The sequence below is a fragment of the Vicia villosa genome, unplaced genomic scaffold (assembly GCF_029867415.1).
Source record: "Vicia villosa cultivar HV-30 ecotype Madison, WI unplaced genomic scaffold, Vvil1.0 ctg.001503F_1_1, whole genome shotgun sequence".
Classification (NCBI taxonomy): domain Eukaryota; kingdom Viridiplantae; phylum Streptophyta; class Magnoliopsida; order Fabales; family Fabaceae; genus Vicia; species Vicia villosa.
This window is the reverse complement of record NW_026705643.1, coordinates 449,760-521,848: the sequence shown is the minus strand read 5'-3', so window position 1 is coordinate 521,848 and position 72,089 is coordinate 449,760. Positions and strand designations below refer to the sequence as shown.

Below are 72,089 nucleotides of genomic sequence, written 5' to 3'. Positions count from 1 at the left end.
TTTCAAGTTTCTTTTTTCTAGTTTGTTCTATTGTTTTCGAAAACCACATACTTCCAACAGGATAAATCGAAAAACAGAATATACTCGTGAATCTGAATTGGAATACTACGAGCGTAGATATTTCATTAACTTGCAAGATTAGTACTACAATTTTTTGAAAATTTTCTTTTGATTTTAGAATGGATGTTATTTTAGTTTTTTCTAAAAATTAAACTAAAACATTTCAAAAGAATGCCATGTTAATAAATTTTCGATTTTAATTTTCATTAAACGGCGGTTACAAAAAAATAACCATACTAAATGTTAAATAAACGAGAATAAAGATCTATATTGAAAATATCATTTAGCGTAAAAATATTTAAAAAATCGGTGTAATTATATAGCAAATATACACATTATGTATATAGATATGTAAAAGTAAATATATTTGTTTAAAAGAAGAAAAAAAGAAAACTAAAAAAAGAAAAGATATAGTATGTCATTAAGAAAAATAAATAAATATAGCTTTCTATTAAGATACTGGAACAAATTGTATTACGAAAGGATGTAATTAACTATATTACAAATCATATTTAAAATAAACAAAGGCAAAGCTTAAACTCATGACTATTGATAATAGAGGACACGCCTCTACAACTAAACTGACGCACTGTTTGAAACTTTATTTAAACGTTAATCAACAATACCTTCTTTATCAACACTTTCAAGTTTCTTTTTTCTAGTCGGTTCTATTGTTTTCGACAACCACATATTTCCAACATGATGACCCAAAAAACAAAATATACCCGTGAATCTGAATTTGAAAACTACGAGCATAGATATTTCATTAACTTGTAAGATGATTACTATAAGTTTTTGAAAATTTTCTTTTGATTTTAGAATGGATGTTATTTGAGTTTTTTTTGAAAATTAAAGTAAAATATTTCAAAAGAATGTCATGTTAATAATTTTCGATTTTAATTTTTATTGAATGACGGTTACAAAAAAATAACCATATTAAATGTTAAATAGACGAGAATAAAGATCTATATTGAAAATATCATTTAGCGTAAAAATATTTAAAAATTCGGTGAAATTATATAGCAAATATACACATTATGTATATAGATATGTAAAATTAAATATATATGTTTAAAAGAAGAAAAAAAGAAAACTAAAAAAAGAAAAGATGTAGTATTTCATTAAAGATAAATAAATAAATCTAGCATTCTATTAAGATACTGGAACAAATTGTGTTGCGAAAGGTTGTTATTAATTGTAATACAAATCAAATTTAAAATGAACAAAGGCAAAACTTGAACTCATGACTATTGATCATAGAGGACACGCCTCTACAACTGAACTGGCGCACTGTTTGAAACTATATATAAACGTTAATCAACAATATCTTCTTTATCAACACTTTCAAGTTTCTTTTTTCTAATTTGTTCTATTGTTTTCGACAACCACATATTTCCAACATGACGAACCTAAAAATAGAATATACTCAAGAATCTGAATTGGAATACTGCGAGCGTAGATATTTCATTCACTTGAAAGATGAATACTACAAGTTTTTGAAAATTTTCTTTTGATTTTAGAATGGATATTATTTGAGTTTTTTTTGAAAATTAAAGTAAAATATTTCCAAAGAATGTCATATTAATATTTTTCGATTTTAATATTCATTGAACGACGGTTAAAAAAAACAATATTAAATGTTCAATAAACGAGAATAAAGATCTATATTGAAAATATCATTTAGCATAAAAATATTTAAAAAATCGGTGTAATTATATAGCAAATATACACGTTATGTATATAGATATGTCAAAGTAAATATATTTGTTTAAAAGAAGAAAAGAAGAAAACTAAAAAAAGAAAAGATATAGTATTTCATTAAGATAAATAAATAAATATAGCATTCTATTAAGATACTAGAACAAATTGTGTTGCGAAAGGATGTAATTAACTGTAATACAAATCAAATTTAAAATGAACAAAGGCAAAGCTTGAACTCATGACTATTGATCATAGAGGACACGCCTCTACAACTGAACTGACGCACTGTTTGAAACTTTATTTAAACGTTAATCAACAATACCTTCTTTATCAACACTTTCAAGTTTCTTTTTTCTAGTCGGTTCTATTGTTTTGGACAACCACATATTTCCAACATGATGAACCGAAAAACAGAATATACCCGTGAATCTGAATTGGAATACTACAAGCGTTGATATTTCATTAACTTGAAAGATGATTACTATAAGTTTTTGAAAATTTTCTTTTGATTTTAGAATATTTGAGTTTTTTCTGAAAATTAAAGTAAAATATTTCAAAAAAGAATGTCATGTTAATAATTTTCGATTTTTACTTTCATTGAACGACGGTTACAAAACAATAACCATATTAAATGTTAAATAAACGAGAATAAAGATCTATATTGAAAATATCATTTAGCGTAAAAATATTTTAAAAAATCGGTGTAATTATATAGCAAATATACACATTATATATATAGATATGTAAAATTAAATATATTTGTTTAAAAGAAGAAAAAAAGAAAACTAAAAAAAGAAAAGATATAGTATTTCATTAAAGATAAATAAATAAATCTAGCATTATATTAAGATACTGGAACAAATTGTGTTGCGAAAGGTTGATTGGACAAAACATGTATACATTGGTTTCTAATCAACTGAGTGACATGCAAGAAATGTTGCTGCTAAAGTGGTTTCGTCTGTCGGGATGACTTTTAGTCATTAGTCGTACCCTATGGAGATTCTTCCATTTGAAATTATGTAGCAGAATATGTTTAATAATGAATTCTTGAGATGCAATGCATATGTCTGTCTTGAGTTTTTTTTTGAAAAACGTTAAAATAAAAGATGTAAAAAGCGTGATATTTGTAAAAACGTGATATCAACTCAACGTTTATGGCAAACCTAAGGAGTCAGGATACCCTTTTGGCGAGAGTATACTTTCGAACTAACCATGCTTCAGTTAGGACTTTCAAGGGTCGTAACGTGGCTTGGTTCACGGTTTTAAGAAACAAAGGATAATGGCTCAAAGTTTATTTGTACACATCTCAATCTTCGTGATGTTCTTCGATCCTATGCTCAGTTAACTTTGCGTTTTAAGCTTCAAAGGATTTGGTATTGTAACATTAGCATTTAGTGATGGTTCAAAACCTGAGGTTTATTTGAAAAGGAAGTCATACTTTGTAACATTTTCCTTTGTCAAGGATTTGTAACAACCTATTTTTTTTTTTTTTGAATTTGTTATCCCTAACTTTTGCCTGAGCTGTTTATTTTGAGATTACAGTCAGCGGGATGTTTCAATTTTTGATAAGTCTCCTTCATATGTTTTGACTTAACAATTTTTTCGTTTTGATAGATGTTGACTGCCTGACTTAATGGTTGCAGGAACCCATCATTATTTGTGTAAAAAACGGCTAGTGTAGTTGAGTTAACTGAGTAACTACCCTGCCCCAGGTTATGATTAAGGGTTTTCATTTGCACATGAAAGAAACTTCTACTCCTTAGGCTCAAAGGGGTTGACTAGGGATTAACATCCTCATATCTCCATTGTTTAGGAATTGAAACAATGCCTGTACATCGTCAGCATAGTCCGTTCAAAAGCATATTGTGTGAGGTTGCGGTATCGTTTTCGTCATCCTCCCTCAAAAGGCTTACAGCTTAGCAGGAGTGGAATATCACAAAATATAAACAAAGTAAAAACCAGTTTAAATGAGTGATAGAGAAATAATTAATTCAAGACAAACATATGCAATGCACTAATGATGATTATTAAAACAAATAATGTCTATCATAAGTCAAATGTTTCAACAAACAAAATAGAAATTGCAAATGAAAGTAGATCTAATGATCCAAAAGTTCGTCCGTATAGACATCAATCAGTCTTGTCATGACTAGGCATAGGAGCGGTGATCACCACAGGATTCTTAGGAGTGTCGAACTCGATTTCAGCAGCATCGATCATGTCTTGGATCTTGTTCTTCAATGGCCAACAATTATTTGTGTCATGTCCAGGTGTAACTTGGTAGGAGAACTGACTTTATTATTTTTGCAAGCAATGTGTTGTGGTGAGCAAAGAGTCGCCACCGACTTTTATTTTATCCAACTTACTTAGGAAAGGTAAAAAGAACAGAAAAAGACCTTTTAAGAAAACTTGGGTTCGGGGGGTAAGTTATGAAAAGAGAAGGTGTTAGCACCCTTTTCATCCGTATTATCTACGGGCTCTTAGTTTGCTTAGCTCGTTTGTTTTGTTTGAAAGACTTGAAAAAGCATAGTGTGTGTGTGTGTGTGTGTTAGTTTCAGATATTTAATCTTGTGGTTAGTGATCTACGATTGAGATTTATGTCTTTTCACATCCTAATTTACTATCACACGCAGATAAGTATTGCAGGAAAATAAAAGGGCAGAAAAGTAAAGGGTCCTAGCTATTACATGGCTTCGGGGAGGGGGATTACAATAAATCGGGGATGTGCGAAAAGTAAAGGTGCGAAAATTAAAACAACGCTATTACAAAAAACCGTGCGACCTATACATTATTTCTTGAATTTAAATAATGATAAAGCATACATAATAAATAAACATTTTTTAAAAGTTAGGAGAAAATTAAACCTAATTACTAAAGAAAATATTTTTTGAGTTTTTTAGAAGTTGATTTTGTAACACCCCGTACATATATGTCTAGAATAATATGTGGTGATGCTATAAATGGTACAAGAAACATACATAAGCGATAAAGAAAAGAAATTAAAATCATATACAATTCAAATATCCAACTGAAAACGTATATGATTGGCTTGTCTTCAACAATGCACAGCGGAAAAATAACGTCTGACTAGGTCTTCCTGCCAATTACTTGTCCACGGTCTTCAAGGCAGTCCATCAAGCAATCCATCTACTTCTAACCTGTTCCTGAAAAAATAATAATTGGAATGGGGTGAGATTACTAAATCTCAATGAGTTCCCTTATCTTACGGGTTCGCTCGGTTCTACAAGGTGCATGCAAACAAACAGATTCACCGAGAATCCAGGTTTCCTCACGGTCAGGTACAAGTACAAACAAGGATACACCACCATTGGAAGTCCCTTAACTATCCAAGGAGGCGTTCAATAAGACAACAATTCACAATATGCAAACTCACATCCTTATGTGAGGAATCAAGGAGTTATACCCATCTGACTAGGCTACCTCTGCCACGTACCCTCGGTGAGTATCCAAGTACATATATGTCGAAAGACTTGCACAAGCACACCGCACGATGAATTCGGGTCATTCCTATATGGAATTCCACCCGAGATGAGTTAAGTTGTACCATTGCCTACGTGGCATTTACAACCTCATCACCAAGCACGCCAGTGAGTTACCAAGTGGGAAACGCCATTAAAGACCCCGGTCTTGCTTCCACTGCAATGGTATTCATCCTCTGTACGCAGGTGAGTAAACAGGTGCAATATGTCCTTTTCGACGTACAAGCCCACCGGGCGAAAGCCTAGTAACATTGTCTAATTGACGTTACTAGAGGCAAGTAATTCAGTGATTGCCTATATGGCATCACCCACTTACCATACTAATCACGCAGGTGAGTTACCAAGTGGGAAACGCCATTAAAGACCCTCACTTGCTTCCACCGCAATAGTAGCTCAGGTAACGCAAAATATACGGATATAGACACGTATATACAACAGGCATAAAAGCCAAATCATCCATGGTATATAATACATATCACAAACGCCACACGGCTACCAATGGGCATCCACATAGTGGGTAAACAGGATTTACTATCCTAGTAGTACGGTTATACTCCGATTCACGCATATTCAACCGAATCAAGTTCACAAAATCAAGCATCCGAACGTCCAACCGGAACGACGGGAAAATAATTTACATTGTATTATATGCACATAATATTAGACAAAGTCCATCGCATAAATATCATGTCATTTGTACATACTCGTCACATGTGAGTTAAATATGTTTCGATCATGGAATATATGAAACATAATCAGACCATATAATTATTTAGAACGTACATGGACACACATTAGTCTCATAACAAAGAGGCTTCTGATTCCCGACATGGAACGGAACCGCACTCGGGGAATTAAACATACATTTCTTAATTCTATTCATGTTAATCCAATATCATGTAACTAAAAATCCATTTGCCATAACTTTTAAATCAATTAAAAGCATTATATCTAAGCATATTCATAAAGATCATTAAAAGACCTTTCCAACGCTTCCGACCGGGCGTCGTTTCGAGTTGTAGAACTCAAGTTATGGTCGAAACAATAAAGGAATAATTTTCTGTCAGGTGCAATCGATTTGCACCAGTGTGCAATCGATTGCTTGCTGAACCAGAAGCGCAGAATGCCAATTTTTCACAGTGCAATCGATTTGCACTGGTGTGCAATCGATTGCTCACTGAACTAGAGCCAAAAATGACATTTTTACTACATAAGATCAGTTCTAACACTTTCTAATCCATTCCAATCCGAACCCTAACATGTAAAAGCAATTAATACATGTATTATCACTTCAAGAACACATACTCCATCATTAATAAAGCATGCAACAACAATTGATCATTCTAACCCTTGTTCCCAAACATGCAATTGATCACAAAACCCCAATTCTTACCCAAGTTCTAACTATGGAACTCACCTCAAGAACAAATTCTGAACTTGGTGAAGATGGTGATGGAGATTCTGATTTGGTAGATTGAGAATGGAGATGATGTTGATTACCAAACCAAGCTTAATTCTTGAAGCCAAAATCCTCAAAATCTTCTACCAATTGCAAATGCATGCTTTTGGTGGAGCTTGAGTCCACACTTCCTCTTCCTTCTTCCTTTCACGATTCCACCCCTTTCTTTCTTCTTTCTCTAAATTCTGATTTCTACAAGTCTAACAAGCCCTTTCTTGATGATATACTTACCTTTTGGACCAACAAGCCCCTTTAACTAAATGGTATTTACCATCTTGCCATTTAGTCCACTTCTAACTAAACTTATTAGTTATGCTTATAATATATATTCCATCTATGTCATTTGCACCTCTTGTTGCATAGCTTAGTGACCTCTACCACTCATATGTCAATATCTCTCTAGTGTAGTTTGGGTTGTTACATTCTCCCCCCCTTAAAAATAGAATTCGTCCTCGAATTCTTTCCAATCATTAGGAAAACAAGCTTCTAACATCTTCTTCCAATGAGGGGATAAATGTTCCTTACATCCCGTCTCCGGATAAACCTCATGACTTCGTTAAAAGTTGTTCCTTCCAAGAAACACACCCACCTAAACTTGCGTACGAACATTCTTGACTGGGATCTTAGACTTTACACAACACAACTCTTCTAATACTCTACCTTTACATACCTAGGAATGATCCCTCCGAGGTTCATAACCTTACTTCTTCGCACGGAATCTTCATAGCTTAAATATTTCGGGAAATCTACTCTGGTCGTACAATTCCCATCTGAAATGTCTGCCAAGCTCAACCCTACTCAACATAAGCCACAAACTTACCACATCCTTCCCTTAGTTTCATTTATTATCTCTAATCCATACATTTTTGTTGTGACGTCTCCTATTAATGACGACATTTTAGATTTACTTCCGAACGAATCCATAAGGTGTCATGCAGATGCCTGTTAAATTCCTCAGTCTGAAATTCTGATTCCCAGATGCTCACATTGGCTTATTCCAAGCCTAACGTCTTCATACAACAAAACTCTTACTTCAATCCTTGTTTCATCCTTAGACAAAATATCTGCCACTACTGCCTGCAGATGTATAATTCTGCAATAAAATCCTTGGTATCCAATAACTTCACACAAAGTCCTCCAGACAAAGGAATGAACTCTTACAGCGGTCCTGCAATCATCAACCAAGTGTTCACACTCGCTCACAAGTGCACAAGACGTATCCACGACGAGTCTTTGTTAAGAAGCATCCTTTACTTGACTTCCTCATTCCAATGGTCACTATACTCACAAACTCGACTGTCGATCAGGGGATATTGATCAAACGTGAATCATGAAGCCTCCTCTAAACTAGTCCACCAACATTACCTCTCAAGATTCTGGCGGATCACTGAGAGACAGGAACAAACGAAACATCGCTCCAGGGAGTTCTGTTAGGAAGATATCTCTATTCCAACAAGAAATTTTTCAGGTAGTCCATCCATACCCTCTACATACTTATCTGATTCTGCCTATCCGTTGCGCTACTCTGATATCTACCAGTCACACACTCCTTGGAATCCTCCGAAACACACTTCGTCCATGGTTCACTTAGTTCCATTACTACACCATACTTAGTCTTTCAGTAGAAACAGTTCCTTCTCGGCATTTGTCCAAATACAACACGTGCCAGAACCTTTAACACATCCATCTCCCACTACTCTCCGAGGTTGAGTAATCCCCAAAATCAAGTCACTAACTTTTCCATCATTCTGGATTAAGTCCACTTGAAAACAACTTGGTCCACACGTTTCAGTTCAAGAACTCCTAAATCCAAATGCTTTCTCTGAGTACAAGTTTGCCTTATCTTACCGACTTCCACATCTTAGAGCTGCCACGATAACTCTTCCTTAACATGCGACTTCATATCGTTGGTGTGATAATACTTATAATAACCCACGCGACTTGACTAATGTAATAATCCTTTCTTAGTCGTACTTCAATCACGTAGTCCTCCAATGCCTTTCTTCTCTGAATCTGACACAAAGATGACTTCTTCAGTTTTGTTCCCTAATGCAACATTTCTAACTGCTAAGGTGTAGTTACAAAACAAGAGATCATACTCTGTGCCTTGGACATCTCCCTTCGAAATTCCACGACACTCCCAAAACTAATGTGCCTCTACTTTTCCAAGTTCGGCATTTCTACGTTACTGAGGACCTACTAATACTCCTCTAGGTACATCCCACATTGAGCTAATCCAAAAATACGCTTTATCCACTCCAACATTGTTCACCAAGGTTATATAATAACCACACATTGTGTTGTCCAGGATACTCTATTCACACATATCTCATATCTCGGACACTCACGCACAAAGGTTGACCAATCTGACAGATTTAAAACATCCACGATGCCGGAACCTAAAATTCTCACGTGACCAAGACTACCCAAGGTATCCTCATAGGCGTAGATTTAGAATCCAATCCATCTCATGGTCACCCGCTCGCATAACCCTGAATCATTGAGTGCAACATATGAATCCTTATCTCACCAACCTCATGAGAGTTTCGGGTTCGTGTCTCACGAGTGCCAAATCGGGATCCCACCTCGAGTTTCAGATCAACACTGCCTCATAGTCGTGCTTCACTATTTCTGAAGCTGCTCTCCAACAAACTATCTCAATCGCGCTCCCAAATGAAACGTTTCTAATGTCTTGAGTTTGACCATGATACAATAAATCATACTCCACGCTTCTGCTTATTGATACTGACAATGGTTGCTTCTGAGAGTCTACAGGTACTCTCCTAGACTCATCACATGTTGGCTAACTCAGAATACACTCTATCCATTCCAACACTGCTCACCAATGGTAGATGCTATCCAAAAAATACGTCGGCCAAGAGATAACAACTTCACATAAGTCCCACCATTGGAATTCATGCACCCTCGCCACTTGCCACTTTACGAAACAAGAAACATCTACAAGGGATCATCTAACATCACCCACGCAGTTACGACCACTTAGCACCCCCATAAGCATAGTACTACAACTTGGTATGTCCTACTATTGCCTGATAGTTAACTACTACCTAGTACGACACATGGGTCCTCGTAACGCCTACCTTAAGAGAATTCGAGTTTGCGTCTTACGAATACCAATCAGAAACTTGCCTTAAGCTCTGGGTCAACACTGTCCTACATCTGTCAGATCTCGTGTACGATAGCAATACTGTGGCGTTATACCTGTCTGGTAGTACTAATCATGGTGGTCCCACTCCGAAGCCATGTAGTCACGCAACCTACTCTACAGCGTATAACGATTTTCACTCATATCCTGTAGTCACGGTCGACAATGTTTGGACAGGAATCTGTTAAGGTCATCGCTATTCAAAGCCTTCCAACCACACTCCTTAGAAAGCTAAAACCTATGAGTGCTTCACGCTCAGGGTTCACTTACTAGGAACAATAAGCTAGATCATAATGGATAAGATTTCGGTTCGAATTGTTATGTCATGCGCGTACCCACTTGCACAGTGCATGCATAAGAAATTCTATGAATAGCTCTTCGCATAGGAATACCAAGGTTCAAACAGTCAATACGACTTCAATCATCCTACGAATACTTCGGAATGACACTAGTTTCCATTCATCTAAATACCCAATACCAAGCGCAGTTCTGTGGTATCTCTCGGGGTTAGACGAATCATAACTAGTACGAACCTTAGCTACAACACATCTCGGTTTCACTTGCTTCAACTGTCGCCTAGCGTAGTTCTAGAACTCATTCACAGGTTAGCAAAAACGGGAGTATAGTAGCTCTTCCCCTAATCGAGTATCCAACTTTTTCCCAATTAGAGACTGACATCTTTACTCTTCCAACGATTCTTTATTGGGTAATTCACACACAACTTACGGCTTACAAAAATGACTTGGAGTGAAACATCACGTTCATCCAAGTACTGCCCACATTATAGTAACCAGGAGATTTAGACTACTTCGCTAAAATTCCCAAAAGTCTTACATCTGACAGGTTCTCAAAACATATTTGCCACTAGCATCGCGATCGGACAACAACTTTCTAATAGCCCCTGACTTCACTCCATCTTAGAATTCCTTATTATAATCCTACTCAAGTTCTTCACGAAATTTACTCCAATACTATCTGGATCCAGATGAGGTCTCACTTCGCCCCATCGGATCTCAGAAAATCCCGACGACTTAGATCTCTACCATGACAAGGTCGTCAACTACTTCAGCTCAAGTCACTTTGGATCTTACGCATCCTCGTGGTGGCTCCACCACGATCTCATCTATCGCATATACAGTCACTGAGCTGGCCAGGCTCAATGAATGGATACTACGATAATAAGAATCGGGCGAGCAACACACACATGTGAGGGAGAAGAGAATTGCTAGTGATGTCTCATGGCAGGGACAAGAATCGACCTGCTCTGATACCAACTGTAACACCCCGTACATATATGTCTAGAATAATATGCGGTGATGCTATAAATGGTACAAGAAACATACATAAGCGATAAAGAAAAGAAATTAAAATCATATACAATTCAAATATCCAACTGAAAACGTATATGATTGGCTTGTCTTCAACAATGCACAGCGGAAAAATAACGTCTGACTAGGTCTTCCTGCCAATTACTTGTCCACGGTCTTCAAGGCAGTCCATCAAGCAATCCATCTACTTCTAACCTGTTCCTGAAAAATAATAATTGGAATGGGGTGAGATTACTAAATCTCAGTGAGTTCCCTTATCTTACGGGTTCGCTCGGTTCTACAAGGTGCATGCAAACAAACAGATTCACCGAGAATCCAGGTTTCCTCACGGTCAGGTACAAGTACAAAAAAGGATACACCACCATTGGAAGTCCCTTAACTATCCAAGGAGGCGTTCAATAAGACAACAATTCACAATATGCAAACTCACATCCTTATGTGAGGAATCAAGGAGTTATACCCATCTGACTAGGCTACCTCTGCCACGTACCCTCGGTGAGTATCCAAGTACATATATGTCGAAAGACTTGCACAAGCACACCGCACGATGAATTCGGGTAATTCCTATATGGAATTCCACCCGAGATGAGTTAAGTTGTACCATTGCCTACGTGGCATTTACAACCTCATCACCAAGCACGCCAGTGAGTTACCAAGTGGGAAACGCCATTAAAGACCCCGGTCTTGCTTCCACTGCAATGGTATTCATCCTCTGTACGCAAGTGAGTAAACAGGTGCAATATGTCCTTTTCGACGTACAAGCCCACCGGGCGAAAGCCTAGTAACATTGTCTAATTGACGTTACTAGAGGCAAGTAATTCAATGATTGCCTATATGGCATCACCCACTTACCATACTAATCACGCAGGTGAGTTACCAAGTGGGAAACGCCATTAAATACCCTCACTTGCTTCCACCGCAATAGTAGCTCAGGTAACGCAAAATATACGGATATAGACACGTATATACAACAGGCATAAAAGCCAAATCATCCATGGTATATAATACATATCACAAACGTCACACGGCTACCAATGGGCATCCACATAGTGGGTAAACAGGATTTACTATCCTAGTAGTACGGTTATACTCCGATTCACGTATATTCAACCAAATCAAGTTCACAAAATCAAGCATCCGAACGTCCAATCGGAACGACGGGAAAACAATTTACATTGTATTATATGCACATAATATTAGACAAAGTCCATCGTATAAATATCATGTCATTTGTACATACTCGTCACATGTGAGTTAAATATGTTTCGATCATGGAATATATGAAACATAATCAGACCATATAATTATTTAGAACGTACATGGACACACATTAGTCTCATAACAAAGAGGCTTCTGATTCCCGACATGGAACGGAACCGCACTCGGGGAATTAAACATACATTTCTTAATTCTATTCATGTTAATCCAATATCATGTAACTAAAAATCCATTTGCCATAACTTTTAAATCAATTAAAAGCATTATATCTAAGCATATTCATAAAGATCATTAAAAGACCTTTCCAACGCTTCCGACCGGGCTTCGTTTCGAGTTGTAGAACTCAAGTTATGGTCGAAACAATAAAGGAATAATTTTCTGTCAGGTGCAATCGATTTGCACCAGTGTGCAATCGATTGCTTGCTGAACCAGAAGCGCAAAATGCCAATTTTTCACAGTGCAATCGATTTGCACTGGTGTGCAATCGATTGCTCACTGAACTAGAGCCAAAAATGACATTTTTACTACATAAGATCAGTTCTAACACTTTCTAATCCATTCCAATCCGAACCCTAACATGTAAAAGCAATTAATACATGTATTATCACTTCTAGAACACATACTCCATCATTAATAAAGCATGCAACAACAATTGATCATTCTAACCCTTGTTCCCAAACATGCAATTGATCACAAAACCCCAATTCTTACCCAAGTTCTAACTATGGAACTCACCTCAAGAACAAATTCTGAACTTGGTGAAGATGGTGATGGAGATTCTGATTTGGTAGATTGAGAATGGAGATGATGTTGATTACCAAACCAAGCTTAATTCTTGAAGCCAAAATCCTCAAAATCTTCTACCAATTGCACATGCATGCTTTTGGTGGAGCTTGAGTCCACACTTCCTCTTCCTTCTTCCTTTCACGTTTCCACCCCTTTCTTTCTTCTTTCTCTAAATTCTGATTTCTACAAGTCTAACAAGCCCTTTCTTGATGATATACTTACCTTTTGGACCAACAAGCCCCTTTAACTAAATGGTATTTACCATCTTGCCATTTAGTCCACTTCTAACTAAACTTATTAGTTATGCTTATAATATATATTCCATCTATGTCATTTGCACCTCTTGTTGCATAGCTTAGTGACCTCTACCACTCATATGTCAATATCTCTCTAGTGTAGTTTGGGTTGTTACAGATTTAATAAAGGAAAACCCTAGTTCTAAATTAATTAAATAGGAATTAATATTAACCTAATTACAAAATTAATTAACCTAATTAAATGATTAAGAATAATTATGTACCAATCCTAATTACCTAATTAATCTCACCTAAAAAACTTAAACCTAATTAAATTAATTATGTGCAACTTAAACTAATTAATTTTAATTAAAACCTAAATGTCTATTTGATTTTAATTAACCAATCTAAAAATTAATTAAGTCCTAATTACTAGATTAAAAAATGCCAAAATTAAGTTAACCTAAAATCTAATTTTTTGTATCTAATTATCAAACCATTAGAGATTAAGTTACTCTAAAACAAACAACCAAACTATAAAAAAAAAAAAAAAAAATCATAGGCTGTGGAACTGAATTCATATTGGGCCGCAAAGGAAGAACAGGGCCCAAAGTAAAATATAGGAAACCCCGGGATGGGAGTTAGCGCTGGGAAGGGAATAGCAAAAGCATGGATTACGGATGGGCCCAAACTGACTTGGCCCAGAAACATATGAAAATAAAAAAACCTAAAATCTAAAGAGAAAGAGGAGACCACCGCTCCCTTTCTTCCTTCATTGCTATCACCTTCTTTCTTATTTCTCTGTACCTACAGCAAAAGCAAATAGAAGGAAAAAAAAACAATTGAAACATAGTGAATGCATAATCGACGGAAGTGAGCGGTGGTGCTGGGAAACTTGCTCGCGGCTGAGGGGGTGAATCGCGGTGGTCCGGTGCGTGGAGCGGTGGACGGTCGCGTTCTCGCGGCTGTTGAGCGGTATCGTCGCAGCTGACGTCCGCTTGGGCTGGTGGCCGGAGATTATGCGTCATGTTGATGACGGCGGATCTGGTGGTTGAAGCCGTCGATCATGGCTGCAGCGATTGACTCATTTATCTTCATGCAAAATATATTGACAAATTAGCTGATTATTCTGCTTTTGTTTCACAGCTTTTGTTCTTTTGAGATTGGTCTTAGTTAGGATATTTGCTTGTGGATTTGTTTGTGGCGGAGTTAGCGATTTGACATCGGCAACGACTTGTTGCTTCTTCTTCACCATAATGAGATTCTGATAAAAACAAACAAACAGCAATTTGTCATGTTAATATCTGAGATTGTAAAGGAAAATTATGTATTTTCAGATCTGTAGAAGACTATTGATGTAGCTTTTGTATTAATTGTTAAAAGGGGTGGTATCATGAAATTGAAATTTGTGTTATGGGTCTATGTAAAAAAAAAGCTTTTCGTTTGGGAACTCATGACAAGGTTTGAAAATTGATTTCATGAATTTACAGACTTGTAAAGCTAGACAGTGAATGTTAGAAATCGTTACATGATGGTTAATACAATGTTTTTAGAGATATGTTATTGCAAAAACATCTTATTAGAGATATGATTCTACAGGTTATACTTTGATAAAAAAAAAAGGTGAAGAATTATTAGTTTAACAAAAGTGACGTGAAGAACTAAGTGTAATTGTGAATATTAGGTAAAAAAAGTAGATATGATGTACAGTGTGGAATTGATTTCAGTGTAAAAAAAACCGTGAGAAAAAATATGAGTGGAAAAAAAATACCATAAGGAGAGGACAAAACTCTTAAATTAAAAATTAAGGAGAGGATTTGTACCCAGATTCCTACCCGTGACCTTCTAAGAATTATCACGTGTGCTAGACAACTGTGCTGTGTTAATGTAGCAGTAAATTAATGCAAGATTTTTCTTAGAATAGATGGAGATACATACTTAATGGTGATTATTGTTGTTTTTTGGTTATGTATTATCGCATTACATCATGGTTGTACAAGGGCATGCATTATAGCAACACGTGCGGTTGAATATTTATTTTTTTATAGAAAAAAATTAGAAACAAAAAGTTCTTTTGCATTTATTTTGTTTTTCTAAAAAAAGAAGAAAAATAACGAAATACTACTATTACAATTTTGATTAAATAGTAAAGATTTTTTTTAAAAAAAATTGATATCTGTGGGGATCTGTGGGGGTGGGGATGGGGGGAAATATTCCCCCGTGGCGGGGAATGGGGATGGGGACGGGGGAAAAATATGGGGGTGCGCTGAGGATAGGGGAAGCATCCTCCGAACATTTCTTGCCCCGTTGACATCCCTATTTAGAGATTTTTTTTTGTAACAATGCATGTTGCAAAGTATAATTTAAATGAATTGAACATGGTGTTATTTTTACCTGTTTACGGTAAATGCGTCCAATCCTGAGTACATTGCTCTGGGCTCTGTGAAAACTTATGAGGTCTTCCCTCAAATTTTATAAAGATGTCTCAAAGGTTATTTTCGGTCAAAGGTCGGTTCTTCTTCCATCTCCCAGGTGAAAATCGAATCAGAGGTTGACGTGAGGCCAACCCACTACAGCCTCTAGAATGGCTAGCTACTAGAATGGTGGATCATTGTTGTCATTTTAGTGATTTCCCCCTTTCTTTGTGTGTGTGCCTCATGCCGTGGGGTTATGATTGTTGTTGTCACATGCTTGTGGAGTTTGCAATAATACTCCTGAGTCTTTGTGTTAGGGCTTCGATCCATTCAATTGTACCACAAATTTGTCATTACCTTAAACAATTACAAAGAAAATATATAATTCATATATTGCAATCTCTTTATTCATAAGTGGAAGTTCATTATACACTTATAAGAAAATTGATTATACCTTAGGCTTTATTTCTCGTCTTTAGTGTTCTAGCCTCTAGCCTCTCTTTCTCACATTCTGATTTTTTTACGTGTTGACAACTAAAACCCTCTTAAACTTAGATTATGCTCGTAATTTATTTCATTAAGGTAAATGTTATAATGATTATAATTTTGACCCTAACTTTTACCATTGTTACCCCTTCCTCCCTTCCACTTCTCATAACTCCTACTATTTGCCCAAACCCTTTATTTTTCCATTAAATTAAATAAATCTAATGAAATACTATTATTTTAATTATTAAAATAAACTCTCATAATTTTAATTAAACTCTAGCATACTCTGATTACTCTCCACACTCTCACCCCAATGTCACACATTGTCATTGCTCAAATTAATTCAATTACCGCACATAATAATTACACTAAAATAAAATTAAATCACAAATAATTACTTAAGGTAGAACTTAAAACCATAAATTTGCTGAATAATTGAGTGTGAAGTGGGAGAGAGTAAAACAGAGGGTGAAAATATGCAATCTATTATTCATGGAATACCCCAAAAGTATTAATACAATTACACAAGATAAGGTACAATCACTAGTGCAAAAAGATTAATATAATTTTTAAATTTACACTCATTATATTAAAAACGGATGTAAATTAGAAACGCGGTGGCAATTTTGTAAATAAAGTATCATTTTAAGAATTATCATATGACAATATACACCCTATTTTCTAAAAACGGGTTTAAATTAAAAATATTATTATAATCAAATCTTAATTACTCTCTTTACTTAAAAAAAGGTGTAAATTTATATAAATTACAAATTTTTATTTATTTTTATAACTCAAAATATGTAATCTATGTGACATATTAACCGATAATTTAAATATTATTAACAAATTAATGAGTAAATATTAATAGATCTAAATTTAAATTTATAAGATAATTTAAACATTATTATGAATATCAATGGTCTAATAAATTGAATATAATAATCTAATTTCATTCTAAACCCAGTTTTCAAAAACTCTCGTTCTAAATCGCAGTTTTCAACAAATTTCACCGAAAACGAAATCGAAGAAGAAAGCCGCATCAAAATTTTCAACGAATTTCTGAGTTCTTCTCACAGAGAATCCAAACACAGTTTCATATTTCACCAAACCCTTTTCACCGTCGCAGTGACGACAACGAAGCTGAAGAATGTTCACCATCGCTCATTTCACAATACGACATCGCATTGGTAAAACGAAGGTAGGGTTTTATACTTTGAGTACATGCATTGGTAGCTGAAGAATTAGGGTTTTATACTCCTGAAAATGGACTGTTGGTTCAGAAATTAGTTCCTATTGTTTGAATGACTTGTGTTGTGTATGATTATTTTAGTAAATTTAAGCATTAATAGTTATTTAGGAAGTGAAATTATTTTGAGTGAGCTTTTCTTGAGTCTTAGCGAACATTTTTACATAGTCAGATTTTAGGTTGTCTTGTAGTGTGATTTTGTGGTGTTTGGGAACATTTTTACATAGTCAGATTTTGGGTTGTCTTGTAGTGTGATTTCGTGGTGTTTTGCGGTTCTCTGCAGGGTGAGAATAAGGGTTATTGTTGTGGGTTTTGCAGCGTGTGAATCTCGGTTCTACAATGGTGTGAAATGGGTTTTTTGCTGCAGATGAAAAGATCTCCATGTTCTCTGTGTTGTCGGGTCAATTATACAGTGAAAGGAACCCTGACTTAAATCTCCAACTGTGGTGGCTCCAACTGTTGCTGCTGTAGGTTTAGCATTCTTCAGCTATGGATTTCCACAAGCTGGCACTTGCGTTGAAATGAGCATTCCACTAATAGTTTTGGTTCTTATATTCACTTTGGTGAGTCCCCGTGACCTGACCGACCATTTCATTTCTTTTCATAAGACATGAACTCGGTCGAACCCAATTGTGAATTATGGTCACTCAATATTTACCAAATTGATTTATCGTCTCACGCTACTCCTTTACAAGAACATCTCGTTCATAAAAGTCTTTCACTCGATCAAATCCAATTTGCATAATCAAGTCCAAAATCTTCAGTTCACCAAGATCACGAAGGAAAACCCCAGCTCAGTTTTCTTATTAACATAACCCCCAAAATCCACAATAATCTTGGAGGACAAATACTCGATTTTTCTGGATGAAACCTCCTTGATTCTCAACCCAAACTTAGGTTACAACCAACCTAAATTAAACGTTATCGACTGAGTATAGATGGCACTAAAATAATGAATGATCATGTGTATTTTATTTGTGTGTATGCATAGATGCAAGGTTGAAGATAAAGAGCAATCAAATATATGTTTATAGATTCATCTAGTTGGAAGTGATGCATGTATGATGTATTTATAGTGGTGCAAGTTGGAGGCAAAAGAGAAACACAAAAATGTGAAAAGAAATGTGAAAAAAATGTAAATTTTCTGAAAAACTACAGCATGTGTCGGCATATGTAAGTTGTGTCGACATATATTTATGCAAGTGTCGACCTCTATCAGGTTATGTGTCGACACATATAGAAACAAAAGTTGTTTTGAGTGCATTTTGAGATCCCTAATGCAAAGGTGCACATGATAACTGAGAGGTATCGTTCAATGTACATAAATCTTAATTTTTTAATTTTGACATTATTCAAAACATCTAATAAGTAAGTGCACTCACAATTTAATCGTTAATTTAACAATTTAAACTTAAATGTGAGTTATGAATAACTTAATAAAAATTAAATAGTTAAATTATAAAACTAATACTAAAATTATTAGCGAAAAATTTATACAGGCTGAAATTTAAATGAAAATTTTATGGATTAAAATTTAAGTTAATGGACTTTTCATATTTGGATCCCTGAATTAAATTCGTTAGGAATAATAGTTTAATCGTTTGAATTTGATTTTCTCTTTAAAAATCTTTAACAAAAGATATAAGTTATTATATTTCAAATTTAAATTTAAATCTTAAATGTGATTTGATCTTGATCTAAATTATTTAACAGATTTACCAATTAATATTATATATTATATAAATGGATTGAAAATGATATGATTAACATACCTATTGAATCTTTAATTAAAATTTTAAAATTTTAATTTAGTTATTTAATCTTTAATTTAACAATTTAAACTTAAATATAAAGTTATAAATAAAATAATAAAAATATTAAATTATAAAACCGAAACTAAAATTATTAGCGAAAAATTTATTGGGACTGAAATTTAAATGAAAATTTTATGGACTAAAACTTAAAATAAATTTTAAATGAACTAAAAATTGAAGTTGTTGTATTTAAAAAAATCACATTTAATGTAAAATATAAAATTAAATTATTAATAAATAGTTTGTTAATTATTTAGGAATAGAATATTATATTTCAAAATAACTAATTCTCTTTTAAATCAAATCTTTTTATCCATTACTAAACAAATATATTATATTTATAAGATTTAAATTAATTGATCTATTATATTTATATTCCATATATTTATTAAATACTATATAAATATGAACAATAGATTTGCATTAAAAAGTTGATATACTTAATAATAGTATATTTTTAAAATACTATGTATGATATGAATGCTTTAAAATTTAATTTTATCAAATACCATACATAGATAAATATATTTAAAAAAAATTCTCGGTCATAGTTTTAATAAGCGTACAAGTTTCATAAAAAACAAACAGTAAAGTGAAAAAATCTAATCCAACGCATACTTTGAACTCGTCACCTTTGGTTATAACAGTCGCACTGGTTGCACTTGAACTCGTTTTGTTTTAGTCGTGTCTCTACATGCACTGGTTGGAATCTTATTTAAACGACCTTTCCTACCAACATCTTCTTCATCAAAACCTTCATATTTCTTTGTTTTAGTACTGCTATATTTTTTTCAACAACCATATATTTCCAACATGATGAACCGAAAAACAGAACATACACGTGAATCTGATTTGGATTACTACCAGCGTAGATATTCCGAAGAGTTGAAAGATAATTACCATAAGCTCCAAATCTCCGACGCAACATTTCGGTGTCCGTTCTGTTACAATAAGGATTATTATTCTTTGACTGACCTTTTGAGACATGCTTCAAGGATTGTTGCTGACGTGCATGGAGAGACTGTGAAAGAAATTGCTAAACATTTTGTCCTAGTAAGGTATCTTGACTCTAAAATTTCTGAAAATAAGTCGAATGATATGAATGTTGATGATACTGTTAAGTCACTTAATGGTAATGCTGCTGAAGATGAGTTGTTTGTCTGGCCTTGGGTTGTAGTTCTGGCTAACAATGTTGAAAAATTTGACCCAAAGTCTGGTGAGTATTTAAGGAAGAATAAAAAGGAAATTCAAGAGGAACTGCTTGTGAAAGGGTTTCGGCCGCTGAATGTTACACCAAAGTGGAATAGTGGAGGGCAAACAGAGTTTGTGATAGTTGAATTTGGAACAGAATGGAATGCTTTCACCAATGCTTTCAAACTAGAAAGAAGATTTGAAGAAGAACATTGTGGTAAGAGAGATTACTTTGGTTTACAGAAGCAAGAGCGAGGAGATAAACTTTTTGGGTGGATGGCACGTGGCGATGACTATAATTTAAGGGATATTGTTGGCAATCACCTCCGGAAAAAAGGGAATTTGAAAACTATTTCTGAAAAAGAAGCTGAGGATAAAAGGAAAGCCTTAAAGCTTGAATCTAGTTTGACAAACACTTTAAAGCAGAAGAAGAAGGAATTGGAAGAAATAACAAGAAAGTATGACGAGATCGTTGATATTAAACCGGTTGCAGAGGCATCCAAGAGAAAGTTTTTTGGTGAAGAGAATTGGAAAGCATCTAAGATAAAGTTTGATGATGAAAGGGAAATGAAAGCAACTCAGTGGAATGATTATCAAGGGAATTCCAAGGTATGACTTGAAGAATTATGGTAGTTTCTTTTCATGATGCTAACTGCATAATAGAAGACTAAGATTCTAATATATGTTTGATATATGATACATGCAGGAGATATTAGATGAAAATGATGAAAAACAATATAAGTTGTCCAAACAAAGGAAGGACTAGTAAACTTCAGCAGACTACAAATCAAAGTGAAAACTTGAGGGATGCAATGCAAGTCAGATAATTAATTATCAAGTTTAGAAGAAAATCAAAAGGAATTTAGAGAAGTATTAATAATATAATGATTATTATTGTATGAGTAAAAGTTGTTGCTAAATCTTTGAAATATATTTGGTTGTTTATTTCTTCTCAAATTAATCCCATCAAAATCTTTCAGTAGTATAAAAAATCCTGCAAAAATCTCTCAGTAGTATAAACCCTTGAATTAAATGTTAGAAGCAACATCTGAATTAAAAGATCATTCTGAGTTTAAAAAATGACACATAGTATTTGTTATATCAAAAAGTATTTACTCAAATTAAATATTATTCTAATATGTAATAATAAGATAAAGAAGATTTAGGTACGAGGCTATGGTTTGAATTGGTATGTTAGGTGGGAGACTCTAGTCTGCAAAATTGTGTTTTGTGTTTCTACAATATTCTTGGTTATAACTTAAGTACATATAGAATTAACCTTTACCTGATTCGAACTGGGGATCACGCATTAGTATTAGTGTTATTATTTTCAAGATCTCTTTTCACATGTATGTTGCTGCATTCATGTTCTCTTTATGCAAGTTAAGTTGTTTGATGATAAGCAACGGTTTAAGTGTGGGGGAGTTTGATAACACACGTTTTTACCACTTTAATTGACTTGATTTCACTACAAAAAAAGAGCTCAGTAGTGACGTGATTATCACGCCACAAACAGAAAAAACACTTCACAAATCACTATTTGCGACGTGGTCATTTACGTCGCAGGAGGCAAGGTGGCAACTTTTAGTGACGTAATTTTCACTTCACTAATTAGTGAAGTGAAAATCACGTCGCAACATTTGGACCAGAGTTTAATGCTTTTCAATTCAGAGCAGGCGCAGCAGTAATGAGTCAGTAAAAGCATCTTTATTAGTGACGTGATTTCCATGTCACTACCTAGTGGCATGCAAATCACGTCGCTAAATTTGCCTAGAGACTTGTAAAAGCGCATTTATGTTTGTGAAGTTGCGACGTGATTTACATGTCACTAGGTAGTGACATGGAAATCACGTCACTAATATTTTTTTTATTTTAAAAACCAAATATTATATATATATATATATATATATATATATATATATATATAATCAAATTAATAAACTAAATATATTAAAATTAATTAATAAAATTTATAAATTAATTCAATAAACTAAATATAAATCTAATATTAAAATTAAGAAAGTAAAATTATAAATCTAATATTACTAAATAATGTAATTATAATTTAATTAATAGTTTACACAAATTCAAAATTAAAAGTTATAACAACAAAATAAAAACTAAACTAAATCAACAATCAATCCGGGTCGGGAAACTCATCCTCATTTAGATTTTCCTGATCAGTCGGCGCAGAACCCCCGATATTTTGGTTTCCACCAAAGGATTGCATAAATTGTCGCATTTGTGCCTCCATATCCGATTGTCTTTTCGCCATTACCTCCATTTCCCGCTGATGCTCATTCCGCATTGCCATCATTTGGGCCTCCATTTGGGCTTTCAGTGCCGCTTCACGTTCCGCCGCCTCACGCCTCACCTCATTTATTGCCAATTGTCTTACAGTGTCTCTCTGTTCATTTGTTAAAGTTACAGGACGTGAACCTCCTTCCCCGTCGAGAACTCTTTGATATAGAGTTCTATCATCAGATCTCAAGGTGCCTGCCAAATTTCCACCACCAAAAAAACATTCGTTAGGCCCCTTGCCGCCAATGACTTTACTCCAAAGATAAAAATCTACATCCGGATGAAGCGGCTCTCCCGGTCTTGGAGTATACCGAGGATTAACAGTCAGAAATTGTACAAGCAATGCCTGATAATCATCCTACACATACAAAAAAAAAGTTAAATATAATTTAGTTGCCACATGAATTTCACGCCACAAATTTAATTGCCACATGATTTTCACGCCACAACATGTCACATGCCACATGAAAATTATAACACATACATTCTACCTGTCAGAATTAATTAATAAATCAGAATAATAATACTGATTTAATTCATACATTATAACACATACATTCTACCTGTCGGAATTAATTAATAAATCAGAATAATAATCCCGATTTAATTCATACATTATAACACATACATTCTAACTTTGATCACCAATTTAATTCATATATATCAACACTTTATCGGCACTTCACAATCACCACCAAATACATCACAATTCATCGCTTAAAGAAATACCGATAGCTTAAAAAAATAATACGGATAGCTTAACCAAATATAATACCCAACTTAACCAAATAATACCGATAGCTTATCCAAATATAATACGGATAGCTTAACCAAATATAATACCCAACTTTAACCAAATAATACCGATAGCTTAACCAAATATAATACGGATAGCTTAACCAAATATAATACCCAACTTAACCAAATAATACCGATAGCTTAACCAAATATAACACCGATAACTTAACCAAATATAATACCCAACTTAACCAAATAATACCGATAGCTTAACCAAATATAATACCGATGACTTAACCAAATATAATACCCAACTTAACCAAATAATACCGATAACTTAACCAAATATAATACCGATAGCTTAACCAAATAATACAGATAGCTTAAAAAAATAATACTGATAGCTTAAATAACTTACCATAGCTTTTTGTGTACGACTGTCAACAAAAGCTCCTATTTTCTATTTCCGAGTCCTCGCAACCAGCTCGGTCATAAGTGGAGGTTTATTTAATTCCTTAGTCTAAATAACAAAATAAACTATAATTAATAATATCAATTATTAATTGAAATTATAACTTTAAGAAGTGGTAATAATTATTACCATGCGACGAACATGCTCAGCAGTGCTTATACTTCCAACAGCATTAAGGCAACCACCCTTTTCAGATGCTCTCATCTTCTTTGCATTTTCAGATTTGGCCGCAAACTCATCACTCTCCCAATATTTAAGAAGTTCCCGAAAGATTTCTTCTCCTATCCAACTAGGACGGATGCCATGAAGTTCCCAACGCTTTCTAACACGTCGTAGCATGTCAGAAAGTCATCTTGCAGTTCTGCCATAATAATTTTTTTTAATCTGTCTCTCTTTCATTGGTTCCCACACACATTTTTCCTGCAATAAAAGTAGATAAAATAAAAGTTAGATAATTGTAGTAAAAAAGTTATTTAAATAACAATAACTTAAACAATAAATTAAGTATACTTGAAAATGCGTAAACCAATGTTCTCTATCATCGCCCTTAACATCTTTAAAAGTCTTTATAAGTTTTTTATAATTCTGCTGAATTATATAACTTATAACTTTGGCAGCAGTCCGACTCGGCGTGAATCTAAACAACATTAATTGAATTAACATTAATTATAAAGTTATAAAAAATGGAAACGTATACTTAAATAAAAATTGATAAATAAGAAACTTACGAGCTTCCTTCGGGCCTAATAAAAAATCTCCCGTCAATGATATGAATCTGACTCGAATCATCATCCCCTCGAAGATCGCTCCCATCCAACTGATCATCCGCAGTCTCATCCTCCGCAGTCTCATCCTCCACCTGATCATCATCCTGTGGGGGCACATGTGGGGGATGTGGGGTGGGACCAGTCTGTGTGGGAGGTGGAAAACTAGATCCTCTAGTCTGCTGGAAAGATGAGGGACCAGTCTGTGTGGGAGGTGGAAAACTAGATCCTCCAGTCTGCTGGAAAGATGAGGGACTAGTCTGTGTGGGAGGTGGAAAACCAAATCATCCGGTCTGCCGGAAGGATTGGGGCATCTGTGTCTGCTGGAAGGATGGGTGCACATGTGTCTGCTGGAAGGATGGGGGCACATGTGTCTGCTGGAAGGATGGGTAACCAGGTGGTGGTGGGGTAATAAAAGACGGACTGTCATATGGATACTGAGAGGAGAGTAGTGGCAAAAAACCCTGAGTACTGGCCATGGACATACGATTAACCTGACTCTGCGGGGGAGGACACGTGGCCAACTGAGGTGACTGACATACTACTACTCGTGGGCGTTGGTGCTTCTTCTTACCACTATCATCAGCTACACCCTTACCTTTATCAAGTCGGTGTGGCATTTTACCTATTTATAAAGATTACATAATTAATATAAATATATTCAGCAAATGGTTCACTAATTAAAATTATAAAAATATAATCTCAACAACTGGTTGTCATTAACACATTCAATACATAGTTCATTAAGTGAAATTATAAAAATACATTTTCAACAACACATATTCATTATTCTAAATCTTCATGCTCGTCATCCACATCATTCTCATCATTTGATGTGATATTGTCCTCAGATGCAATATCTTCATGCTCTTCATCCAATATAGACGAATCAACTAGATGCCCCTCAACCATTGTATCAGACAAACTTGTAGTTTGTTCATCTGCAACCACATCATTAATTTGTTCCACTTCATCAGCTTGGAAAGCAAGATCTTCTTCCACTAGATCGTCAGATTCAATATGACCCATTGGTTTTGTTTTTATGACAACACACCACCCTCGTTTACGTGGCACAAATGAAGGATAAGGAACATAGTAAACTTGCCTAACAATATGTGACATTATGAAAGGGTCATACTCTTTGTACCTCCGGTCCATTTGAATCTCAACAGTACCATATGTCCTATCTATTTTTGTGCCTCTAGTTGGATCATACCATTCACAATAAAACAAGACAACTTTATTTTCCGAGTCCAAGTAAGTGTACACCAACTCATAGATATGTTTGACAAAACCATAGAAGTCATCTTCACCACCATCTGTAACTCCTTTCACAAAAACACCACTGTTTATGGTCTTTTTCCCTTCAATCCATGTATGAGTGTGAAATTTATATCCATTCACGAAGTATGTGTGCCATTCATTTGCGCTTTGAATAGGTGATCAGTGGTTTTCACACATATATTTACCGTGGTTTTTAAGTATTTTTAAGTTATGTTATTGAGTGTTTTATTTCTTTATTCGTCATTTTATGCTTTGGTTGTATGTTTTAATGTTTTCAGACTGATATGGAGAAATCGGAGTAAATCAGGGCAAAACTCAGAGTTTCGAGGAATTTCAGAAAACATGTTTCAGGAGGTCTGACACGGGTGGCTGTGTTGCTCAACACGGGCCGTGTCAGGAAGAGAGCTAGGAGTGAAGTTTGAGAGAAAGGAAAAACAGGGGTGCAACACGGGTACCCGTGTTGCTCAACACGGCCCGTGTTGCTAAGCCTGGGACTTAAAGAATGAAAAATAAATAACAGAGAGCCAACACGGGTGCCTGTGTTGCTCAACACGGCCCGTGTTGGGTGGTGACGCTGATTTCAGTGATTTTTATTATTTAGTTCAGTGGTTGGCCTGCAGGGGTGTTTTTGGGATTTCCAACCAACTTAAGTGAGTCTGCACTATTTAGGAGGGTTTTCAAGATGAATTAGGGATCTTTTTGCCACACGAAGAATTGGAGGATTGAGAAAAGAAGCCTATGCAATTGGAGAAGAACAGAGAACTCTCATGAGCGGAAGCCATTGAAGATCAAAGTTCATCATCTCTATTGTAATGTCTTTATTTGATATCTTTGTAATTTCTTTGGATGATATGAGTAGCTAAACCCCCCAATGCTAGGGGGTGTCCCTGATTAACATTTGTGATGATTTTGAATTCCGAATTTCAATAACATATTTCTCTTTCATGTTCAATTTAATGGTATAAGGTTTTTAATGCTTTCCTCGTCGGACCAACTGGATTGATTTATGACTGACAATTAGGATTGACATCCATTGTTAGGGTTTTTATACCATTATACTATAGTAGATATCACCTAGGACTAGGGATACCCTATAGTAACCGGATTGTTCTTGATTATAATAATACTTGATTTGATCACTAATTTCGAAGGACTTTGGGATTAGGATTTCAATGTTCAAAGGTTTGCCCACTAAGGACTTAGGAGCAAATACCCTTAAGAACCAGTAATTGATAAGTTGAATTTTGTTAATGAAACAAGGGTTCCGAATTGTTACATGTTAATGCACACACCTACCCTGACATGTTACTCATATTTGGCTAAATCAACCTTTTTAAGTTTATTTGCAATTTAATTCGTACTCATAAAAACCAAAACCCCAAGGCTTTTTGTTTAATTGAATTCCTACTAACTCTGTAATATCACGCAGTCCTTGAGATCGACATTCGGGGAATTTCCCTATTATTACAACAGAGGCAAAATAGTACACTTGCTATTTTTCCGATCAAGTTTTTGGCGTCGTTGCCGGGGACTGACGAAGATTATAGAGTTTTTAGATTTATTTCAATTAGAATTTTGTTGCTCTGCGACTAAAATTTTATTTTCTGAAGAAAAAAAAATTATTTTATTTTTGTTCCTCATTCTAATAATTGTCTAATCTGTTTATGCGAGGTAAGGCATCAGCAGAATTTCTTTTTGACACAGAAATTGAAAGGACTTTTCACGCAAGGCGCAGACAAGCTCGTCAAACTAAACTGGAATCCGAGGAAGAAGTGATTACAGTTCATTCTGGTTCAGACACCGAAAGTGAAGAAGAGATCATGGGCGAGGTACCACCACCAGAGAGACTTCTTGGAGACTATGGTGCTAGAAACACACCGGGAGGAAGGCTAACTATTGTCAACCAACCGGTGAATGTTCCTAATTTTCAATTGCATCCAAGCACCATCACTCAGCTCGAAAGAAAGCTTTTCACCGGAAAGGTTAATGAAGATGCAAACAAGCACTTACAGAGGTTTCTGACCATGAGTACAACTTTAAAAATCGAAGGTCATACAGAAGAGGCCAAGAAGCTGAGAATGTTCCCATTCACCTTGGCAGAAGAAGCAGAAGAGTGGTTTTATTCCCTTCCAGTGGGCAGCATTACATCATGGGAAGAGATGGAAAAAGCTTTCTTAAATGAGTATTTTCCCGCCTCGGTCTTTATAAGGAAGAGGTATGACATTCTGAACTTCAAGCAGAAGGAGGGTGAGCCCTTAGGAGATGCATACAAAAGATTCAAAAGAATTCTAGTAGCATGTCCCACTCACAATATGGACAAGACTGAACAGATGCAAGTATTTGTCAATGGCCTCAGAATGAAAACAAAACAGTTAATTGATACAGCAGCTGGAGGCTCGACAAATTTCACAACAGCCTCAGGCATCATCAAAATCATTGAAGCAATAGCTGCAAATGAGCATTCGGAATTGTATGACAGGTGTGCTAGCAAACCGGAAGGAATCATTGATCTCAAGCTGGAGACTTCTAAAACTCGGGTTGAAGATGCGATAGCCGCAGAAGTTGAAAAGAAATTGAAGGCTATGAATATAGGTAAACAACAGGTGGCTCAAGTTCAACAAGCTCAACCTTTCAGCTGTGAAATCTGTAATGGGCCACACCAAACGGTGTACTGTTTTGCTACTCCCAAGCAGATTGAAGAAATCAAATTCCTAAGGCAAAACAACCCGTATTCTAACACCTATAATCCAGGGTGGAAGAATCATCCAAATTTTGCTTGGAAAGATCAACAACAACAAGGTACCCAGAAGGCAGAGTGGGAAGTGGCAATTGAAAGATTAGCTGGGCAGTGTTCTCGGTTCCAAGAAGAAACAAGAAACAACCACAGAAACACTTCGGCCTCAATTAAAAATCTGGAAGTTCAAGTGGGGCAGATAGCACAGCATCTCACTCTACAGGCACAAGGTACCCTTCCGAGCTCAACTGTGAAAAATCCGAAAGACCAAGAGAAGATTAATGCTGTTACTATAAGAAGTAGGAGAGTAGCGGAATCTGAAAAAGAAAAAGAAAAAGAGGAAATAGATGACCCCATGGTAATAGAGGTGGATCTGGAAATAAGAGAGAATTCAAAAGAGCCAGAAATTGTGGTACCACCGGTTAAACCAATTGAAGAAAAAAATAAGAAAGACGCTGAACCGGTGATAAAACTACCTTTCCCCTCCAGAGTGACAAAGAAGGTTTCAAGAGAGAAAGACTTTGAAAAGTTTACGAAATTGTTCAAAAAGTTAGAGGTAAATCTACCATTCTTTGAAGCACTTGAACACATGCCTTTGTATAAAAAATTTATGAAGGAGGTGTTGGCGAAAAAGAGATCACTAGGAGGAGAGCAAAAAATTGCAACCAAGAAGTGTGGTATAGTCTCGACAGCAAGAAAGATCCTGATAAAGAGGAAAGACCCTGGGGCGGTGGCGATACCATGCACTATCAAGAATATAGCATTTAAAAAGGTACTCCTCGATTATGGGTCTAGTGTGAGTTTAATGCCTTTGTCCATTTTCAAAATGCTTGAATTAGAAAAGATTAGTGAAAGTAAGACACAGTTAAGGTTCGCTGATCACACCGTCAAGAAATCCTATGGGGTAGCTGAAGATGTACTAGTGGAAGTTGATAAGTTTGTATTCCCTGTTGACTTCCACATCATGGATATTCCGGAAGACGAAGAAACTCCTATCCTTCTTGGGAGACCATTTTTGTCGACAGGCCGTTGCAACCTCGACATTGAAAAAGGGACACTAACGCTAAAATCATTTGATGAAGAAGTAACCTTGAAGATGTTAGGAGTTAAGAAAAATAGGGCAGGTATGAATGAGAAAACTTCAGCTGGTATGACAGAAGGTGAAAAAGAAGACAAAAATCCTAAAAATCTCCAAGAAAAAGTGTCAAGCATAGCCTCTCGGGTGGAACCAACTTATGTAGCTGTCAAAAGTCATAAGAAAGCGAAGGGAGTCAAGAAGAATGTGGGAAGCAAATTGAAGAGAGAAGTTAGCCACGCTTTTCATCTTCATGAGTTCGTGGTTGCAAAAGTGACAAGCAACAAGGTGTGGAAAAGGAAATACCCTCCATAATAAAGGGTAATGGACCGTCGAGCTATGCGACGTTAAACGAAGCGCTTCGTGGGAGGCAACCCACGGTTTTAATAATTAATTTCTCTGTTTGTTTATTTTATTTTCAGGAAATAAAAGAGGACGTCTCTGGTGAAAGCTTGGAAGTGATCATTAGAGTGCATTACCCTCTGTGAGTCACCTCTCTCAGGCTCGTTCTGAAACATTGAGGCCAATGTTTAGTTCAAGTTTGGGGGAGGCTCTTCTCTTTGCATTTTAATTTTTATGTTATTTTTATGTTATTGGTATGATGTGAAACCATAAAGTGAAATATGCCCAAATTTTGACCGAAATTTTAATTTTTGTTGAAGAGTTTTGATCTTAAAGAGCGATCGGGAATAGTATATAGAGATGAAGCGAGGGTTGTTTGAGGACAGGAAGTTCAGAATAATGTGACAAGAAGAGGTTTGTTTAAACACCCTTGGTTCCCTAAAAGAGATATGAGTCTAACGTGTAGATTTGCATCATAGTTCTTGTCTCCTGAGAAGTACTTCTCGAGTAGTTTATCGATACAGTCTAGCAGAATTCAGATTCACTTGCATGACGACTGGTTGAAAAAAAAAGATATAAAGTTGGCACCAAATGATGAAAAGGCGGTAAAAGGCAATCGACTCGCTAAGTTGGGTAACCCTCACCCGGTTATTCAGCCCAAAGGAGATTGATCCCCAAACATCGTCCAAAAGGACAATATATAACTGCAAAGTTTGAAAATTTCATCGGGAATAAAAAGTAGCCAATGCTGCTAGTTTGGTGCCAGGAAAAGAAAACCAGAAGCCTTGATTCATCTCATGCAGGTGATGATTATTAGAAGAAATGCAGTGCCTTAATATGATTGTCCAAATGAAAGAGGAGGAAAATCGGAAAGAGACTTAAGTGCAAAGCATAGTTGGAGAGGTATCCGAAATGGGAGATTGAGGTTTAAAGTGGTAACAGAAACTCGTCGCGTCATGTGAATGCCGAACCAACTGTTTCTTGATCAATACAGACGGATATCTCACGTATGAACACCGTGTGCTTTGAAGGTCGTTAACTTTTGTAATTGTCGCTTGAGGTCAAGCAACGGTTTAAGTTTGGGGGAGTTTGATCAGTGGTTTTCACACATATATTTACCGTGGTTTTTAAGTATTTTTAAGTTATGTTATTGAGTGTTTTATTTCTTTATTCGTCATTTTATGCTTTGGTTGTATGTTTTAATGTTTTCAGACTGATATGGAGAAATTGGAGTAAATCAGTGCAAAACTCGGAGTTTCGAGGAAGTTCAGAAAACATGTTTCAGGAGGCCTGACACGGGTGGCCGTGTTGCTCAACACGGGCCGTGTCAGGAAGAGAGCTAGGAGCGAAGTTTGAGAGAAAGGAAAAATAGGGGTGCAACACGGGTGCCCGTGTTGCTCAACACGGCCCGTGCTGCTAAGCCTGGGACTTAAAGAATGAAAAATAAATAACAGAGGGCCAACACGGGTGCCCGTGTTGCTCAACACGGCCCGTGTTGGGTGGTGACGCTGATTTCAGTGATTTTTATTATTTAGTTCAGTGGTTGGCCTGCAGGGGTGTTTTTGGGATTTCCAACCAACTTAAGTGAGTCTGCACTATTTAGGAGGGTTTTCAAGATGAATTAGGGATCTTTTTGCTACACGAAGAATTGGAGGATTGAGAAAAGAAGCCTATGCAATTGGAGAAGAACATAGAACTCTCATGAGCGGAAGCCATTGAAGATCAAAGTTCATCATCTCTATTGTAATGTCTTTATTTGATATCTTTGTAATTTCTTTGGATGATATGAGTAGCTAAACCCCCCAATGCTAGGGGGTGTCCCTGATTAACATTTGTGATGATTTTGAATTCCGAATTTCAATAACATATTTCTCTTTCATGTTCAATTTAATGGTATAAGGTTTTTAATGCTTTCCTCGTCGGACCAACTGGATTGATTTATGACTGACAATTAGGATTGACATCCATTGTTAGGGTTTTTATACCATTATACTATAGTAGATATCACCTAGGACTAGGGATACCCTATAGTAACCGGATTGTTCTTGATTATAATAATACTTGATTTGATCACTAATTTCGAAGGACTTTGGGATTAGGATTTCAATGTTCAAAGGTTTGCCCACTAAGGACTTAGGAGCAAATACCCTTAAGAACCGGTAATTGATAAGTTGAATTTTGTTAATGAAACAAGGGTTCAGAATTGTTACATGTTAATGCACACACCTACCCTGGCATGTTACTCATATTTGGCTAAATCAACCTTTTTAAGTTTATTTGCAATTTAATTCGTACTCATAAAGACCAAAACCCCAAGGCTTTTTGTTTAATTGAATTCCTACTAACTCTGTAATATCACGCAGTCCTTGAGATCGACATTCGGGGAATTTCCCTATTATTACTACAAAGGCAAAATAGTACACTTGCTATTTTTTCGATCAATAGGGCCTTGAGACAAGTTTCTCAAATGGAGTATTTCGGGAGTCGGTGCAAAAATGCTATACATTCTCTCCTTAAACCATGCTGGGAATTGAGCATGGATGACACCAGATGTTGATTGTACACCGGTAGTATGAAAATAGGTGTTGTTGAATTCCCTAAAAACATGTTTAGGTAGAGAACCAAATGCAATTGGTAGCAATTGTTCCATAAAAACATGGCAATCATGACTTTTCATACCATGCAACTTCCCAGTGTTGGCGTCAGCACACCTTGCTAAATTTGAAGAATAGCCGTCGGGCATTCTCAATTCTTTTAACCATCGACAAACCGCTTTACCTTCTTGGGAGGTCAGACTGAAACAAGCCTTCGGTTTCAATAATTTCCCATTTGGTTGAGGCTTCAACTCCAACTCTTTTCGATTGCACCATTTTTCCATGTCATGTCTAGCCTTCTCATTATCTTTCGTCTTGTCTTTTACATCCATCACAGTGTTAAATACATTATCAAAAAAATTCTTCTCAATATGCATAACATCTAGATTATGGCGTAACAAATTATCTTTCCAATATGGAAGATCCCAAAATATACTTCTCTTTGTCCAATTGTGATCGACCCCATATCCTTCAATTCTACATTCCTTTCCAGTATCTGTAATTTTTGGTAGCCCACAAACATTGTCCCATACAGCACCTGGTGACAATCGGGGCGGAGGCATATCTGTTACCTGTTCGTCTTTTATGAAATTTGTCTTGTTCTTTCTATACGGATGATTTTTTGGTAGAAATCTGCGGTGACAGTCAAACCACGATCTTTTCTCCCCTTTATCCAACGTAAACGCCTTCGTCTCTTTCATACAATGCGGGCAACCCATTCTGCCATGTGTACCCCAACCAGACAACATGCCATATGCTGGAAAGTCGTTGATGGTCCACATCAAGGCAGCTCACATAGTAAAATTTTGTTTACGTGATATATCATAAGTCCATTCTCCACCAATCCACAACCTCTTCAAATCATCAATTAAAGGTTGTAAATACACATCAATTCTGGCTTTTGGACTCGAAGGTCCTGGAATGACGCACGTCAAAAACATATATAGTTTTGTCATGCACATCTCGGGAGGGAGGTTGTAAGGGGTTACAATAACTGGCCAACAAGAATACGCACTTCCCGACGCTTGAACATAAGGAGCAAAACCATCTGAGCATAATCCAAGCCTGACATTTCTAGGTTTTGCGGCAAAATCAGGATGTATTCGATCAAAGTGTTTCCATGCCTCGCCATCAGATGGATGCCGCATAGTGTCTGCACTTGTTTTGTTTGTATGATGCCATGTCATCTGACTTGCACTGTGTATTGAAGCAAACATTCTTGTTTTGTCATGCACATCTCGGGAGGGAGGTTGTAAAGGGTTACAATAACTGGCCAACAAGAATACGCACTTCCCGACGCTTAAACATAAGGAGCAAAACCATCTGAGCATAATCCAAGCCTGACATTTCTAGGTTTTGCGGCAAAATCAAGATGTATTCGATCAAAGTGTTTCCATGCCTCGCCATCAGATGGATGCCGCATAGTGTCTGGACTTGTTTTGTTTGTATGATGCCATGTCATCTGACTTGCACTGTGCATTGAAGCAAACATTCTTTTTAACCTTGGAATTATCGGAAGATAAAACATGGACTTTTCTGCTACACGGTCTTGATTAGTGTTAATGGCTCTACTGCGAACTTTATATCTTGGACTCATACAAAATTTGCATTCCTCCAACAATCCATCTTGAGTACCAAACTCATTGTCATAAAACAACATACAACCATTAATGCAACAATCAATCTTTCTTACTCTTAAGCCCAACTTCGACACCAACTTCTTTGCTTCATAAAATGTTGTAGGTAAGTTGTCTTTCATTGCAGTTGAGTCGAACATCATTTTTACAAAGAATTCCAAACACTGATCAGGAACATTCCAATTTGACTTGGCGGCCAATAATCTCACACACATTGATAACTTGGAGTCAGACGAACCGTTAAACAACGGCGTATTCATCTCATTCAACAATTGATAAAATCTCTGCGCTTCTTCGTTCGGCATCTCTTCTCCATCACAATCTTCAGGTTGATCATAGGTCACATTCACACCAAATGCATCCTCAACCATGTCACCGATCTGATTAAAGTTTTCCTCATATTCAATAGGCGATCTTTCCTCATATTCTATTGACGGACGACTACTTGAAGCATGCGTACTGCTAGTCTCTGGTACGTTACTCGGCAATTTTTCACCATTAAACGTCCAAACCCAATAATTTTCCATGAAACCCCTTCTATACAAATGCCTGACCACTTCATCTGGGTCACTAATTATAGGTCTACATTCACATTTAAGACAGGGACACCTAACTCCTCCTTCGCTTCGACAACATTCTTGAGCAAACGCCCACGTGATAAACCCGTTAACTCCTTCTATAAAATTGAGTTTAAGTGCACGTCTTCCTGGTTTCACTCTATCGTACATCCAACTACGATAATACAAATAATATTCCATACTGCACATATATCCAATCATTCTCTTTTTTAGTAACAATAATTAAACATTTACTTATATCAACTATAAGTAAATAATTTTCTACAATATAATTTTCTAACAATATATACATTCTAACAATATATACATTCTATAACATTCTAACAATATTATATACATTCTAACATTCTAACAATATATACATTCTAACAATAATACATGTTATATATAATATTTTCGTTTTTATAAAATCTATAATTATAACGACATTCTAAAAATTATACATACTATAAATAATATTACATTCAAAAAAATTATTATATAATCACATAAAAATTAACATTCAATAAATAATATACATTCTAAAAATTAATCTATATATATATATATATATATATATATATATATATACATACTATAAATATTATACATTCTAATTATTATAACATTCTATTAATTAACATTCTAAAAATTATATATCAAATTAACCTATAATCACATCAAAAAATAAATAATACATACTATAAATAATACAAACTATAACATATATATATATATATATATATATATATATATATATATATATATATATATATATATATATATATATATATATATATATATATATATATATATATATATATATATATATATATATATATATATATATATATATAATCACATAAAAAAATCTGAAAAATTATATAAATAAAATTGAAAAAAAATACCTCAATGAAGTTGAACAATGAGTGAGTTCTTATACTTGAATCAAAATCAAAAATCTTCACCTACACATATTAAATCAAAATCAGTTTCTTAACAAAAAAATTAAAAAAAAAAATGGACAAGAACAAGTGGAGATTGGCTGCATACCTGAAAATGGGGGATTGTAACAAAAATATAGGATTGAAAATGGTGGATTATGGAGGAAGTGGAAGAAGAGAGGAAGAGGGTTTGGGGGAAGAGGAAGAAGAGAGAAAAACGCAGAAAGGAGGTTCTGGGAAGAGGAGCAACACGCGAAAGGGTATATCAATTTTAGCGACGTGATTTTCACGTGTCTAGGTTGCAAAGTGAAAATCACGTCGCAACACCCACACAGTAATTAATGTGTCAGTCAAACTGTTGGCGTGGAATTCTAAACAACTTTGCGACGTGAAATACACGCCGCAACAGAAAAATATGAAAATTTGAAATTCCCCCCTTTGAAATTCCCCCATTTGTCAGACTACTTTATCTGTTTTCATTTTACTTTTTTTTATTTAAAGGTTGCGACGTGTTTTCACTTCGCAACTATTTTTTTAAAATAAAATTTCAGACACCCCATGTGCCAACGTTGGTTTTATTTTTTTAATATTAAAACTTTATAGTGACGTGATTATCACGTCGCAACTCACTTTTTTGAGCCACGTGATAAACACGTCGCAACATTACGTGGCTAGATCCAACTTTTCTTGTAGTGTTTGTATTTGTTTTGATGTTTTCTGTGTCACTTTTGCCTTGATAAGTTGGGGTTTCGATCCTTTTTGTCGTACCCCATACTTGTTGTTACCTTACATAGCCACAAATAAAATAGTTATATCTCAAAATTTTCAATCTATTCATTAACAATTGTGAGCTCATTATATGCTTGTAAGAAAATTGATTATATGGAAATAACATCAAATTCAAATTTGAAAACATAATCAAGTGGTCTAGCCACCGCTTATTCTCCTTGTTTTCTTCCTTGTTCAATATTGGGAGGTCGGGTGCTCATCCTTCTGAGTTGGTTAGCCAGGTACGCTATGTTGATTTCCATGGTCTAGTTCTTTCCTTCGTCCTGTTGGATTTCTTGATATATCTTTTTGCCTCCTTCAAGATTAGTATTGATTATGAATGACTCACCGTATAGGTTGTGAAATTTGAGCTTCATACTTCTTGATATATCTTATGTCAAGATCAACATTGAATCTGACCGACTATCCATTGAAGTTGTGAAATTTGAGCATCAGGTGGACCGATGAGGCCACAACAACTAGGGTAGATTCGAAGGGTTTGGCAAGGATGCATTTGTAAACACATTCTCAAGGGATCACAGGAAAGGCAAGTTTACGGTCTGGACGTCTCTTCCTTCTTATACGGATATCATCAACTTGACATACCCCCATAGACAGATTGTGGTACTATTAAACGTTTCTAAGTATGACCCTTCGTACGGCCACAAACTTCCTCTCTCAAGGCCCAACTTCTTGATCAGTTTAGGGTACATTATATTACATGACTTTCGCAATCGATTAGGACTCGAAAGACGTCAAAATGTCTTAATGTAGAAGTTATGGCTAAAGGGAAGATTTCATTTGGGATTTTTCTGATTTTCTTGCAGTCTCAAAACTCGAGCATCAACTCATTAGAGATCTTGGTTGATGTGCATCCATCCTTCTTCTGAACATCCTTCATTTAATCAATTTTCTTCTTCATCATCCCTTTGGACGGACTATTCACATGAAATGCTTCTCCAATGATAACAATAATGTATCGACTCTTTCCTTTGCATGCTCCTTTCTCCTCACCGGTGGTCCCTTCTCTGCTGGTTACGACATCCCAACTTTTGAGGAGGATTTGCCTTTGGGAGACTCTTCCCTATCTCTTTTACTTGTTTGATGCTTAAAAAGTGTTTTTGCTGAAATCAACCTACAACTTTAAAATATAAGAGTAATAGAGTAACATTACAAAAGGTAATAAAAAATAATAATATGTGCATTCATTATTATTTCAATAATAATCATAAAAAATAATATATATTTCGTTCTACTTATTTATATATTTTTATTTAAAACCTTTTATGTTTAATAATTATGATATTATGGATGTGAGTAATAAAATATAACAAAAAAAGTTGAAAAAAATATGATGAGCAAAAAAATGTGATGAATATATATTATAGGTGTTTTTAAATTCATGGTGTACTGTAGACCTTCCTGGCCTTTTTCTTTTCCTCCTTAGTCAAGGTCTTTTTTATAAAACTTTTCAAGTCCAATGCAACCTTAGCATTAGAAATGCTGAAACATTACTATTCACAAACCATTGAATGTATTTGAGACCGTTTTGTACAGCAAAACTAATAAACGAAAAACTAATACATGAAAAACATTCAGACATTTTGTGTTGCCACGTGTCTGATTTTAATTAGAGAATAGCAGCACCGTAATAACTGCAACAAAATTCTTTGACGAAAAGGTGTCTGGTTCGGTTATCAAATGTCATTTTTAAAAGTTTTGTTTCACTAACAGTAACAAAAATCTAATTCAAAATAATCCAACGCATAGTTTCAACTCGTCACCTTTGGTTATAAAGGTAGTGTCTCTTCCACTGAACTGAGGCAATGGTTGGAATCTTATTTAAACGACCTACCAATATCTTCTTCATCAAAACCTTCATATTTCTTTGTTTTAGTACTGCTATATTTTTTTCAACAACCATATATTTCCAACATGATGAACCGAAAAACAGAACATACCCGTGAATCTGATTTGGATTACTACCAGCGTAGATATTCCGAAGAGTTGAAAGATAATTACCATAAGCTCCAAATCTCCGACGCAACATTTCGGTGTCCGTTCTGTTTGAACAAGGATTATTATTCTTTGACTGACCTTTTGAGACATGCTTCAAGGATTGTTGCTGACGTGCATGGAGAGACTGTGAAAGAAATTGCTAAACATTCTGTCCTTGTAAGGTATCTTGACTCTAAAATTTCTGAAAATAAGTCGAATGATATGAATGTTGATGATACTGTTAAGTCACTTAATGGTAATGCTACTCAAGATGAGTTGTTTGTCTGGCCTTGGGTTGTAGTTCTGGCTAACAATGTTGCAAAATTTGACCCAAAGTCTGGTAAGTATTTAAGGAAGAGTAAAAAGGAAATTCAAGAGGAACTGCTTGTGAAAGGGTTTCGGCCGCTGAATGTTACACCAAAGTGGAATAGTGGAGGGCAAACAGAGTTTGTGATAGTTGAATTTGGAAAAGAATGGGATGCTTTCGTCAATGCTTTCAATCTAGAAAGAAGATTTGAAGAAGAACATTGTGGTAAGAGAGATTACTTTGGTTTAAAGGAGCAAGGGCGAGGAGATAAACTTTTTGGGTGGATGGCACGTAGCGATGACTATAATTTCAGGAATATTGTGGGCTATCACCTTCGGGAAAAAGGGGATTTGAAAACTATTTCTGGAAAAGAAGATGAGGATAATAGGAAAGCCTTAAAGCTTAAATCTAGTTTGGAAAACACTTTAAAGCAGAAGAAGAAGGAATTGGAAGAAATAACAAGAAAGTGTGACGAGAAGGTTGATATTAAGCCGGTTGCGGAGGCATCCAAGAGAAAGTTTTCTGATGAAGAGAATTGGAAAGCATCTAAGATAAAACTTGATGATGAAAGAAAAATGAAAGCAACTCAGTGGTGCTCACAGTTGGATGAACATCAAGGGAACTCCAAGGTATGACTTGTAGAATTATGTTTGTTCAAGTTAAAGTTTGTTTTCATGATGCAAACTGCATAGACCATGATTGTAATATATGTTTGATATATCATGCATGCAGGAGATTTTAGATGAAAATGATGAAAAACAATGGACGTGGTCAAAACAAAGGAAGGAATGTTAAACTTCATCAGACCAGGAATGAGGGATGCAGGTTGATAGTCACATGCAAGTCAGATAATTTGTTATGAAGTTTAGAAGAGAATCTTGAGATAGATTAATAATATGATTATTACATGAATACCAGTTGTTAATAATTCTTTGAAATATTTATAATATTAAGATTTAGTTTACAGCATGACAGAGACAAGTAATGAATGAATTTAGTTGTTTATTTTCTTCTCTAATTAATTCATCAAAATACTTCAGTAGTATAAACCCTAAAAATATATGTTTTTTCATTTACAACTTTCCTTCCATCAATTAACAAATCCATTTTTACGTAACCCTATAGAAAGATTGTATCTATTTTATATATTGAAAAATTGTAGCAGTTAAGTTTGCCCAGGATCTTACCACCTTGGAAAATTTGTTTTTAACATGAATTGTTGTTTAATGTCGATGGATATTGTTGTGTCGATAGAGCTGCGATTAGGAAATGTTATAAATAGTTGAAATATGAGTGGGATCTCCGATAAAAATAATTAAGGGATTTCCGAATTAGTTGGAATCATTTTTGACGCCAAAGTTTCTAATGAGTTTTTTATTTTAGGTAAAATCAATGACCGACAACAGCATCTAAAATAAAAAATTGTATCTGAGTCTAAATATATATAGTAAAACAATGAGAAGTTGAATTAGAAGTTTAAAACGATTAGAAGTTTAAAACTACACCTACTAAATTTCGATGTAACAATGTATTTATTCAATTAATAAATTAGTACTTATATAAGCACCGGAAGTAAATTTTATCTTGAGGAATTAAAATAAAACTAAAATGTCGTATATACTAAATGGTCTTTTATGGAATTAGAAGTAGTTGGAAATAAGTGGTGTTATGTTGATCTCTAATTTGTATCCATAGGGGAGTGAAAGGTTATTTAAGTTGATTTTGGAAGCATGAGCAAAGATAGTAAATAATATTGTTGGGTATCAAAAGGAACAAATCTCAAAGGTCACACTTATAACCCTAACCATCGTCTATTGTTTTATGAATTTTTTATAATTGTAGTCCTTTATCTCTAAGTGAACTAAGTGAATGAATATCTCTAACATACTTTTAAGTATAATTTTTGTTAGATCTCTCACAACAACAAGTTGTTATTTGTTTCTAAACTGATCATTCAAAGGAACAGATTTATAAACAAGTTAACTTTAAATTAAGCAAAAACGCATTAAAACAATAAAAGAGAACACCTATTATGCTCCAAACAAATTACTATCAAAACACTTAAAATGAAATAAAATTGCAACTTAAAAGCACTATTAACTCGCCATTAACCCATAAATTATTTCAAAGGACTTGTTAAGGGTTACTTTAATTTTATTTATACTTACGGGTTACTTTAGTATTTTTTTTTATATTCATTTATTGTATTTAATATATATAAATGTTGAATCAACTACAAGGGCTCATTTGGCACGCTGGATAAGGAGACGGGGCATGATAAAATTATCATATCCTAATATAATCTGTTGTTTGGTGCACCAATAGAAAAAGATGATTTAAACCTATTATTAGTCCTATTCTATTTCCCCTTTGTTATTCTTATCCTTATTTTAAGTTGGGTTAGCAAAATGATAGGATAATTAAAACAAAAATACACGCTTCTGATATTTTTTTCCTCTCACGTTCCCTTTCATCTCTACGGTTTCATCATCTTCGTCGTCACTAAATCAGTCGTGTTTTCTGCTACGGTAATATTTTTTTGTTCCAATTTCTCTATAATAACGATTTCTTCTTCATCAATATTGATTTTTCTCAAAACCCTAATTTTTATCCTTATTGTTTGCATGCTTTTAACCGTTTTTCAAAATAAAATTAGGTTATTAGCTGTTTTCTACCATAAGTCGATCGCACTTCACGCATCGTCATCAACCGTACTTACACGTCTGCACTTGCACGCATTCATAGCTTGATCCTGAGCTTTCTTACAGATAGACCTACTCAATTAATTGTTCTGGTTGATCGTTTAGAGGCTAGTCTTTGGCTAGTTCACGAACACTTTTGTTTTACCCCTTTCATGTTCATCCTTTTAAGCTTGAACCTTTATGCTTGTTTGTATGGGTTTTACCTGTATGAGCTTGTATGTTTTCATTTACTTCTTCCATCTTTTCTTCTTTAAATAAATTATTCACCCCCGCATTACTTGGTCCATATACCAAGCCCCAACCAACTCTTTGTAAGTCGATTGCCTTGCGCATCGCCATCAACCTTGCTGTTTCAAAGTTCAACTCAAATGTCTGATTACTACATTGTTCAATTGCTTGGAAAGCTTATGACATCACTCATGTTCTTATTGCACACAATGAAGATGCAACGGACGTTCTCCGTTAGGTATCATCGTAGCTCTATTTTTTCCTCATTCTTGCATCATTAATCTTGACATGAGAAATAGGATAAAGATGCATGACTGGAAGTCCTACCGTTGTAGGCAATGTTTGATCTGAAGCCCTACCATTGTAGGCATTATTTTGTGATGTTTGATCATGTATGTTCCTTTCTGTTCTCACCTTAGTTGATATGCTTCTCTTGTATGTTAGAGACCTAGTGCCAAAACTAGGTGCGTGTTTGTTTCGTCACTTGTGTTATCTTGTGAAGTATTTTCTTATTAGCCTTTTGAGCTTTGATCTTGTATGCCATGTTCCCTTAGGATATGATTCTACCTTAGTCACTATCCTAACTTTAAAATTTGACATATTCATAGATGACGTACTTTAAACTATACACATAAATGAATTATTATAAGAAAAAGAAAAAAATAAAACTTATAATAATATAAAATAAAATGTATAAGAGAAATAATAATTAATAATAATATTATTAATAATAATGTATATTTAAAGAGAATGTCTCATTACACCCTTTGATTTTGTTAGGCACCTAGCGAAATTTCAATTTTGTCCCTTGTTTCCGTAGATGCACATCCAGAAACATCTTTTTTGTTAAAAATTTAATTTTTCCGTAGGTACATCTACAGACGTATTTTAAACTAGTGTATGTTGGGAGAAATTGCAGATTAATTCAGTTCAAGGATTTTTCTGTAGGTACATCTACGGAATAACTTAGCGTCGGAATTTCCAGTAGATGTATCTACGGAAGTATCTCATGTAGTTTGAACCAGCATTATCACTCCTCCATTGTTACATTTATTCTTCAACACTCACACTCATCACCCTAAAAAACCCTACACCATCAATATCATTTTTCACTCTAAAGCTTCAACTTTTTGGTGCAACAAATCAAAGGGAGCAAGAGAAGATAGAATTTCACGTAAACATTCATCTTTATTCGTTGCATTGCTCACATTATCAATCAATTTTCTGTCAAAAAATTAACATTGCTTCCGCAGGTACATCTACGGAGCATGTTGAATATGAACACATTTTGGAGGTGCATCTACGGAACGTGTTTGTGCTGTTTTTTCCAGCATTCTTTTGATTTTGTGTTATTTGTGTTATTGTTTATAAATAGGTATGGTGCACCCCGACAATATTTCAAGAGAATTAGTTCATTTCGCAATTGTTTCTCTGAATGTTGAAGGGGTAGTAATAAAGGCGGTAGATGTCGGCGTTGACTTTAATAACAAGCAAGAGTTTGATGATTGTGAAAGCATGCTCACATGGATTCGTAGGAATGCAACAAACCTTGGTTTTGGTGTGGTAATAAGAAGATCGGATAATGGTACGATAAGAAGAAACGCTTTTGTAACAATATTATGCAAAAGAAGCGGGAAATTCCATACTCCTCTAAGGAAGTTTAAAAGAGATGACACGAGTACTAGAAAATGTGAGTGTCCATTTAAAATCTGTGGTTATATGTAAGCTAGCAAGAAGTGGAAATTTAATGTTATCTATGGTTTGCATAACCATGGTTTGTGCTCAAAGTTACAAGTTCATCCTAGTGTATGTCGGCTCAAACCGAAAGAGAAGACATGTATTAGTGACATGTCCTTGAATCTTGTCCAACCGAAAAATATACTTGCCACATAGAAACGGAAGGAACCCGACAATGTATCAAATATAAGGCAATTGTATAATTAACATTCGGTACCGCAATAATATGGAGAATAGGGGAGATATAAGTGAGATGAAACAATTGTTGAACTTGTTGGATGATAACAAATACGTGTCACGGTACCAAAATTGCGATGATGAAGTTATAGTCTGAGATATTTTTTAGACTCATCTGGATTCGATAAAGTTGTTAAACACGTTTTCGACAGTGCTCATTCTCGATTCTACCTACAAGACCAACAAGTATAGACTTCCATTATTTGAGATGGTCGGTGTTACATCCACCGAGAAGACATATGCAGTTGGTTTTGCTTTTTTGGAGTGCGAAAAATAGGATAGTTTTACATGGGCATTAGAGGTGTGTCGGTCACTTTTGAAGGAACAAGTCGAGATGCATTAGGCAATTATTATGGACCGTGATACCGCGTTGATGAATGTGGTGGCAAAGGTATTTTCTTCTTCTAACGCATTACTTTGTCGATATCACATAACATGTAATGTGAGAAGTAAGGTTAACCCTGCGGTAGGGATGAAACAAGTAGAGACCGAAGGTGGGAAATCGGTGAAGGCCGGTGTGGTTGTTGAATAAATAATGAATGCATGGAGTCGTATTGCAAATTATTTGACAAAAGAATTAAATGTCGGTTTTGTCATTCAATTTCAGAAAGTGTGTGAAAAGTATCTTGATTTATTGAAATATGTTGAAAGCACCATTCTTGATAAGGAGAAGGAGAAGTTTGTGTGTGAGTGGACTGATAATGTCCGACACCTTGAGAATACAACCACCAACAGAGTCAAGTCGGAACATGCTAGTTTGAAAATTTGGTTGGCTAATAACAAGGGTGACTGGTGTCGAGATTGGGACTCTGTAAATCTCATGATTAAAAACCAACACAAGGAGATACAAACAACATTTGTTCGGAGCATAACAGTGTTGGAACATCGATTCAAGGACAACATACTTTATTCTCAATATATCGGTAATGTATCTCGGGCCGGGTTGAACTATATTTTTTACGAGGCCAAACGAGGTGAAGTTATAGGTTCCGATAACGCAAAGTGTGGTTGTACTATTTCTAAAATGTATGGTCTCCCGTGTGCGTGTGTTATTGATAAAAATATAGAACTAGGTGAGGCAATAAGAATGGACGAAGTTATCCTTCATTGGAAAAGACTTAGTTTTGATGATGATGGTTGCATTGAAAGAGAAAAATCACATATATGTATTATTTCCGAATTGGAAATGATACAAGAGAGGTTTTCAAAGGCCGACGACAACATGAAAATCTACATTAAAGAACTATTGCAGAAGATTGGATATTGCGAAACAACCGACATGAAACCGCTTTCTCAAGCGGTTAAGACAAAGGTTGCTCCGAATAAATTGAAGCCTACACCGAATGACAACTCGACTACACGGGCTCCTTCGTATTGTGAGCATGTTGATAAACTTTTTTCCAACTCACTGACGCCTAAATCTCAAAAATCTCAAACAAGTTCAAACAAAGAAGCTCGCATAAGCAAACCGCCTCCGACACCTATTTTGTCGAAAATTCCAATCACCAAAGAGACGCCTATTCCACCAAAAATTCTATTCATCGAAGAGATGTAGGTTTTTAAGCACAGGTACAGCGAACGAATCGTCAATGTTGTGGGGGATGGTAATTGCGGTTACCTGGCCGTCTCGAGGTTGCTTGGTAATAGAGAGGATAGTCATACACTTTTTTGTCATCAACTTATCCAAGAGTTGAAGACGCATAAAGACTCGTACACGCAGTTATATGGAGAGGAAGCTAAATTTGAAGCGGTTAACGAAGCTCTTGTTCCTTAGTTGGGCGCTTACGCACCAGTGTTAAAATGGATGAGATTCCCGGAAATGGGACATTTTATTGTATGCGGGTATGATAGGGTGTGCATTGACTTGACGCATTATGATTTTTTGGAAACCTTTTTCCCCCTTCGGACCGTACCACCAACAAATCCAAATGATCACATCATGTGTATTGGATGGCTTTCAAAATCGAGTCATTTTATGCAAGTTTACCTGAAATCGGGATGCCCCATACCTCCTACGTCACCAGAATGGATGCTTCATCATACCGAAGATGTCAAGACGTAGCCGGATCTTTTTGTTGATAGGATGCATGGATTTGAAAGATTGAATAACATCGAGAAGGAAGCGAATAAGGAAAAGTCAAAATTGGAACCACCAATAGATTTAGTCGACGATAGTTCTTTTGATGTGTTTTGTAGTTTCAAAGTGTAATGTATGCACTCTTTAACATTGCAATAAAATCATTTTTTGCCAATTATAATCATTTTTTGTCAATATATGCATTCTCATAATTCTGCCCTGCTATATTATTTTGTTTTGGTAAAAAAACATACAGGGAAAGTTCCGTAGATATATCTACAGAAGACTTTAAATTTGAGAACTATGGGTTTTTTCGTAGGTACATCTATGAAAACAAAATATCTAGGTTCTTTCCGTGGATATACCTACGGAAGGTTTTATGACAGAAAATGGGTGGTCCACATTCAACTAAGATTTCTATAAATTTAGGGTTTCTAATCTTGTATTTCACACAAACACAAATATGTCTCAATATGAGTAGAACGTCCGTTGGTATGTCGCAAATATCTCCTACTCCGACGGAAGAACATCTGGGCGGACGTCCAAACTCAACGAGTACACCTCGCTCGATGTCATCATTGACGAAATCTACTATCGTCTACCTTATGGTGACAAACGGAAGGTTGTGAAGCTCAAGTATCGTTCACTTTCATTTGACAACGGATGGAACGTCATTTATAGCAACTTTGAGCTCAAGAACCGAGCAGATGTTTTGGCGATGTGGCGAACGTATTTCGGTTTCGAAGAAAAAATATCGCCCTAGTTCGTAGCGACGATGCAAAAAACGGTAGAGCAAATTTTAGAGATGTGCAAGCGTCCACCGAGCTATTGAAATGTAACATTTAATTTGTTGTTGAAATTATCGATGTAATGCCGATTTTAATCTATGAATGTTGTTTTTATCGTTGCAAATGTTGTTTTTCTGAATCTGATATATTTCGTAGATAGACATACGAAAATATTCCGTATATGTGCACGGAAGGTTTTCACGCAAATGTAAAAAAAAAAAATCAAATGTACATCTACAGAAACATAGAGACATTATGAAAGCAAACATGATGCCTAAGAACTCTAATAAATATAGTAAGAATTTTCCTATTTAAAAAGTAAATGGGAAAGAGGAAAAATTAATAATATAAACATAAAAAAATCATCTGAAGTTAAAATTTGACATATATTAATGACATAATTTAAATTGAAAATTGAGATAATTAATGTAAAGATAAACAAAGTAGAGAGAAAATTAGAGATAATGACAATTAATAGGAAAAGTGATGGGAAAAAATTTAAAATTTAAAACTAAAATAGTATTAAAAAAATAAGGGTATTAAAATTTATTTAGTTTTAATAGAAAACACAAAATAAACAAACAGAAGTTTTGGCATTTAGTATAGCCACGTGTTATATTTTAATTAGTTAATAGCAACACAGTAATAACTGCAACAACAAAAAAAGTTTGTTTGTACAATCAGCGCGCGGAAGAATAAAGTTTATGAACGTTCGAAGCAACACAGCAAGCAGGTCGCGATTTTTGCGCTGCAATGTGAGTGTGAGCATTTCTCATAACAAACTCCTTCGTACCAAAAACATTCTTCCACTCTCTCTCTCTTAGGGTTTCTTCTTCTACTTTACTCGTTCATCCTCAGCCTAACATTCGCTCAATCTTCTCTCTGAAAACCATTCATTCTTCTCCCGCCACACAAGGTATCACTCAGTTTCTTCTTCATTATTACATTGCATTTTCCTTTTTACCTTAATTTCCATTCAGCTTAATAATCAAATCATCTAGTTCTTACTCACTTGTGTTGCTCTTTCTTTGAATTTGATTTTACTACTATCGTTTTCATATGTACCGAAAATATCATCATCTAGTATTTACTCACTGTATCTAGTTGTTTGTGTTGCTCTTTCTTTGAACTTGTTTTACTGTTATCGTTTTCAGATGTACCGACAATCTGATTTGGAATACTACCGGGGTAGATATTTCCTTGAGTTGAAACATGATTATCACAAACTCGAAGTCTCCGACTCAACATTTCGGTGTCCGTTCTGTTTCAACAAGGACTATTACTCTTTGACTGAGCTTCTCAGACATGCATCGAGGATTGCTGCTGACTCGCATGGTGAAACTGTGAAAGAAATTGCTAAACACTCTGCTCTTGAAAGGTATCTTGACTTCAAAATTTCTGGTAATAAGTCGCATGATATGATGAATGTTGATACCGATATGTCACTTAATGTGAGTAGTGCTGAGGGCCAGTCATTTAATTTGAATGTTGCTAAAGGGAAATCACCTAGAGTGAATGTTGCTGATGATCAGTCACTTGCTATGGTTATTGCTAAGGATAGGTCACTTGATATGGTTATTTCTAAGGATCAGTCACTTGATGTGGTCATTGCTAAGGATAAGTCACCTGTTGTGAATACTACTGCTGAAGATGAGTTTGTCTGGCCTTGGATGGTGGTTTTGGCAAACAATGTTACCAAATTTGACCCCAACTGTCGTAAGTATATAGGAAAGAGTCATAAGAAAATTAAGGAGGAGCTGTACGCCAGAGGGTTTCAACCGCTGAAAGTTACTGCACTGTGGAATATTAGAGGGCAAACACCTTTTGTGATTGTTGCATTTGGAAAAGAATGGGATGGCTTCAACAATGCTTTGCAGCTAGAAAGAAGCTTTGAATCAGAACATTGTGGTAAGAGAGATTACGTGGGTTTAAAGGGGGAGCGAGGAGATAAACTCTTTGGGTGGATGGCACGTGCCGATGACTATAATTCCAGGGATATTGTGGGCAAACACCTCCGAGAAAACGGGGATTTGAAAACTGTTTCTGGAAAAGAAGCTGAGGATAATAGGAAAGCTTTGAAGCTTGTATCTGGTTTGGCTAACACTCTAAAGCAGAAGAACATGGAATTGGAACAAACGGCAAGCAAGTATGATGAGGCTAATGCATTCCTAAACAGAGTGATGAACCAAAAAGAGGAGATGCTTGAACACTTTAACAAAGGTATGTTGATGTTTACAGTGGATTGTTCGAATTAATATGAGTATTCTGTTTCACTATGTTTAGAGGTGAAACATTGTGGTTTCTGTTATTTTATTTATCCTTTCCGTATAGCTTATGGTCTAATGTATTTTGGATGTTTGATATAATTTTTTAATATTTCATGGTTATTGAGTTTGTTCCACTCTGTTTAATTAGAAATAAGCAAGATGCGGAATGTCGAACGCAATTATATGGAAAAGGTGTCCAAGGATCATGAAAAAGCCATGCTGGAATTGGAGGCTAGGAGAAAGGAACTTTCGTCCCGTGAAGAGAATCTGCAGAAGCGTCAAGCAGATAATCATAGTGAGAGAAATAAGCTATACCTTGAGAAGAAAAATGTAATTCTTTTGGATCTTTCAATTTGTGATAGCAATGCTGATAATTCAATCTTTTAAACTCTCTGTAGCACACTTGTTCTGATAGGTCTATTTCTTAAAATTTTAACAAAATTCTTTGGAAGTGATCAATTTACAAGAGAGCTAAATTGACCTCATTAAAAAATGGACCGATTACAAAAAGTGCTGATATCATTCCTTAATATATCGATGATTTAGTCAAATCATGTACACCAATCCTTCTTATTTTAATTTTATCAACTTTAGACTGATCAAACCTGTTCTCCATCTTGTTATTCACAGAATGAGATGGCCATAGCAGAGCAACAAAAGGCTGACGACAAAATGATGCGTTTGGCTGAAGAACATCAGGCACAACTTTCATTTTCCTTTTATCTGCATTAGTTATTTAAGTTGCATGTATTCACTGTAACTTTGAGGACTCTTTTGGTTGGATGTTGCAGAAAGAGAAAGACAAACTTCACAAGAAAATCCATGACCTAGAGAGAGGACTTGATGCAAAGCAAGCATTGGAATTGGAAATTGAACGGCTGAGAGGAGCTTTCCATGTAATGAACCACATTGGAGAGACTGATCTGGAAGAGCAGAAAAAACTGGAGGCGATCAAAGTGGATCTGCGTGAAAAGGAAGAGCAACTGGAAGGGGTGGAAGATCTTCAACAAACATTGGTTATTCAGGAGCGCAAAACTAATGACGAGTTGCAAGATGCCCGCAAAAAATTAATCAGTGTACGTATCTTTCTCAGCATTTCTGTAATCTGATTAGTTTTGTAAGCATCTTTCCTAAAAAATTAAACATTGGTCTATGAAAGAACAGAATTTCTGTAATCTGATTAGTTTTGTTCATGTAATCTGATTTCCTTGTTCAAAGTGGATTGGCTGCCCAAAAAACACTTCTCGAGTCATAATTTCTGTGAAGAGGATGGGAGAGCTTGATATTAAGCCGTTTGAGGAGGCATCCAAGAAAAAGTTTCCAGCTGAAGGGAATGGGAAAGCAGCTCAGAGAAAACTTGCCGATGAAAGGAACATGAAAGCAATTCAGTGGTGCTCACAGTGGGATGACTATCTTAGAGATCCAAGCTGGCATCCATTCAAAATTGTGACTGATAAAGAAGGGAATTCCAAGGTAAAACGACTTCTAGAATTATGTTTGTTCAAGTTAAAGTTAATCTTTTCTCTTTCTCAATTTTGAGGATGATTATACAACTCAAGCATGTGACTGCAGCTTCAACTGTTGTCTTGTATCAATACATTCTTTAGGACATTTTTATTCCCTTAAAATATAATGCATCATTTCTTAATTTCTTAATGATTATAAAGTGTTGAAATTCTAAAACCTTTGTGGGAGTTGGTTGCTACTCACAACTGATTCATTTCATTCTACAAGATTACACTGATGGATCAGTATAAAAGCGTGATATATCTATTTTAAAAAAATTGTGGGACGCATAGTTGTTGGCACTTATTTGGCATGTTACTTTTCATGATGCAAACTGCAAAGCCATAATCTGATATATGTTTGATATATTATGCAGGAAATTTTAGATGAAAATGATGAAAAACTTAAAAGTTTGAGGGATGAACTCGGAGACGAGGTGCATGATGCAGTAGCTACAGCTCTGAAGGAATTAAATGAATACAATCCTAGTGGCAGATATCCGGTACCTGAGCTCTGGAATTTTAGGGAAGGAAGGAAGGCTTCGTTGAAAGAGGGTGTTGCCCATTTGATAAGGCAATGGAAGTCGTCAAAGCAAAAGAAAGCTTGAAGCTTCATGTGGGCAGTAAGACTTAAAATTAGACTTACATGCAGAAAAACTTTACTGCGTACTCGAATGATCATTTGTGTCCCTTATTTAGCTGGGTTTAAACTTTTATCTTGAATGAGACCAACTCCCAAAGGCCCATTATCATCCCAACCCACTAAAACAACTTTCTTTACATGTTTAAGCTTTATAAACTCTTATCTAGTACTAAACTAATCGATGTTGGAATTAGTGATAGTTATAATTTGAGAAGCTTTTCATTTCCCTGCCGGTTCTTTTCTGTTATTTCAATTTCATTGTTTTCTGTTAGTGATACATCACAATATTTGCCATGCATTTTACTCCATAAGAGAATTAACTTACAATTTGAATGTCCAAGGAGTTATTAGGTTCAATGAGGAGTAAAGAATCTACTTATTGTTATATTTTGGCCTTTTGTGCTCAGTCCCATTATTCTCTTGCAGTTATATTACTTCAGATGTCATAACTAAGGATTACCACAGTTGTTAGCATATATTTTTAGTTATCCTGCATGGAGGATAAAAAAAGTAGAGTGATTGTCATGTGGTTTGCCAAAGGAATACACAACATATCAAGGATATCAAGGGGGAAAAGCCAATTTAATAAAAGAGAGTGATTGTTGTGATGAGATTAATAGTTTCTGATTTTCATGTGTTTAATGATGTTTGTTTTTTATATTTACCCGAGTATGTGTATGTGTTGGTTGGTTAATGTTTACCCTCGTATTCTTTCATTTTGATGTAATTTTCTGTGAGACTTGAAGATGCTGCCAATTTAATTTAGTAAACATTATGATGATATTGTGTATGATGTTAGGATTATACTAGTTTTTGTTTGCTTACTGAGATTACTAACATAGATATGTCCCTCAATCATTGTCGCACATTGAACTTTTGTAACATATTAAGAACTTCAGAAGTTGTTGTGGAAGTGTGTATGATGGATGAATTGTTGGTCTAAACTGGATCAATTGATGAGAGAAGTGCAGCAAATTCCAAATAAACAGGATTAACTCCTTGATTTAATGGGATGCTTGCACAGATTGCTTCTGCCAAGCTAGGTGAGACTGCCACGTGCTCCAGCCTTGTGATAAACCTCAACCTTTCTTCTACTAAGCAGCTACAATATCTTGAACTAGTAACTCCAAATCTTTCAAGCTGCATAATCGTTCATAATATTTTAGTAGCTGGCTCTAAATTGAAAATACTTATACCTTATGCTAAGATCCAAAACAACTAGTTAAGTAAACTAATCACACAGAGAGTTTTTCCACTCAAAACCAATATAAAATTGATTCTGGTGTTGAAGCTGATACCTTGAAGAATAGACAAAAGTTTATTAACTCCCACATCGTTTTATCTAAATAAAACATTTAAGTTTATGATGCTACACGTAAATTAAATAATTGTGTGTATTGGGCTTCTTCTTGAACGGCTCAAAGAAATCCTTTAAATTATTTTACAAATTAAAATTTTAAAAAAAAAACTAACTGAAATTATTAATTTATTTAATTAAAAATATTAATTAATAAACTATTCTATTATTCATCACATGTCATATAAAATTTTTTTTTTTAAAACTAGATTTGGAAATAGGAGGACTAAGTTTAAAAACACCTAAGAGGGATTAAAATTAAGCCTACTATTTATTTAGCTAGAACTGTTTCTTAACAATTAGCAGCAAGTATTTATTTAGCTAGAACTGTTTCTTAATAATTAGCAGCAAGTGTAAAAAATATAGATCATATGTTAATTTGTACTCCAAGATAAATTGATTTCATAAAATAGATTTTCTCTAAATTTTTTTACTAGAACTGAGTTGAAATAAAATAAATACTCATTTAACAAATAATAAATACTCATTCCTGTATGGAATGAAATGAAATAAAATAAGGACAAAGCTAACATGTGCCCCAAGGGCACATGCTAAGAAACCTAAATATAGTAAATTGAAACCTAAATATAGTAAATTTGTATTGGAAAACGTAATAAACATATTAATTATAAACTTTTTATGAAAACAATGCACAATTTCTTAGAAATAATTTCTACATTTAGCTCTTAACATGTGCCCTACGGGCACATGTTAGCATGACCCATAAAATAAATACTACTACTTTGTACCAATAGTCATTTAAATAATATAATCATGCAGCCTTACTGGTTAAAAGCAATACTTGTTACCTACAACACCTAACTGGGTTGGATGCAGTTATTTCTAATTTAACTTTTCAAAATGTTAGTAGGTAATCCAAGTTATTTGTTGTATTGCATCCATAAATTTGTGGGTAGTTGTTGTAGTTGAAGAGGATTCATACCAAATCAGATTAGTTAGAAATACAGTTAGCTACATTCTGCAGCTTCTGCAAACATTTTACAACTACCTTCCAACCCAAACGGTAAAAGTGCAAGACCAACCAATAGAACAAATTTCCCAATTTAAACTTTCATAACAAAAACACACTTCCACGGTTACATAAATCATTGTAGATGTTACAGCAACATATAAAATTGTATAACTAATTCGCTGCGGGCTACTACCTTTTTTTGCCGAGCCACTTCAGCATTTTTTTCCTACACTTTTTTTAATCCTCTCCATATAACTCTACCCTAATCTCTTCTTTTTTTCATACAATTAAAAAAACACAACCTTCCCACCCCCAATACAACCAAAAAAAAAAAAAAACTCACAAAAAGTCTCAGTACACACATCTCTATGAAAACCTTTCCTCTTAACCCGTCACAGTCTCCAAAACATCCAGTCAAAAAAGCACCAATCTACTGTAAAATTGCGCGCCAAATACACAATTGGTGGAAAAAACAAAACAAAACATTTAGTACTTTTGTCACATCATATATTGAAAAATAAAATAACAATGTGAACTTTGACCGGCAACAACCGGTAACCAGTAACCACAACTCTCATCAAACACGGAAATTCTTCCCGGTGAAAGTTTGACCAAATTGCCAATTCTGTGGAGCAATGTTCCACGAAGTGGAAGTGCGACGGTCACTACCGGTAACTCTAAAAGACAAAGCCTGACCCACCAAAACAGAATTCGATTGCCAATTTTGCCCCCAGTTTCTACTCATCGGCATCCACCCTGTTCTCGTTCCCTTAACATAGGTCCTCACAATATCCCCTGCACCCGCGACGTTGCTGATTAGCACCAAGTTAAAGTAACGGAAACCGTTAATAGTGAACCTAATCCCACCACTCTTTCTACACGGAACCCTACGATAAGCAACAGGGACAATCCCGGCGCGGTATTCGGCGATTTTGAGGAACATAGGCATGGCGAGGTCGAAATGAGGACGTGGAGGGTTGCACCAACCGCCGTTGTCGCTGGCTTGAGCGAAGTTGGGAGGACAGAAGTTTGTAGCGGTGATGAAAATGGAAGGACTGCCGGAGTGACACCATTGTTTGTCGTTAGCGCACTTCAGTTCAAAACATGAACCGCAACTGAGTCCGCTGTTGAATAGTGCTGTGCTTAAAGCTGCAGTGTTGACGCCGTAGCCTTGACTGTATAGGTTTCCATAACCACATGCTCCACCTAAATAGCAACAAGAATATTAATTAATTATTAATTAAATTTAAAAATTAGTTAAAGACATAGTACTAGGTTGTTGTGTTGTGTTGTGTTGTGTTAGATAATCATTAATGTAACATACCCATGGTGCCGGAAGCATCGGAACCACCGTAGAAAGTGGCGTGAGCGGTTTCCCATGCGCCACCGTTGTAAACACCAGGGATTCGAGACTCTACAGTCCACATTGTTAATGAGATTATTAGAGATGCAATGTACAGGACATGATTCATAGTACTCATTTGTGTTTTTTGTTTAGTTTGGTTTGGTTTCTTTCAGACAATGGAGAAAGAAAAAAATTGAGGAAAAGCAGAGAGAGATCTGTGGTGGGACGAGTGTTGTGTGGGGATGGTTGGGGGTACTTATGGAGAATGCTTGCTCTGGTTACACTGTACAAAAGGAGGGGTAAATTTGGAATTTGAAAAATCTGTTTCCTCGAAAAAATAATAAATTTATTAAATACTGTATTTGTGTAATTGTAAAATGCAATAATTAAAGTGACTGAATTGTCGAGCCCCGTGTCAATAACTTTCCAATTACAAATACATTCACATGTTGTGTGAATTCATTTTTGGTTCTGATCTTGAACTGCCACGGATGAAATAAATTTGGAGTTTAATCTTCACATTTTTTGGTATAGAGTAATTAAATATTTTTATGGAAATTAAATTGAATTGTAGTGTTTGAGAGAGGTAATTATGATTGTTTTTAGTGTTTTCTAAATTAATTCGTGTAATAATTTTTTTTCAATTCATGGTAGGTCGGTATAATTAACAGAACTCGAAGTAGGTAAATAAAGTATTTTTTGTTCAAATGGCGTGATATGCGGTGTGATTAGAGTATTGTTTAATACGACTACTAACTACAGTAATCTAATACTAATACTTGAGTTAAAAAAAAATTTTAAAAATAATAATAGGTGATGTAAAGTGGTGCGACAGTCAATCATCAACGACAAAGAAGAATGACATTACAAATCAATGTGTACTTATGTACGAATCTTATTTGACTAAAATTAGTTGTAATATGGATGGAAATTGTTGTACATACATGACTTTTTGTAATTATCCATATTGAATTTGTGAGTATTTATGTGGTAATGAATGTCAAATTTTAGGGACTAATTTATTTATGGGTAATGTTAATATGTGTCCTTAAATTACATGTTAAAAAATTTAAAAATAAAAAAATTGTGTTGGAAAAAGTAATAGAAAAATTAACTATCAACTTTTAATTATTTTTTTTTATAAGTAAAGGGTTAAATTCTTCGAGATTGGCTGCCGCACACTGGCTGGAAAAAATTCGCTCATGTGTTCCCCCGTGCAAGGAGGATGCTACTGATGTTTGTTTTGCTGGTACAGGAGATGGTACATTCTCAGTTCAAGAAATGTTTCGAGAAATTGAAGGTTACGACGACTCGACTATAGATGAGGATTGGAAGTTAATTTGGAAACTAGAAGTCCCAAAGCGATGTCGCAGTGGCTGCTGAAGCATGACCGACTTCTAATAAATTACAGCAAGAGCAAAAAAGGATTGGGCAATGCAAGTTGTGATCTGTGTGGTGCAGTTAATGAGACAACTCTCCATGCGTTGCGAGATTGTAGAAAGATCGTGCAAGTGTGGAGAAGCTTAGTCCCAAGTGATATAATGGATTATTTCTTCCGGCTAGAGCTAAGGGATTGGATCACCAGTAACTTGAAATACATTGGGATTGGAAACGAGAATTGGAATTTTGTTTGGGCAACAGCTTGTCACACGTTCTGGAATTGGAGAAATAAGGAAGTGTATAGCGATAACTTTGTTCGTCCTTATGATCCAATAATAACCATTTTGCAAAGGAGAAAAGATTATGAGAAAGCCTTCAAGCTCCAACAATCTTTACAGGGAGAGAATGGCAGAAGAGATAACATTCGTTGGCAACCCCCAGTGGCGGATATGTTAAAACTCAACACCGACTGCGCGAGCAAAAGCAGTGGGATAGCTGGTTGTGGCGGGCTGGTCCGTAATCATAAGGGCACGTGGATAAAAGGATTTGCAAAGTTTTGGGGTAATTGTAACGCTTTACTTGCAGAATTTTGGGGAGAATTTGAAGGCCTCAAATTAACCAAGGCTTTGGGTGTTCGATGAAGGAATCTCGCATTTTTGATGAATTCTCAGTTTTTCTTAAACCTCTTTTAGAAGATGATGCCTTGGGCATTTTTAGATCGTTAGAGTATGATTTGTAGTTCTCTTTTTGGGGAGGGGGGGGCATAGACCCTCTATCTAATAAAAAAATCACTAGGGGTGTTAAAAACCCAAAACAACAAGAGAAAAGAGGAGGAGACACAACCCCCAACCTCCAAACAAAGCAAATTACTCAAAAACAAGCCTAAGATTATTACACCAATCCTCCCAAGAACCATTAAAAATTCCTTTAAAAAACAACAGCAACCACTCCCATGATAATAATTTAACCACACTCAAACCATTAAAAGATAACAAATCAAGACTATTAAAAATAACATCATTTCTACACTTCTACACCACCCAACAAAAGCTCAAGTCAAACAATCAACCCACATCCAAAGAAAAAACCACTTTACATGAGGTATCCAACCAAAGAAGATGATCCAAAATAGAAGTGCTTGAAACAACATTAACTAACCGAAGCCAAGCCAACAGTTGATTCCACCACAACTTAGTAACTCCACAAGCAAGAAAAATATGATCTACATCCTCATCTACTTGTTAGCAAAAGGGGGCAAAGCACCATATTAATATTATCTAAGATGCCACGCTTTGATAGCTCCAATTTCGTGGGAATCCTATTACAAATCAACCTCCACCTAAAAAGATGAATCTTACTAGGAACTTTTGACTTCCATAAACGAGAAAAAGCCAAAGCTCTAGAGGAATTCACCGAGGACACCGAAGGCAAATACAACATTAAAGAATCATAAGCATTACTTACCGAAAAATCGGTAGTATTCCTCCACCAAATGAACCGATCTATAGCCTCTCTACAAGGACTCGATTAGTGAAGAAGAATCAATAAATAAGAAAGTTGTGAAGCAGGAGAGAGAAGAGCATGGAAGACATGGAGGAATTGAATTAAGGTGGTGAGTTGGGAAAATAATATAACTCAAGTAAATGCAACAGGTTGACATATCAATAGGTTACACTCTGGAAGTTTTAGTTAAAAATTGAGTCAGTAGCTAGGTGCAACCGATTGACACTCTAGAAGTTTTAGTTAAAAATTGAGTCAATATCTTATTAGTGAACATAATTCATATTTTCACCATCACATTTACTCTCCCTAATTTTTCTCACTCTCTCACTCTCCATCAAATTATCAACTTTTAATTAAAATAATGTACAATTTTCAAGAATAAAATTTTTTATTTAACTCTTAACATGTGCTCTTATGGCACATGTTAGAATTATCCTTTATTTATTTATGTGCAAATTTATGAGTCAATGTTAAAGTTGTTTTATTTTATATTTCACTAGTTTATTAGTTAAATAGTAAGAATCGGCAATGGTACTATTAGAGTACGTTTGGGTAGTCTTTTAACTAAAAGAGTGTAATATTATTTGAAAAATTTAAATGATTTAGATAAAATTTATTTTTTGAATAAAAAATAAAAAAAATATAAAAATGTTATAAATTTATGGAGTTATTTTTAGCAAATAATAATTTTATTTTAAAATCAATCAAATACAATCATCCTTTGGAGATTCAGGTAAGTAGACCCCCAACTAAAATTTATGGATTATTTTATTTAAATTTAATTTAATTATTTTAAAGTGACACATAAAACATAAAGCGCACAAGAATAGCCTCGAAGCATACAGAATTGTTGAGGTCTTACCTAATTAATTTCGGGGAGGTTATGCAAAAGTGCTTTTGAAGAACAAGAATGATGATGGGATCCTTGTGTTACTTGTGCAATACGCAGTCGGGTTTGACATTTAGTGTCTGTATTATGAGTATATGTACTGACAGATCGAAGGTGTCTCACTTGGCAGTAGTGAAGAGGATTCTAAGATATGTCAAAAGATCCATTGACTGTAGAATTCTTTTTTCCGCAATAGACAAGGGCAAAAAATTCAATTTGATCGATTTTAGAGATTACAATTGGTGTGGACATAAAGATGATCAGAAAGTATATAGCTGGATACATCTTTATGTTCGGTGAAACACCAATCTCGTGGTATTTAAAGAAGGAATCAGTAGTGACACTCTCTTCTTGTGAGACCGAGTATATTGCAGCTTCATTGTGTGTGTGTGTCAAATCGTGTGGTTAATGAATATGTTGAAGGAGCTGGGCATCAAAGAGAGTGGTGTTGTAACACTCATGATTGGTAATTATCTACTATAAAGCTTGCTAAGAACCTTATTGCAAAGGAGAGGAGCAAGCATATTAAGATGAGAGGTTTCACTACTTGTGAGAACTTGTTAGTGAAGGAAGATTGAGGTTGGGGTATTGTAGAATTGAAAAACAAGTGGTTTATTTGCTTACCAAATGAGTCACGATAGAAGTGTTCAAGAGATTAAATAAGCATACGAGCATGGAAGACTTGGAGGAATTGAATTAAGGTGGTGAGTTGGGAAAATAATATAATTCAAGTAAATGCAACAGATTGACATATCAATAGGTTACACTCTGGAAGTTTTAGTTAAAAATTGAGTTAGTAGCTAGGTGCAATCGGTTGACACTCTAGAAGTTTTAGTTAAAAACTGAGTCAATATCTTATTATTAAACATAATTCATATTTTCACCATCACATTTACTCTCCCTAATTTTCTCTCACTCTCTCCCTCTCGACACTCAATTACTCAATTATTCATCAACCTTGTGATTTCAAACCCAGTACGACGACTTGTTACTTGTTTAAAGCGGCCTTGGCATATTTTGGGCGCCCTTGGGGCTTGTGTGGTTTTAGGCAATTTGTGGCTCTTGGTTAGGCACTTATCCAATATTGATGTAAATGACTTGGCTTGTATCCTTTTGAGTTATTCTTTTCCAGAATTCAAAAAATTATCTCGATTTAGTTTTTCTGTACGAATCTTTGTTCTATTGATAATGATACTCATTCTTTTATGTGTTTTTTTCTAAATTTTGCTATGTGATATGTATTTTTTTTGAATTTTTTCTTGATAATTTTTTATAATTAGCCTTTTTTGTCAATTTAACTCAAATCTATTGATGATTTTTTTAACTATCTATCTTATCTTAATTTTAATCTTAATAAATTCTAAATTGGGTTGATAACAACCATAGCCACTTGTCATCATGATAATCTATCATTTATTAATTTATTCTTATATTAAAAATAAATAAATAAATAAATAATAATAATAATAATAATATAATCACTCTTTGAAATTTTTTGTATTACAAATAGTTAAACTCTCCTTTTTAATTGATATTTTTGTATTAACTAGACACTACAATAAGAATAAATAATAATAATAATAATAATAATAATAATAATAATAATAATAATATAATATAATATAATATTCAATCACCACTATTAATAATAATATAAATTATAAATAATAATATAATATTTAATTAATATAATATTCAGTTATCACTATTAAAAATTTATTAACCACTCAATTATTTAAATCAGTTTTAGAATATCAATCAATTAAAAAAATATTTAAACAAAGAATTAAATGATAATCCATAGCCGCTTTGAAACAAATACTTGATTTAGTTAAACTTTTTTGACCACTTAATTTATTAAAATTGATTTTAGAATATCAATCAATCAAAATCGATTTAAAAAATTAAAATTGTATTTATTAGTTTCCAAGATACTTATAATATTAGCGACTTTTATAATTCTTTGCTACCTTTATAACCACGATTAATCTTGAATGTATTATTTTCACACCACTTTTACACTTTTAATTTATTGTAATATTTCACGAAATCATATTTCTCTAAAATTTGCACAATATTTGTCAAGTTCGGTATTTTTTTTCTTTTTCAATATTTTCTTATTCAAAAAAGCTAATTTATATATTCTTTCCTTTTTTAAGATAAAAGGACTCACAAATGATTAGCATCATATCTTTCTCTATGATCTCATTGATATTATATCAATCAAAATCAAAATCTCACGAATATGGTATAATTCGGTATAATTTGAACATAAATTAAGCTAAAGAAATTTATTAACATTATAATTTTAAAAAAAATCAACTATTTTTTACATTAAATAGTTTAATATTATAGATATGATGTACTTTTATTTTTGAGACATGATATTTTTTTTCTCAAAATTCACAAATATTTCGACAATTCTTTCTATTTCAATTATTTTCTCTAATAGGAAAAGTGACCGAATGTACACAATTTTTTTAATTTCGCACAAGAGTGTGTCTAACTTTTATACTTTACAAAGAAATTTATTTAATTTCAAAAACAGAAGGATTAAAAAGAATAAGAGAAAAAAGTCTCAATAAGATAGGGTGGGAACTGAGAATCCGGCGTAGGTGGCGTGACGAGTATTCTCCTGCCCTTAATTATCGCTCCAATCTAAATTCCTTTTAATTAACTGTAAGTGGGCCACCCCCAACTAGCTGAATCTATGCTTAACCATAAAATCAAATTATTCAAACTTTAATTTTAACTAGCTTCATTTAAATGAAGAATTTTTATACTATTTTGCAATTGAATAAATAAATTAGGAAGTACTACTAAGTACTTAGTAAGTAGCATTGGATGCTTCAATTACATCAAAAGATGATTGATAACGACCATCCTCTATTTACGTTCTATACTATTTCGTCACTTGTTTCTTCATCATTTCATTCCTTCTTTTGGAACATTTTCATTTTGTCAAAATATAACAAAAGGAGGGAAATTTTGAAAATTCAGCAACTAGAGCAAAATTTGAAGTAAAGCTCACGCTAAGATGAAAAGATTCAAGTTCAATATGAGTTGGTGGGAAATGATGTGATGGAGGGAAACACTTTCTTTTTAACAATTATAAATAATTTGAACCATGTCTTAAAAGGAGTGTTTCATTTTACATAACCATGCACGACATCATAAGTTAACATTGTCTTAGACCTTAATTAAGAAAACACAATCACACCACTACACAAGCCTATGACTTTATTTTTAGGGAAATGCTAACAAGTGCCCCAGGGGCACTCTTTAATAGCTTTAAAAAGTAAGTTTTTCTTGGAAATATGTGTAATTAATGCATCGAAAATTGAAATGCTGAACTTTTGAAAGAATATTTTCTTTATTTAGAATGCTTAAAGAGTGCCCCTGGGGCACTCGTTAGCATGACCCTTATTTTTACTCCCTCCGTTGTGTAGTAATTAATATAGGAAAAGTTTTTAGTATTGGCCCAAACATCATTACTCATATATATACATTGCTACTTTCTTTGCAACCAAGGGAAAACATGTTTCTTTTTACTTTAATTAAACATGATTTGGCACTTAAAATTAAGGTTTTAAAAAATGGTTGCGGTCGTATTGTGATTTTATTAAGATTTTCGCGATTTCAATCAGTATTGGTGTTACGACAAATAATATAGTCGTCGCGGTGTTAATTAATCGCAATTTATTCTTTAACATAAAAATAAATAGTGAATAATGATATCGATATCGACATTTGCAGATATCGTTGTTGTGAAAAATCAATAATTCAAGTGTTGTAACCGGTTACTACATTTTGATAAAGTTATAGTATTTATGGTAGGGATGGCAAACAGACCCAAACCCGCGGGGCCCACCCGCACCCGAACCCGACTCAACGGGTGAAAACCCGAGTTGACTGGGTTTGGGTTCGGGTGCCACCCGATATTTCGGGTGTGGGTTTGGGTAGTGTGAAACCCGCGTCCGAAACCCGAAATCACACCCGAATATATATATATATATATATATATATATATATCTTATGGAAAGTTGTAAGAAAATTGTAGGAAAAATATATTTTATGTATTTTGTTGCGGGTTTGGGTTTGGGTGAAAAAATCCAAACCCAACGGGTGTGGGCGTGAATGTTATTTTGTCACCCGAATAGCTTTTAGGTTTGGGTTCGGGTTCGGGTGGTAATTTCGGGTGCGGGTTTGGGTAGTATAAAACCCGCACCCGCGGGCACCCGTTGCCATCCCTAATTTATGGCCTTTGAAAAACTTATAATTGATTACTACATGTTAGAATTTGGAATTATAAGGTTGATAAAAATGGAGTAATTGATTGTGGAAAGAGAGAAAATGAGAAAGAGAATTAGAGAGATTAATTGAGGGTGAAAATATGCTCATAAAGCATTCTCATTAACTATACAATGATATCTCAAAGATATATATACAAGTACAATAGACTGGGACATAAGTAACAAACTGAAGTAACAGAAAATTTGAAACTAAGTGCATGTAACCGGTTACTCTAAACCTGTAACCGATTACAACTATTTCTACAATTAATTTTCAACTCAGTGGTAACCGGTTACCAAAACGCATTAACTAGTTACACTTGTTCTAACAGCCAAAACCACTACACCATGTAACCAGTTATCAAAACGCAGTAAACGATTACAACACTTGGATTATTGATTTTTCACAACACATCACCTTAATTCAGGTGCTCTAAGTCTTCTATGCTCATGTTTTTCTAGAATCTCTTGAACACTTCAAATGTGACTCCTTTGGTCCAGCAAATCGGCCACTTGGTCTTCATTTCTATAATATCTCAATCTCAATCTTCCTTCACTAACAAGTTCTCTCAAGTAGTGAAGCTTCATCTCAATATGCTTTTTCTTCCACGTGCAATTGGGTTCTTAGGAAGGTTTATAGCAAAAATGTTATCAACCATGAACGTTATAGAGTCACCCTCTTTGCTCCCCAACTCCTTCAACAAATTCATTAATCACACGACTTGGCACACCCACAACGAGTCAACATTGTACTATAACTCACAAGAAGCGAGTGTTATTATTTGTTCCTTATTAGAACACCATGAGATTAGTGTTTCACCGAACATAAATATTGTATTCAACTATAAACTTTCTATCATATATGAACTTTCTATCATATTTATTCATGCACCAATTGGAATCGATAAAATTGAGCAAATTGTATTTTATGCCTTTGTCCATTTCGGGAAAAAGAATTTTACAGCCAATAGATCCTTTGATGTATCTTAGAATCTCTTGACTGCTTCCAAGTGAGACACCCCCAGTCTCGCCATGAATCTACTCACAATACCGATACTAAACGCTAAATCGCGTATTGTACAAGTAGCGCAAGGATCCAATCAAAATCTTATACTAAGTTGGAATAACATCTTGCGCATCCTCATTCTCTATCAACTTCAACCTTGGTTCAGAAGGAGTAATGGAAGCATTACAATGTTCCATTTCAAACTTTTTCAAATTCTCAAGCGTATACCTTCTTTGGTGCATGAGCTATCCCCTTTTGGACTTGTGTAACTCAATACCAAAGAAGTATGTCATGAGGCCAAGATTGGTCATCTTAAACTTTTTCACAAGCTCACTCTTGAACTTAGAAAAGCATTATTTGTTATTGCTTGTAATTAACAACTCCTCTAAGTATAGACAAAGGATTATCACCCCTTCATTTGTATCCTTCTTCACATACGCACTATGTTCGGATACACGCTTCTTAAAGCCAATCCCCTTTAAGAAACCATATATCCTCTTGTTCCAAGCTCTTAGAGCTTATTTCAAGTCGTACAACACTTTCTTTAATTTGTAGAACTTTGACTCTTGATTTTTTATAACAAAACCAGGGAGTTGTTCTACATAAACATCCTCTTCAAGTTGTATGTTCAAAAATGAAAATTTAACATTCATTTGGTAGATGAACTAATTGTTGTTATCTGCAATATCAATAACTATCCCGATGCTTTCAATTTTAGCGACCGGTGCAAATACCTCTTCAAAGTCTATGCCTTCTCTTTGTAAAAATCTTTTTACAACTAATCGAGCCTTGTGTTTGATTATTTCACCATTGAGATTTGACTTCACTTTGTACACTCATCTTATACTAATTGGTTTCTTTCCTTCCAGTAGATAAACTAATTCCCAAGTCTCATTCTTCTCAATAAATTCCAACTCATCCTTCATAGCATAAATCCATTTTGGATCACTCAATGCCTCTTTCATTTTAACGAGTTCAAATTCAGCCATAAGTGAAAAATTGATGAAATTACCGTCATCATTGACTTTGTAATCTATGAACAAGTCAAAATCTTGGAGTCTTGAATTGGAGGAAAACCTCATTGCCTTGTTGATCTTCTCACATTCTTTCCCATTCGGGTTTCGACAGGGCCTGTTTATGCACTGCATGAACAGTTTCCTTATTGTTGTAACTGATTATAGGTTATTGTAGTTGCTTAATTTCGTCAAAAACGACATCTCGGCCGATCAAGGTTCTTTTATTCGCTTTATCGTACAGCTTGTAACCTTTGGTAGAGTGATACACTATCATTAGTTGGTTAAGTGGTGATCAGTGTTGGACTTGGTAGGGAGGACCACCGTTCAATCCCCCATAACTACAATCGGGAGTGGACTGAAACCATTTGATACTAGAACTGATCCCTGAACCAAATTAGCCGGTCTAGTGGACCAGATACCAGTGGTAAAAAAAACTTGAGAAGACAACACCGGAGGAAGCATGGTATCGATTTAAACCAAATACAAATCAGTTGAGAGTTTTCGGTCCAGTAACATATCGACATAGGTCGAGATAACTTAGAAAGGAGCTAGATGCTAAGAAAGAATTGATGATACTTGTAGGTAGGGGTGGAAAAACGGGCCTGGCCCGTTGGGCATGCCTATTTTTCCCTCACCCTCTAGTGTGACCGCCCCACCCTATCCCATTATTTATGCGGGCTTTTGCGGGCATATGCATTAACATAAATTTTGCATTTTTAGGCCTAAAAGGTGTAGTGCCCGCAGGCTTAGCCCGCCCCGCATTCACTTTTTGTGGGACAGGCCAAGGTTTTAGGCCTGCACCCTTACATATGACCGCCCCGCCTTCAATTTTTGCGGGGCGGGCCAAGGTTTTAGGTCTGCATCCTCACTTATGACCGTCCCTCCTCGCTCCGTTTTTGTGGGCTTTTACGGGGCGGGAATGCACGTTTGCCACCCTTACTTGTAGGGTATCACTCTACTGGTGGTTTTAAGTTGTGTGATGCAGCGAACAGAAAAATTGTGACCAGCCAAGACATCATTTTTGACGAAATCAAGCAACTGCAGTAGCCTGCAATCGGTTACCAAAGAGTCGTAGCCGGTTAAACAAATGAGAATATAATTCCTGCAGTGATAGTGCAGAAGCAGTCCTGTTCAACCCTGGATGGATGAAAATATGAGGAGATCAATAAATCAAATAGGTTTGTCTCCAAGGCTCCAAGATTGTGAGCGATTCCAAGATAACGAGATTAATGATGATGACAATTTTTTCCATTTTGCACTTAGGGCCAAATTCGAACCTGTTAAAATAGAGGAGGCCTGAGTGATCCAAAATAGGGTTGTGCTATAAAGGAGGAATTATAATCAATTGAGTTCTACTTGTCCTATAAGAGACTGCTCATGTACCAATGAAGGTATGCGTTTGAGATTTTGAAGAAGTTTGAAACAAAGCATTGTAATGCTGTCATTACTCCGGCTGAATCGAGATTGCAGTTGTCGAGGAATGAGGATGAGCAAGATGTTAATCCAATTCAGTACAGAAAGCTAATTGAATCCTTGCGTTATTTGTGCAGTAGACGACCGTATTTAGAGTTTAGTGTCGGTGTTGTGAATAAATTCATGGAGAGACCAAAGATATCGCACTTGACAGCAGTCAAGAGGATTCTAAGATGTGTCGAAGGATCTATTGGCTGCAGACTTCTTTTTCTTATAATGGACAGAGGAAAAAAATGCAACTTAATTGGTTTTACGCATTCCAATTGGTACAGAGATAAAGATGATATAGAGTTTAGATTTGGATACATCTTTATGCTCGATGAAACGTCAATTTCATGGTGTTCGAAGAAGGAACCAGTAGTAGCACTCTCTTCTTGTGAGACCGAGTACATTGTCGCTTAGTGGTGTGTGTCAAGCTATGTTGTTAATGAATTTGTTGAAGGAGCTGGACACCGAAGAGGGAAATGTTGCAACGCTCATGGTTGATAAGTTTCCGCTATAAACCTTACTAAGAACCCAATTGCACATGAGAGGAGAAGCATATTGTGACAAGGTTTTACTACTTGAGAGAACTTGTTAGTGAAGAAAGGTTGAGATTGTGATATTGTAGAAATGAATATCAAGTGGCCGATTTATTGATCAAAAGAGTGACAATTGAAGTGTTCAAGAGATTGAAGAAGAATATGAGCATGGGAGAATTGGAGTACTTGAATTAAGGTATTGTGTTGTGAAAAATCAATAATTCAAGTATTGTAATCGATTACTACATTTTGGTAACGGGTTACAGGCTGTAGTGTTTTTGGCCTTTGAAACAGCTGTAACCGATTAGTGCGTTTTGATAACCGATTACCACTTTGTTGAAATCATTTTTAGAAACAGCTGTAACCGATTACAGATTTGATGCAACCGATTACAAGCATACAATTTCAATTTTTTTAACACTCATGCATGTTAAGATTGAACTCAAGCTGTTGAAAGAAAGTCTTAATCTCAACAAATGCACTCATATTTGTAATACTTTTAATTAACCTAGTAAGACAACTTATTAAGCTCAACATGAATGTATAACCATTTGCCGACTTTATATTTAAGCACTTAAAGCTTTGGTGACGTATTTTTCTTTTAGAGAACCACCCTTATTCTCACGGTATACAGTATGAAACAAAGACTTAAGAATGAGATTTGGTGTCCACCTATTTAGCCTTGATTGTTGGAACCGTAAACCAAGACTTTTCATTTATTGCCTCATTCTCATTCACGACCAAAAAGTAAATTTAATTGTCTCTAATTATTTGCATTCTCTTTAACTAAAATAAAATACGACTTTTGAACATGCATTGAAAAAAGCTAGTCAACAAACAAGTCTCAACTCTACGTAAACCTTAAACATCCTTTTCTTTGTGATTAGGAACAAACACAAAGATTTATTAGATTAAAACAAAAATCAATCTAAACCAATATTTTGTGTGATTGAACTCTCTCTAAATCAAATGCGCATGATCTTTGGGATGAGACATATTAATGAGATTGGCTTATAAGGATAATAGTCTCAAAATTGCATGTGGATTCTGGTAAGATGATAGATATTAGACACACAACTACTATCCACTGCCATGTGAGAAGATAGGGTACCCTACCCCACCAAGTTGCAAATTTAATATTTAATTTTATCCATTTCCATCTTTATCAATGGTGTTACTTCCATGTGCATGCCTTTACTTTTTATCCATATAATTTAAACAAGGTCATAAATGAATTATTATTTGTCAATATTTGTGACACAAGAATAATATCAGTTCATATCCAACCAATTTTTTAGTTTTTAGTTGAGTGAAAAATAAAGAAGATATTTCATTTTTATTATAAAAAGTACAAGTAGAATATGTAGATGAATAGAACATGACATTATGGGTTTGTTTTGGCTTTAGGTTACAATACGTTACCCTACCTTAGAAACAGAAAATGTTGATATGGAAGCAATTCATGTACTTGAGAATGAATGTAGGTGTTTGGTTTCAGAATGTTGGTTTCAATAAAGAAGAGACAACATTGTCAGTTATATGGATAAATGTGTTGACTAACTATTTTATTTATAACATAAAACTATTTGAAATAATTTATGATATATTTTATCAGGTTATTTTTAATTTATAGTAGCATATAAACAATTTAAAAATATTTTGTTATTATCATAGAAATATATTATATGATCTTATATATTTAAATTGATAATCATTATATTTTTAAAATCAATAATTTATAAATATTAACAATTTATTTATGATAATAAATAAATATAAATAAATATGTTAATAAAAATTAAACCTTATACCACCATGTTGCACTTATTTAATTCAAAAACATATATTAGTTGAGTTGTATAAATCACTCCTAATTAGTTGTGTTATGAGCTGAAAGTATTTGTTTATTTAAATGATATTAATAATGTCAATGAAATAGATGTTATAGTGATAAAAGTTAATTTTGGGTAAATTAATTATGTAAAATGATTGTGATTAAAAGTAATTTACAGCTAAAATTGTTTTACTTAAAAGTTAATTGAAAAATACTTTAAGAGTAAAAATTAATTTAGCGAATCCAAATATGTTAATGATACGTGCATGTTAGTCTGATTGATTTTGATTTCTACATTTCTTTCTTGGGTTTTAGTATATACTAGTACTTTTTTTAAACTAATTTATTTTGGATATTATTTCTTTATTACTACAAACACGCACACAATAACGCTCAAGTAATCACGTAAAAACACTGTGATAACATCTCTAAATTCATGCGCTAATATTTTTTTAATATTTTAATTAAAAATTGTTAGAATTTAATAACGGTTAATGAACTCTATAGTGATACAATAAAACCTTCGTGAGTTCAACCCTTAGCGCCTTCAAATGTTTTATTTCCTATAGGGCGCCTTTTTTTTATATTTTTTTAAATAAAAATAAAAGGGATATCACGATTGAAATAAAAGTGATTCACTACGGTTGTTTTATGCAACTGTTGTGATATATTTTGTTTTTTTTTAATTAAAATTTTTAAATGGTTAAACACTAGCGCTTCTTTATGAAATTTTATTATGCAAATAATATATCATCACGGTTAACAATATTGACAGTGGTTGTATCATTATAAATATTATTCACTTCCAGCTAGCTTGTCCCTTAAATATCCATTTATCGTTTCTCATTTTTCACTCTGTTCATTGTGTATTTGTCATTTTTGTCAACATCGCCGAGGAGGTTGACAACACCAGCACGATCGTTGATGTCTAAGAGGAAGACTACACCAGCACCTTCGTCATCTTCGAAAAGGAAGACACCACCAACATCATCGTCATCATCGGGAACGAAGACAACACCACCAACAACACCAACACAATATTCTCGTTTACTTAGTCATCATGTTTACGGTACGTAAAATATTTCCCCCATGCATCTACAGTAAACTTCATTTGTCATTGTTGTTGTTTATGCTTGTTGTTATTTATGTTCTTAGTCTTGTTATTAATAATGATGTTTATTGTTTATCTTGTTATTGTTTATGTTGTTGTTGTTGTTTATGTTGTTGTTGTTTTTGAACATAGATGTCGACATTGTTAAATTCTTCATCTACTAGCAAAGAAACGCATACAAATGATACTCAAACAAAAAGATCACAATTCATAGAAGTCTGGAACTCATGTTACAAAATTTCGACCGTGTTTGATTCGTTCTACAGAGTAGTTGATTGTGAACATTACTCTACTTTTAAGAGTTATGTTGCGTTCCTAGCACGTAGTAAAGTCAATATATTGATAGATGATTGGAAACAAGTGTCAGCTGATATCAAAGATAGCATATGGATAGACGTTATGATAATAATTTTAGTTTTCATCTATTCGATATCACTCTCTATAATTTCTAATTCAAACTTATTGATTTAAATGTAGTTTTGTTTTGAGTTTACCGATGACAAAAAGTTGAAAAAAATTTGATCACTTATGCCGGTACTTGTTGGAGGGCTTTTAAGTCACGACTCACGCTTGACTACATTAGGAAGTCTAAGCTCGGTCTTGGTCGTCCATGGATAAGATATAGTTTTATATCGAAGAAGCAATGGAAAACGTTTGCGAGGGACCGTCGTTATGAGAACTTCAAAGGTAGTGCTAATCTTATTTATTCGATAATTTTATGCTAATGAGTTATAGATACTAATCATATATATATATATATATATATATATATATATATATATATATATATATATTTTTCACTATGTTAATAACAAGTTAAAAGCAAACTAGGGATACAAAAAAAGGCAAAAAAAAAACATGTACCCCCGTAGTCTCATGGGGTTATATGAAACTTGAGAAAATAATCATGCTTGAATAAAATAACAAACGGGAGATGATCATATCCCATCTCCACCGTCAAGATATGAGAAGTGGAAGAGGGCTCGATTAAGACCAAATGGATAATACACCTTAGATGTGTCAAGAGTAGTTGCTAAAAAAAATTGTGAGTAGGATTTGTTTTGCTTATGTTATTTGTTATTTTAATGTTTTGGTAACAATATATGTTATGATGCATGTAATTTAGAGCTGTCAAAATGAGCCGAAGCCCATGGGTCAGCCTATCAAGCTCCAAAATAATTATGGTCTGGGCCTTTTTTTTTAGCCCATTTACATCCGGGCCTTTTTCAGCCCGGCCCTAAAAAATATGGGTCAGTCTATATGGGCCACGGGTAGCCCTCCAGCCCGAAAAATAAATTAAAAAATTTTAATATAATTAAAAACTAATCTTCCATGACCCATAAAAAAATTAGACAAAAGAAAAAACTTTAATTGGGCCAAGGGATTATTCAGTAGTTGTAGCGGGTAGCCCAACAAGCAACAACATAACATCTTTTCCTCAAAACCTAATAACTCAAGAGACTTAATATCGTGAAAAAGTGTTGAAATTGATTCCTATTCGACTGGCACTATTCATCGTCTCTCTCACACTCGCCTCTCGTCCCATCCTCAAGGTTAGTGTCTGAAATTGATTATGTGACTTTGATTATGAACATATTATTATTGTGTCTCTGATTTCGTGGCTTTGATTTCATGAGTCTGATTTTGTGATTTTGTTGCTATAATAGAAATGTAATAAGAAATCGCAGCCATAAGAAATTGTTGCTATAAGAAATTGCAGCCATAAGAAATTTGTTGCTCTAATACTCTGATTTTATTGCTATCACGAATCTATTTCTTTCTACTTCTTTTCTGATTGTCACTGAGATATTGATGTTTGTTCTGTTCCAGGTTGTTTCTTCTTGCAAGTTGATGGTGTTATTGTTGGATTCATGTTCTGAGTTGTGGTGTTGGTATTTTTCTGTTTCGAATTCGGTTTATGCAGTGTAAGGATGAGGTTCCGTTTTGTTGCAAATGAAATTCCGGTCCCTTGTGTGAAATTCCGCCCCTTTTTATATAGCATAAAAATGTGGTGTTACTTGTGTGACAGTTAGTGAGTTGTGTGTTTGACTGAGAGGTTAGAGAGAATTTAGTGAAAAA

General features: G+C 34.7%; 6 protein-coding genes across 6 annotated transcripts; 5 read left to right on the top strand and 1 right to left on the bottom strand.

Moving 5' to 3' along the window:
- Positions 1 to 20,233: 20,233 nt before the first annotated feature.
- Positions 20,234 to 21,377, top strand: LOC131635535 (factor of DNA methylation 4-like). The gene is made up of 2 exons (XM_058906157.1): positions 20,234 to 21,220; positions 21,318 to 21,377. Exons 1-2 carry the CDS (start codon positions 20,234 to 20,236, stop codon positions 21,375 to 21,377), a joined length of 1,047 nt encoding a protein of 348 aa, XP_058762140.1.
- A 17,379-nt stretch (positions 21,378 to 38,756) lies between these two features.
- LOC131635534 (protein INVOLVED IN DE NOVO 2-like) lies at positions 38,757 to 39,921 on the top strand. Its single transcript, XM_058906156.1, has 2 exons — positions 38,757 to 39,755; positions 39,859 to 39,921. Exons 1-2 carry the CDS (start codon positions 38,757 to 38,759, stop codon positions 39,919 to 39,921), a joined length of 1,062 nt encoding a protein of 353 aa, XP_058762139.1.
- Positions 39,922 to 44,019: 4,098 nt separating this feature from the next.
- Positions 44,020 to 45,585, top strand: LOC131635532 (uncharacterized). Its single transcript, XM_058906155.1, has 2 exons — positions 44,020 to 44,093; positions 44,682 to 45,585. The coding sequence occupies exons 1-2, from the start codon at positions 44,020 to 44,022 to the stop codon at positions 45,583 to 45,585; spliced, it is 978 nt and encodes a 325-aa protein (XP_058762138.1).
- A 3,732-nt stretch (positions 45,586 to 49,317) lies between these two features.
- LOC131635524 (factor of DNA methylation 4-like) lies at positions 49,318 to 49,918 on the top strand. Its single transcript, XM_058906149.1, has 2 exons — positions 49,318 to 49,492; positions 49,793 to 49,918. Exons 1-2 carry the CDS (start codon positions 49,322 to 49,324, stop codon positions 49,892 to 49,894), a joined length of 273 nt encoding a protein of 90 aa, XP_058762132.1. The 5' UTR covers positions 49,318 to 49,321; the 3' UTR covers positions 49,895 to 49,918.
- A 468-nt stretch (positions 49,919 to 50,386) lies between these two features.
- On the top strand, positions 50,387 to 51,424 carry LOC131635512 (factor of DNA methylation 4-like). Its single transcript, XM_058906136.1, has 2 exons — positions 50,387 to 50,635; positions 51,045 to 51,424. The coding sequence occupies exons 1-2, from the start codon at positions 50,432 to 50,434 to the stop codon at positions 51,273 to 51,275; spliced, it is 435 nt and encodes a 144-aa protein (XP_058762119.1). The 5' UTR covers positions 50,387 to 50,431; the 3' UTR covers positions 51,276 to 51,424.
- Positions 51,425 to 53,713: 2,289 nt separating this feature from the next.
- On the bottom strand, positions 53,714 to 55,229 carry LOC131635516 (expansin-A6). The gene is made up of 2 exons (XM_058906140.1): positions 54,965 to 55,229; positions 53,714 to 54,846 (listed from the first exon to the last, which is right to left on the bottom strand). Exons 1-2 carry the CDS (start codon positions 55,119 to 55,121, stop codon positions 54,218 to 54,220), a joined length of 786 nt encoding a protein of 261 aa, XP_058762123.1. The 5' UTR covers positions 55,122 to 55,229; the 3' UTR covers positions 53,714 to 54,217.
- Between the last annotated feature and the right edge of the window lie 16,860 nt (positions 55,230 to 72,089).

What these genes read in the sequence shown, in the direction of transcription:
- LOC131635535 (XM_058906157.1), top strand. Translation starts at nt 20,234, where the DNA reads ATGATGAACCGAAAAACAGAACATACACGTGAATCTGATTTGGATTAC. An exon ending in ATTATCAAGGGAATTCCAAG is followed by an intron (nt 21,221 to 21,317) that starts GTATGACTTGAA and finishes TGATACATGCAG; the next exon opens with GAGATATTAGATGAAAATGA.
- LOC131635534 (XM_058906156.1), top strand. Translation starts at nt 38,757, where the DNA reads ATGATGAACCGAAAAACAGAACATACCCGTGAATCTGATTTGGATTAC. An exon ending in AACATCAAGGGAACTCCAAG is followed by an intron (nt 39,756 to 39,858) that starts GTATGACTTGTA and finishes TCATGCATGCAG; the next exon opens with GAGATTTTAGATGAAAATGA.
- LOC131635532 (XM_058906155.1), top strand. Translation starts at nt 44,020, where the DNA reads ATGGAGAATAGGGGAGATATAAGTGAGATGAAACAATTGTTGAACTTG. An exon ending in GATAACAAATACGTGTCACG is followed by an intron (nt 44,094 to 44,681) that starts GTACCAAAATTG and finishes ATATGTTGAAAG; the next exon opens with CACCATTCTTGATAAGGAGA.
- LOC131635524 (XM_058906149.1), top strand. Translation starts at nt 49,322, where the DNA reads ATGCGGAATGTCGAACGCAATTATATGGAAAAGGTGTCCAAGGATCAT. An exon ending in TATACCTTGAGAAGAAAAAT is followed by an intron (nt 49,493 to 49,792) that starts GTAATTCTTTTG and finishes TGTTATTCACAG; the next exon opens with AATGAGATGGCCATAGCAGA.
- LOC131635512 (XM_058906136.1), top strand. Translation starts at nt 50,432, where the DNA reads ATGGGAGAGCTTGATATTAAGCCGTTTGAGGAGGCATCCAAGAAAAAG. An exon ending in ATAAAGAAGGGAATTCCAAG is followed by an intron (nt 50,636 to 51,044) that starts GTAAAACGACTT and finishes TATATTATGCAG; the next exon opens with GAAATTTTAGATGAAAATGA.
- LOC131635516 (XM_058906140.1), bottom strand. Translation starts at nt 55,121, where the DNA reads ATGAGTACTATGAATCATGTCCTGTACATTGCATCTCTAATAATCTCA. An exon ending in CGATGCTTCCGGCACCATGG is followed by an intron (nt 54,847 to 54,964) that starts GTATGTTACATT and finishes GTTGCTATTTAG; the next exon opens with GTGGAGCATGTGGTTATGGA.